This window comes from Megascapheus bottae, chromosome 13 (genome assembly GCF_031878675.1).
Source record: "Megascapheus bottae isolate mThoBot1 chromosome 13, mThoBot2.hap1, whole genome shotgun sequence".
Taxonomy (NCBI): Eukaryota; Metazoa; Chordata; class Mammalia; order Rodentia; family Geomyidae; genus Megascapheus; species Megascapheus bottae.
This window is the reverse complement of record NC_143521.1, coordinates 55,490,891-55,562,979: the sequence shown is the minus strand read 5'-3', so window position 1 is coordinate 55,562,979 and position 72,089 is coordinate 55,490,891.

Sequence of the window (72,089 nt, the reverse complement as noted above, 5' to 3'; positions counted from 1 at the left end):
AAGTAACAATATTGCCTGGTATGGAAAGAACATGGTGCACCTGTAGAATTCAGTCCATTTGTAGGCAGTATTGCTGCAAACAATGGTATGATTAGAGTCCTCATTCACAAAGGCTGGAGCCCCCTCTGTCTGGATGGTGGAGTGCAATGAAGAACACCATTGCCCCTTGGAAGCTAGGTTAGAAATGATGTTTACAGTGATTTCATTAGTTGCTTTAACATTTAGACTACGTAAATCCAGATAAAAAGCCTTATATAAAGACCATGTTCATATTGCAATGGTCTACAAACCTATCATCAATTCATAGAGATGATCAAGTGTGTAGATACTTTAAAATGCCAGAGACACCATGACATTTCTAAATGCTTAATCTTCAATACCAGTCAGAAGCAGAATAATAATTTCTAGCCTTAATTACTATTTTTTGTAATGTCTAAAGCATGTTTCTGTGTATTTTCTCCACTTGCTTCATGAAGGCTCTGTAAAGAAAGAGAAGATCTTGGGGAAAACAAAAACAACAAAAACTAGAGCTTAAGTGAAGAAAATGGCTTTCCTAAAAGCTCAAGAGTATTCAGGAGGAGGATTAAAACCAGCCAGGATATCAATATTTAGAATTTACTTCAACCTACTCTGGTAAAGAATGCTGTTCTTCAGCTTCTTTCATGTCTCCTGGGTTTCTTCAGGTCCTAGGATTCATCTATCGTTGCACATACCTGCTGTGCTGAGCCTTTTCTTTCCTGCAAGTGTCCTGCTTGCTCAGGGCCTCTTGATACATGATAGACACGGTCCTGTCTCTGTGTTAACTGGGGATGTTCCATGCTGTTGTCTGTTTCTTTGGAATTCCTGCTTGTCTTACCTTTATTTGATCCAAAGGACTTTCCTGTTCTTTTTCACATTTCTCTTCTTGCTACTGTACTTGAACTCATTAAAGAGAACTTTAAAGGACTGAAGATTACACCTGAAGATCAATAGTCCATTTTAATTGTAAACACAGGTACTGGAGGAATAAAACTGCATTCACTACTTCTGCTTCCTTTAAAGAACAAATGTAAATGTGTTGTTATCTGTCATCTTTGACCATGAAATGTATCAATGGCTCATAAATCACTGTCTCTTAAATAGCTGAGGCTTGCTCAAAATTGCTCTGAAATAAACACCTAGAAGTCCACTACTCAAGGTAGATTCCCTTCCCAAACTAGAAGTGTGGATGTCCCTTCTGTTTCCATTCTCATCTCAAGTCACTACCTTAAATTTTTTTCTGTCATTCTTTGTGAATCTCTCTTATTTCAAGAAAGCATGTATGTTTCTATTTTCCCCCACGTTTAGATATTCTTCCCTAACTGCTGGACATATTGTGTTTTCAATCAACTGTCTTACTGTTCTTTTCTTCAAGTAGAGTCATTGATCATAGAAATGAGTTCCATCCAACAATAAAAGACCCCGTATAGCAAAAACACTTCTTAGCAGAAAGAACAATTCAGGAGGAATTTCAATAGCAAACTTTAGACTCTATTATAGAGCTACAGTGACCAAAACAACTTGGTACTGGCACAAGAACAGGCTCGAAGACCAATGGAATAGAACTGAAGACCCAGATATTAACCCACAGACCTACGGTCACCTAATCTTTGATAAGGGAGCCAAAAAATAGAATGTAAGAAAGATAGTCTCTTCAACAAGTGGTGCTGGCAGAACTAGTTAAGCACCCGCAGAAAATTAAAATTGGATCCTTCTTTGTCACCTTGCACTAGGATTAACTCCAAATGGATCAAGGACTTCGAAGTAAAAGCCGACACACTGAAAACTTTACAAGGAGAAATTGGAGCTACTCTAGGTCTCCATGGCACAGGTCAAAACTTTCTTAATAAGGACCAAGAATCACAACAAATCAGAGAATGGGACTGCATTAAACTGCAGAGCTTCTGTATGGCAAAGGACATAGCTAGCAAACTAACTAGAAAGCCTACAGAGTAGGAGAATATCCTCACCAACCATACAACGGACAAAGGCCTCATATCTAAAATATATCAACAGCTCAAAAAATTTAATCACTCCAAAACTAATCTCCAAAGAAACAACCATCCCATTAAAAGATGGGCCAAAGACTTAAAAGAGAGTCTTCTCTGAAGAAGAAATAAGAATGGCCTATAGACACATGAAGAAATGCTCCACATCTCTTGTCATAAAAGAAATGCAAATCAAAACAACTCTAAAAAATTCTACCTCACTCCAATTAGAATGGCCAGGATCAAGAAATCTAACAACAACAGATTCTGGTGGGGATGTGGCCAGGAGGGATCACTACTACACTGCTGGTGGGAGTGCAAACTCGTTCAACCACTATGGAAAGCAGTATGGCAGTTCCTCGAAAGACTAAACATAGAACTCTCCTATGACCCAGAAATTCCACTACTTGGCATTTACCTAATGGTCCAGAAACAAGGACATACTAAATCCACAGCACAACAATGTTCATTGCAGCACTATTCACCATAGCAAAGATATGGAACCAACCCAGATGTCCCTCAGTTGATGAGTGGATCAACAAGATGTGGTATTTATACACAATGGAATTCTATGCTGCTGTCAGAAAGAATGACATCGCCCCATTTGTAAGGAAATGGAAAGACTTAGAAAAGATCATATTAAGTGAAGTAAGCCAGACTCAAAGGAACATAGGCCCAATAGTCTCCCTCATTTGCCATAATCAGTAGAAACCATGGGCTCTCCTAGCAGAGATTCACAACAGAACAAAATCTAGATACATTAGGCCATATAGTATGATGCTAAATTTAAGGACCAAATAATGAGTGATTGTTGTCCTGGACGTACTATGTTATCTCTCATCTCTTTTACTGTCCCTTGGTTATCTCATATTGTTACAATGTTTCACATTGTTATCTGATATATTTTATATATGCTTAATTTGTTGTTTGAAATAGGAGAGGGAAGGGGGGAAATCAAGTTGTGAGGGGGAGGGGGGAAAATAGGAAACAGGACACGAGAAAGGGTATCAATATTTGTGAAGAAATGTACCTTTTATCTGATGAATACAATGTAACCCTTCTATTACTTATAAGGAAAAATATATATAAAAAAGAAATGAGTTCTATCCAAAGCAGCTTCCATTTTTTAGCCTAAATAGCTTCAAGTAAACACTTCTAGGTCCTCCCCTTTCAGTGTTTCTTCTACTCATTTCTGTAGTCCTCCAAAAATCTTGTAATTCTGAACCCTTGACATTATTCCTTATAATTTTTCTTCTACATCTCATACATGTGATCACCAATTACATTTGTTTTGAAATTTCACTGAAATATCATTTGTTTCTGCTGTTAATTTTCTACATCAAATGTACTGCTCCCCAACTTTCCTTCAAAAAATAAATTATATATTTTCTATGAATTTTTTTCAACCTTATAGGAAAGGGCATTTAAATATATATATATGTATACATATATATGCTTTTATGTATGTATATATGTATATATATATAATTGGAATACCTATTCATTTTAAACATGTTGTTGCTGGATACAGTAGTTTACACTTCTAATCCTAGATGCTGTAGAGAGGGTAGATCTATAAGATTATGGTTCCAGACCCCATCACAACCAATAAAAGCTGGGTATAGCAGCATGCATCTGTCATGCCAATTAACCAGATAGAAAGCATAACTAGGATTGTAACACAGGCCACATACCAAGACATAAATATGTTACCTATGTGAAAAATGTTTAGTAAAAGGGCTGAAAGGTACATATCAAGTAATAGAGTATTGTCTAGCAATTCAAAAATCTTGTCAAGATTCTGTAAGATAAAAACACCCCCGCCCCAAGAAAAACAGAAAAAAATGTTGTTATGGTTCATCTATACTGCTGCTAAATGTTATACTTCATTTATTTTTAGGACTATAATGCCATTATCTAAATACAACAGAGTGGCCATCTGTTATCCTCTTGCAAGTATTGGCTGGGGTTTTTTAAAAATTTTTTTTAAAAAAACATTTTCATTAGTTGCAAAGATGTTACTGTGTATTATATTGAATAAGTAGCTGGTGAACATGTTTCAAAAATCTCCTTGGTTCTGAAGGGAAAAATGATACTTTGCATTTTCCTCTAAATTTTTAATAGCTTTAATTGGTTGTAGAAGGGGGTTTCATTTTGACATGCCCACATATATCTGCAATCTCTCTCAGCAAACTCTCCCTTCCAGAACTTTTCTTTATCCCCTCTCCTCTTTTCTCAAACTAATTTTGACAGACTTCACTGTTCCATTTTTATTCATGTACATAAGTGGTCTGACCATATTTCTTTCTTTCACCCATTCCCTGTCAACTTCTCCTTCACCTCCAGTACACACACCCTGGATTGTGTCTGCTCTATGCTTCTATCATCCATTCAGTTTTAAAAGTGCATGCTTAGTTCAAAGGTGCTTCACCATAGTATTTTATGCAGGTATATACAAAACTTTTAGATGGTTTTTAACAAGATGATTGGGAGGGGGTGGGGAGAGGGAAAGGGGGACAAAAACATGAGAAGGGGTATCAAATTTTGAGAAGTAATGTACCTATTACCTGAGGAATGTAACTGTAACACCTCTATACATTAAAATTTAAATGCTAATTAATATTTTCATGGATCTTGACTGTACAACAATATAATTTTGACTTCTACTAATAGAATGAGTATAAAATAACATAACTTTCACTAATACAGGGGATACAGAATAGGATAGTTTAGTCTTTATCTGATTCTTACTCATCATGAACAGAGATATTTCTTTCTTTTCTGTCATTCACATGCCCATATTTCATGATAATCGCGGCTCCATATTGCTTCTGGTATAGTGATTTTCCTATTTAGCTAGTGAACTTTACTTGTTATCTTCTTTAGTGAGTGCATGTCTTTTCTGTGTATGTAATTTGGGGAGTAAAGAGGTAGCATCATTTTATGAATACTAGATTATTGATAGAGAGATGCTGTCAGCTTTAGTTTGGGCAATTGTTCAGAGCCGATGAGTGTCACTTGACTTTATAAAGTGGGTTTGACCTCATGCTGCTGCTGATAATTAGAAAGCAAAGAATGCTGTTAAGCTTTTTATCATTTTTCCAGATATCAAGGCAAACCCTACATTAAACAGAGATAATACATGATCCAATACCGCCATAAATCAACTGTAGTGGACGATTGTTGTGAAGTGTAATGGATGATTCTGACTACTGTAGAAAGTATTTGCACAGGCAGCATCCCACCCCAAATTATCATTCTTGCATAAAGTTTGCTTCCTGTTCAACCACTGGTCCCTTCATTTATGGCATATATAGTAAGTATTAAGCACATGTCTGATGACTTCCTGACCCCTGGACATGTTATGAATAGAGCTCATATGACCTCAGGAATGGTTAGCTTTTTGGAGAAAATAAACAATGAAAATATTTTCTCCAAGGTTTTCCTTCGATGACTTGTGCTGCTGTGCAAAGTGCTGCAGCAGCTTTGGGCATCAGATTCATCTCTCTCTTTTGGATATATCTGCTCTGCTACATTACCTTCTGTCTTTCACAGATTTGCTTAGATTTCTCTTCTAAGCAACTCCAGGATTTCAACTCCAGGATGAAGGGACACACGGAACATTTCTCATTCACTCCCTGTTCACCCATGGTTCACTGGCAGCACAGCCTGAAACCTTGAGCTGGGGGTGACCAGACCAGTTCACACGTCACCTGCCCCAGAAGGACTCAGTCACCCTTTTGAGGCTTTATTTCCATTTCCCATCAGCTTGCATGCTTCTTGAAGTAGGAAACACATTGCTTTCCTTTTATATGATGAAATTTTGCATAACGGAGTCAACATTGGTTTAAAAGTCAAGTGTTTTGAAAGACCGTTTGCTGCTTATGTGAGCAAGCAGGAGAGACAGCCAGAGAAGAAAAGCTGAGATCTCATGAAAAAAAATAACAACAACTACTGAATGTTATTTTTTGCATATTCAATCTTATTTATTGAATCTTCTAAATGACCCAGTGAGCTACCAAAGAGAAGCATGGATAGAGATGGGCTAGTTAATACACATATTGGTATAGAATAATTTGGGCTCACAATGCAAATCTGAAGAAAATTTGCAAACCTACATTAACAATGATATTTTATTGTTACATCTCAATCATTCATGTATTCTTTCATTCAACAAATGCATATGATAGTGACTCATATTTATTATGAACATATATGAAAAAGAGCAATGAAGCATGACTCATGGCTTAGCTAATGATTTAGAAATGGATTCCTGGAAACAGAAAAAGTTGATTTTCTAGAAAACTGGATCTCCTATCTCATGATTTCACATTAACTAAAGAAAGATTGTTATGCTCTAAGACTAATAAAAATTTATGTATTTGAAAAGTTGTAGAAGAAAGGGAGAGTGGGAAAGAGAGAGAGAGAGAGAGAGAGAGAGAGAGAGAGAGAGAGAGAGAGAGAGAGAGAGAGAGAGAGAGAGAGAGAGAGAGAGGAGGGAGAGGGAGAGAGAGGGCACATACCAGAAAGTGTACCATACCAAAGAAATACTTTTTATTAAAATTACTTTTCTTATTTGGAAATTTGAACTATCGTTAGGATTTGACAAAACATTTTAAAATATTTTAAAGTATTTGAAGCCTTTTTCATTTCAAGAAAGATAATTGAAATAAATAAATGCACTTACTAGCATGGATTGCACGATTTCAGTGTGATGGGCTCTGATTTAAGTGCCTTATGAATTTTTAACTCAGTTGAATTTTATATCAGCTATCTTACATAGACTCTATAGATACCTACTGATGCTATTACATAAAAACATAACTGATTAGCATCACTCATCTTTACCAAATGACAAGCCTGAAATGGAGTATTTGTGAAAAACACCTATGATCTTCATGTTTTGATAGTTTCCATTTCATTAAAAATGGAATATCAGTCTCATAGGCTAGTCACTCTCTTTCAGATTATTCCAATATCAGTAGAATAGAGATAAAATAGAGTTCTCTTGTGCACTGGGGTTATAGCGGATCTATTTCTTTTATAAATGATTTACTATAAACACCAGCCATGCCAAGATGTGCTCTTGTCCAATTGTTTCCAGTTCAGAGTCCTTGCTGAAGTTGATCAGCCAATAGAGTGGTCAATTTGAAAGTATAGTTCCTACTTTCCTTTTAGTCAGTTTTTCTTCGACACCATTAGCAACACAATTGCTCCACGTACAAACTCAAAAGGTAGGCTTTTCCACTGTCGAGTTTACCCATGGGTGTCCTCTCTCTGCCTCCCTACAGTTAAATCAGACAATGTTGCTTTCTTTTGGGACTTTCTCAGTTCAAATTCCCAAGGCTTGAGCATTTTAAATAGGGGCCCAAGTTCACATAGGGAGTGTGTAGCAGATCTGATTTTTTAAAAAAATTATGAATTTCCATCCCAAGTTCAGGGTTCCTCATCCACATGACATTGGGTGTGGTACAAAGAGATGCGGACAATTCCACCAAAAAAAAAAAAAAAGCAGCCATATGCTCTTAGGCGCTTGTTGGAACAGATGGACAGCCAATTACTGTTCTTCTAGATCAGACCTATGGTCTTTCAGAGCCTGCGGGAACACAGCTTCTGTAACTCAGCAAGCTCCAAGCCTTCATTTGACTTTTACCTTCATTGTCCATGCCTGTTAAGCTGCCTCTGCCCTTTCCCTCTGCTCACTGTGCCTTTCATCACACTGAATGATCTGTCACTTGAAGCCAACCCCACATGCACCCCTTAAATATTGTTCCTCCTAACTGTGGCCCCATCCATTCTGATGCTTGGTAAAATACCAATACTCATGGTTCCTCCACTCAGGTCATGTGACTCAAATCCCATTCTGCACCAAGTGTGTTAAGCGTCTGAGGAGATCTAGATCCCATGAGTATACCTGACCTGATTTTTCCCCATGAACCAAAGAGTTCCTTCCCAGGTTGCAGCACTTACAAAGCTAAAAATGGGTTAGCCTTGGGCAAATATGCATTCATTCACAACTAAAGACATGAACTATCTTTCAATGGTATCTTCTTGTCCTTGGTCATCTAGCTGTGACTCACTCTGGGTTCTCTGATTTTTAATCAATGTTTTTATCTTGGGCACTCTTTGCTTTTGGAATGTCCATCTCAGACAACTGTGAGATGTTGGATGGTTGAGGAGAGTGCAAGCATAAGTTTTGTCATATTCATTCTAGTATCTAGCCCTGAGCCTGGACCTAGAAAATGCTATTTAAATGCTTAGCAAATGCTATAGTAGTAGAAGCTTGAAGTACTCCTAGGGACGATTAGAAATTGGATAATGGGTGTTTTTATTAAGATGGAGGCACTCAGTTCCCTGCAAATATTGTAGGGCCATTTTCTGAATGTGACATGCTCTGTCCTTCCTCTTGGGTTGTTGAGATGTCTTTACGAAAGCAAATTGGGACAGGATTAGTTCAGACAGCTGTATAAAAGGACTATCTCTGAAAATGACATAAAGAAAAAGGGCTGTCAAGAGGAAAAATAGAATAAAGAATAATTGTAGAATAAGAAATGCTAAAATTAATTCCAGTTCTTTGTTTAAAATAGATGGTTATTATAGTACAATGATTATGAAAAAAAGAAATGGCTAAATACATTCACACAAAAATATGACAACTTGCTTACAAGACTTGAGATTCAAGTTCCAGAAAATATTCAATATTAGAGTTGATTCCAAACTTACATAAACTTTGTAGAGAACTTGCAAATAGATAATTCACCTGTATTGATTTCATGAGGCCTACCGTTTGATGTCAAACTATGGAAAGACAGATGATATTGATAGCTTATGGCAAACTCGTTCATGAACATATTTGAAATAATTTATGCAAAATATTTCAAAATTGATCCCACTGATGTATGAACCAAAGGACTGATTTATGTATATGCCAAGAATGTTGTAGACTTTTAAATTAGAAAACCTTTTAGAGTAATTTCCTTTGTGAATCTGTTAAAGGGTATGTACAATCATATTACTTCAGTAGCTTTAGGATATCATTCGTTAAATTAAAAGTTAGTAGGAAATAACAAACCTTCAGAAAAATATTGTTTGTATCATAATATTTCTGGATTATAGAATAATTTGTGTTTTGTGTTTTTGGTGATACTGGGGGTTGAATTTACGACTTCTAGGCAGATGCTGACATATGGGGAATGTTTCTCACTCATTTTGCTCTAGTTATTTTTAGATTGATTTGTCTTTTAGCCCAGGCCAGCCTGGTCCACTGTCTTCCTATTCATTTTTTTTTTGCCAGTTGTGGGGTTTGAACTCAAGGCCTGACCACTGTCTTTGGATTGTTCTCAAGGCTAGAGCTCTACCAGTTGAGTCACAACACCACTAGGCCAAACTCCCAGCCCATTTTTGTGAAGCCAAGGCTTGGATGAGAGATGTGTTCTACCACAGTGAGCTCTTTTCAGTTGAGATGAGGTCTAGGGAACATTTTTCCTCATTCTGGCCTGGAACTGCAATGCTCCTCAACTGTGCCTTCCATGTACCTAGTATGACGGTGTGAATGATCAGGCTCTAGCTAGAAGAAGATGTATTTCCAGTGCTGGCACTTGAAAGCAGAGACTTGTGCTCTTGCTTCGCTTTTCTGCTTTACCATTTAAGCCAAATCTCCTCTTCTGGCTTTTCATGGATTAATTGTGGAAAAGATTCTCTTTGTCTTTCTGAGTTGGCTCTTAACCTGCAAACCTCAGCTTCCTTCACAGCTAGGAATATAGGTGTGAGTCACTGGTACTTGGCTGAGAAGATTATTATTATTTTTTAATTAATTAATTTATTTATTTTTGCCAGTCCTGGGCTTCAGCTCAGGGCATGAGCACTGTCCTTGGGCTTTCTGGCTTTCTCAGAGTCAGAGCTCTAGCTCTTGAGCCACAGCACCACTTTTGGCTTTTTTCTATGTATGTGGGACTGAGGAATCGAACCTGGGTCTTCGTGCATGCTAGGCAAGCACTCTACCACTAGGCCAAACTCCCGGTCCCACTGAGAAGATTATTTTAAACAAAATAAAGGTGCACTAATTTTAAGATAATGTTTTCTAGGTCTGATGTTAGTGAGACAGCTAAAGCAATCCAAAAGTTCTTATAGAATCACATGTCTATCCATTCATGCAATTATTTGTTTGGATACGCATAGAACATGAATCTAGCTAAGAGAAGGGGTAAGGCAAAAAGAAAAAAGAAAGAGGTTAATAATTTATGCAAGTAGGACATATTTTAAATGATCTCAAAAGCCAAAACAACCTATTTCTCAGTTCTGTTATAGCACTAGCCCAGCCTTACACATGTCTCTGTTTTCTTTTGTTAGCACCTGATGAGTTGATCGTGTTTCAGTCTGCTCCAGTACAATGTCCAATATCCATCCAGTTTACTTTTGGGATGCTTAAACTAGTTTCTTCTTCCAAGTGTAGTGGTAGATTTCAGATTGTCTCGTTCAATGTTCTTACCATGAAAGATCACGGAATCTAGGAAGGATTGGAAAGGGTGAGCCACTGTGATACCTACTAGAATTTGATGGTTATACGTGCCTCTGTGTGTGTGTGTGTGCACTCATATTAAGTACCCAGAGAATGTGGACTAGTCCGTGTAGTACGAATTGTGCATGCAGCCTTATGATACATGATGCTCTTTGAGACTGGCAGGATTTCAAGTTCATATTCTAAACCCATATCAAGATTGGGGGAAAACATACCCTCATTCGAGCTCATGAGCATTGTCATTTGCTTTGCCCTTTGTTAGTTTTTTACTTTATTGTTATTTTGTTGTTGGCCTTGAAATTGTTCTGAGCTCTGTCCCTGAGCTCTTTAGCTCAAGGCTACCACCCCACCTCTTGAGCCACAGTGCCACTTTTGGTTTTCTAGTGATTAATTGGAGAGAAGAGTCTCATGGACTTTAATGCTCAGGTGTTGGAGACATTGCTTTCAGTCTCCTGAGGAAGTAAGATTATAAGATGGCACCTGGCAGCTCACTAATGAGTCAGTACTTGCTGACCAGGAAGTTTCTTTGCATTTGTTGATTTGTTTCTTCCATGCTTGTGGATAGAGTGGATCGCTAGATTTCTTCCAGGTTTGTTTGCTGCTTTGCAGATGACCTTTATTATGATTGGCTGCTTAAGGATATAAATAGAGTGGGATTTCTGGAGAAGGGAGGAAGAGAAAGGAGAAAGGCAGAGAGAGGAGAAGGGAGGAGGAGAAGGGAGAAAAGACGGAGAAGGGAGAAGAGAGGAGAAAAGAGAGAGGCAAAGACGAAAGGAGAGAGAAATAAAAGACCTCTGCTTGCAGCGATTTGAGTCTGTGATCATTCCCAGCCCGCCTCCGAAGTGACATGTTGTTGCAGCGGGCAACGACACCCAGGCTGGCTTTGAACCACGGTCCTCAGATCTCAGCCTCCTGAGTAGTTAGGATTACAGGCATGAGCCACTGCGACCAGGTTTTGTTAGTTTTTTAATGCTATATTTCATGTATAGTTTTTAGATATTTTTATGAATTTAAGATTACAGTATTCAAAACAATTCACAAATATGCTGGGTTGGTGTATAATTTATAGTACCAATGGCCATTATATTTACACTTATGAAAATTTTAGTGGCAATATTTTGTACTCTAAGAGATATATATGTATGTATATATATTAGAAAGCATATTTAAATACACATGTATTATTTGTGATCTTTCTATATATGTATGATTTGTGACTGCAATGTTTTCACTTTCCCATAATTCATAATATTGTTTATGGAATCAAGTAACTAGAAAATTATATGTAACTTCTACTCTTTCCTTATAGAAGTAATAAATACAAGTCATAACATTATTAAGTAGTGTTTTCCTCATACTTGATTGTTCTGGAACCCTTCAATCTTACATGCACTGAAGTAGGTAAGACCAATAATAGAAATGCTGTTCATAGAGTTTAGTCCCTGGAGCACAGTAAGTCAGAGCCAGGTTGTGACAGTGGGTTTTAGAGTGGCTAGGGTGTACTTTAGTGGAATATATGCATACAATAGAGGAAGTTATTTTTCTTTTCTTTTTTTTTAACAGAAACTCTTAGTAGGCTTTCTCTTGCAAGTGTGGAAGAGAAAATGATGATGCATCTCTCAGCAGAGTGTTTCAGGAAGTATGCAAGGCATGGAGTTGAGGGAAGCCAGAAGGCGTGGGGCTGCAGTCAGAGAAGCTAGATAAAGACTCAGGCAAAATACGATAAGCCATTTGGGCAGAATCAGTGGAAGTAGTGGAGAATCAGTGGAAGTAGTGGAGATTTCATGAGTTTTAGATACCAGATATAGACAAACCCTGCCAGATAAAAGCCAACTACTAGAAAATAAAATTTTAATATTATTTTATAAATAAGAGAACAAATGTCTTCTAAGGGGACAGGTTTGAGGGAGGAAAGAACTGAGTTCGGTTTGAAAAAAAAAAAAGAGTGGATTGAGCAATATACAGATAAAGCTTCCTGGTGATAAAAGACTGAATACTAAGAAGTTACTAATAGGAGGTCTTTAGGGGCTATCATTTTACTTGCCCTCCTCTCATACCTTTCCAAGCAATAGCTTTCCTGTAGTAAATGTGTGGCTAGAGGCTTTATAAATCTTCCTCTCTAGCTGCAGGCTGGGGCCCAATGCTCTGTAGGTATTCATGTGTGAAGTGATATGATATTGGAAGGAGCCTGGCTCTGGTTCTATTGAATTTTCTTGGAGCCATCTTGGTTTAAAGAGGCTATGCTAAACAAACTCTAAAACATTATCTTTATCCAAAAAGTGTCCTGAAATGCTCATCTTTGCCATCATCATTTTCTTCTTCATCTGGGTGATACCTATGAATTGACTTACATTGCTGTTTTATCAGCTTTCACACATTACTGATTTTTATTATCATAAAACTTCCCATGGGAAGGGGAGTGTAGATATCTTCTGTAACACCAGTGTGCTCACACACAACTCCCTGGTAAGACAGTAGAGTGTAAATGTGTGTGTGTGTACGTGTGTGTGTGTGTGGTTTGTGCTCACAATTGCGAGGATTTTCTACTAGCTCACATTTTGTTTATTTGATAATCGTATGTTTTTGTCTTTATGATCTCATGTTATGAAAATGTGGAAAACCCAAACAAATAGAGTCTATCTGAGAGGAGAGATAAATTTTAACGCACTTTAGGATAACCACCCTCCTTTCACAAATTCCTGTCTTCATGCCCAGAAGTTTCCTCTGGCTTACAGAGCCCTTTTCTTCTATCAGCCTGAGGCAAAAGTCAGCAACTTTGCTTTACCCTTTCTGCCTGGACAGGGCAATAGAAAATATAACTAATAAAAAAAGTCCTTGGAGTCATCATAATTGAAAGGAAATCCTTTGCAAGTAGATTTATTATGTTTTAACAAAAAGAAATATAAATCCTTGAACTGACACTGAAAAAACTCTTGGCACATGTCAACCTTCCCTTTGTAGCCTGAAAATTTCAATTAGCAACATTTCCCCTTTAATTGTTGCTCCAAGATATAAAGGTAATCTAATAACATATGTGAGGGAACTAAATATTTCTCTCATTCTTCACCTCCTGACCTGAAAATTTCCTCCATTATAGCTCTGGAGTATTTAGAATGAAATTAGTTTCTCAAATCAGCTCAAGGGGGTGGGATATGAACAAATATTTATAATATTATAAACAATATTTATTAAGTAATAAATATTATTAGTATTCATATTTTAATAATAATATTCAATGCTGGTCCATGAGAATGGAGCTAAGTGAATTGAGGGCTGAGTTGGGGGAGAATGATGGAAGACGTGACATTATAAATGGAGAACTTGAATTGAAAACTGTACAACTGCTTAAAGATAATAAAAATAAAACTTCTGTTAACAACGTTTAGAGAGCTTTTTGACCTATATGACTTAGGCTGTCTGTTTCCTTATCTATGGCTCGTCAGTGACTTTCTGAAGAGGACCATTTAGAAGACAGATGAGTTTTGCTGGTCATACCTTTCTGTTGCCTCATTCTGTCATTGGAAATCCACAGCCACCAAACCCTAAGCTTAAGTGAGTGAAGTTGGCTATGGTCTCATAAAACCTTATTTAAGAAAACAGATGGCAGATTGGATGTGGACTGTGAAACATGTTTTTTGTGTGTGTGCCAAATAAGTTTAAGAGGAAAATATTGTTGACCTCACTAAGTTCCACTAAAAACCACATCGAAATGAATGTCAGAGGGATTTGAGTTTAGAAACATTACATAATTTTTTCTTTCTTTCCAACTCTTCCCCTCCTCCAACTCCACAGATAGATCTTAGACAATAAAATAATAGGGCTCACCCTTCCTTCCTTCCTTCCTTGCTTCCTTGCTTCCTTCCTTCTTTCTTCTTCCTTTCTTTCTTACCTCTCTCTCTCTCTCTCTCTCTCTCTCTCTCTCTCTCTCTCTCTCTCTCTCTCTCTCTCTCTCTCTCTCTCTCTCTCTCTCTCCCCTTTTTTCTCTCCTTTCCAGTTTGTTTTGTTACTATTCCAATACTTTTTGGAGAAAAATAGGGAAATGAAGGTACAAAATCATGTACAATTTGTGCTCCATTTGTTTATATTTTTTCTAATTATTCCTTTTAAAATATTGCTTAAGAACAGCTCTGTGAGTGAAACTTACCACTGGCCAAAGGGCCAGGTAACAGCTCTGGGCCTTTGTTTGAATAACAATAATAATGAGGAACCAGCCTTTTGGTAGCTTGTTATTTATGATGGATCTCTGGTGTGAATTTCATGCCTTTCCCTGTTCATCTACTTGGGCATTAGACCTGCCCCTCTATCTTCCAAGCCAGTACATTGTTCTTCAACATTGCACTTTCACTCCACTTTTTCAATGGCTTTTAGAATGCTGGATACCTCCCATGATTCTACAAACACTTTTAGAATATTTTAACAAAAAGGAAAGTGACTCCGATGGAGTGCAAACACTGGAGTTAGAGCACACCGAGTTTGCAGTTGAATAATGTACTGTACTGTCTGCTGTCCAAGTATTCTTAAACTAAACCACTACACCAGGTTGTCTTGGGTTTCTTTTTTTAATTTATTTTTTATTATTTTTAAATAGTTGGATAAAGGATATTCGATTCAACAGATTACTTTGTGCAGAGGATGCATCTTGACCAATGTCAACCTTCCTATCACTGCTCTCTTTCCATCCATCACAACCCCATCCATGTCTTCAAATATCCTCCTTTCACTTTCATATATTTATAGAATACTATGACTGTATTTGCCTACCATTCATCTTTTTTTTTGCTGAATACCACCTTCAGTGGTACCACTTTCTGCTTTGTAATATTCTTTTTTTCATATATTTTTATTGTAATTAATAGAAGGGTTACATGATATTTGCCAGATAGATGGTGCATTAATTCCCATACATTGATACACTTTCACATGTCTTGGTCCCCATTTCCCTCCCCCCACCCCCACCTCTCATCTTGTTTTCCCCCGTTCCCTATCCAAATTCAAATAACCAAATACAAATATATTTGATATATCAGGTAACAAAGTGAGATACTGTAACAATATGAGATAACCAAGGGACAGCAAAAGAGATGAGAGATAACATAGTACCTTAAGAACAACAATCATTCATTATATGGCTTATGAACTGTTCTTTGATTTGTGTGTTGCACACAGATAATGACTTTCAAATTGTAATATGTCTTTCCCAAGAAAACATTCTTTTTGTTCTTAAATCTTCTTTCCTTAGGTCTTTCTCAGCTCTGTAATTATGTAGACACAGAAGTTTATAAAATGAAAATTAGCCAATATTCTTTTGTTAGACTGTTAATTGTTCAAAGGGGTTAAAGTATGAGAATTCACCCTGAGTTCAATATCATACTTGGGTCAGTATAGTTGTGTATATGAACATGTGGCCATGTATTTTTTAAAATATGTTTGCTACTTACTCTCTTCTTCCTTGTGGTCCAGTATTTTAGGTTCTACATATGAATGAGAACAACTGCTATTTATCTTTCCATGTCTGGTTTGTCTCATTTAATATGGTGTTGTCTATTTCCGTCTATTTTTTGGTGTATTTGACGAGGTCTCATCATTTTTATGGTTGAATAATATTCCACTTTGTATATTTACTAAGTTTTCCATATCCCTTCTTTGCTCTGTTTATTTAATATCATGACCGTTGTGATACTGCTATGTTTGGAAAGTATATCCTGAAGTGGAATTATATGCTAGTTTATTTTGAAATTTTGAAGATTTTTATAAGGCCTCTTATTCTCAACAATGTGGCATTATTTACCTGATTTTGTTATAATAGTTGCATAAGATCATTTTATTTCTATTTTTTTCACTGAGTCTTTATAGAGATACAATAATTGATGTGGAGTGAAGTGAGAATCTGGAACAAACATTCTGAAAGAAGCATGGAGGTTGATGAATATCATGTAGTCTATGAGCTGTCTTCATTAGCACTTGGTCTTAGGATGCTGCAACTGTTTAAGGACTGTAGTTACTGAAGCTCCAGCAAGAGACAGATGGCTCTCAGTTGAGTAAGAACATTTTGACCTCTGGTTCACTATCAAATTTTAAACAAAAAGTGTAGAGTTTGATCACACATTGGGATTTTTTTTCCTTCCAAAGGTCTTTTATGAGGTGGAGGTACATTAAAAATAGAACGTCACCCTTTAAAGATTGCCTCTCACTCTCAGGACAAAGATCTGAAGTTTACAAGGAAACATGATCAAAAAAATGCTTGGGTGAATCTGGGACACCTGGGAGAGTTGCTAAATACATAATTTAGTTGCTGTTAGTTGTAGAACAGGGATACATTGATTCCACTTCTATTTAGACGTTTTGCAGAAAGGCAGGACAGCACCATTGTGGGAGTTAATTTTTTAAAGGAAAGGGAGATCACAGCCTACACAGGACATGTTCTGAAATAAGATTGAACCTGAAAAAAAAAAGGAAAAAGACTGAAACTGACTGCTTTCTCACAGTCTTCATGAACCATTAATCACCAAGCCAACCCAGAAGAATCTAAAGGGTGAAAGGCCTTCTCAGGACTCTCTATATCTGCACCGTTGGCTACCTCTGAATATTTCTGCAATCTGTAGTGAAGCATTCTCAGATACAAGGCTCCTCTGCCTACTACAAGTTGAGATGTAAGGACTTGAAATTATGCAGAGGAGACACAGAAACAGAAAGCTTGAGCAGGTAATAGTGCTACTCAGTGAATTATACATCTGTGCAAAGTATCCGAGTTCCAATTTATAAACAGTGCCGAAGGCAACAAAATTTAGCAAGTTGGGGAAAGAAGCCAGGTAGATCCATGAAGAGGAACTTCCTTCCAAATGGGAAGAATGGGCTATGTCCTAAGCTGTTTCCAAAAGAGAGAAGATGGAAGTATTCCAGTTCTGAAAGCATACATGATTCAAATTATGGCATGGCCCTTTAATTGCAGCACAATCCACAGTTGGTTTGCTGCCAACTGTTTGAGAGTTAGCTTTTCAACAAACTGTGAGACAATCTGATTTACTTATGGGTTGCTTGGCATGCAGAGGAGAGGGTCTGTGTGGGGGACAAGTCCTCTTACTAAATTCACCAAACAATTAATGATTCGTATTTAGCTAGGCTTGCTTAGAAATAGTACACATCCATATACTCTCTGACTCTGAAATAACAAACATATGTCAGCTGTGGATAATGGATATCTTTGCTAGATATCCAAATTTATTCTTTCTCTTAAGAGAAGAATCCACATGTTTTGATCTGAAATGTAATCGTAGTGTAAAAATGCCATTCCCTCCGTGGCCACCTCTACTATATGCGACTAAGTGAGCTATATGGATTCAAAGAAGGAGCCCTTTTTGTTTAATAACAGAAAGTACTCAAGCTTAGCACTTGACAGGAAAGCATCTCAAAGGTAATTCTTTTAATACATCACTCCCCTGCTATTCCTGGCAACAATATTACCTCGGAATTTCTGGAATTTAAAATTTAATGAGTGGACCGCTTGAATGCAATTGCATCAATCTCCATATCCATTTTGGATGACTTGTAAAGTTTCACTAATTTACTTTTTGTTGCACTGCCATTTGAATCTGCATTGTCAGTATTTAACATTGCTGATGTTCCATCCATCACAGCATGCATTGTTGGATAAAAATTATGAGTCATTAAGCAAGTAATTGTGCTCCAAAGACTTGTGTAACACTTGACATTTGTTCTGAATCCCTTAGGCACATCTCAACTCAGCATGTTAAATCACAAATAATCTCCCATCTTCTTCAAAGATAAATGATACTCAAATATACACGAACAAGAGAAAAAAGGCAGAATGCGGCAGCAATGTCTATTTTAGGTCAGAGGTTCTGAGGATTTAGTTATGCAGTGTCTTGAATGGAGAAGAGAATTTTTTTTTATGTCTGGCATCCATGGAGAAATCTGGTCATTTGTATATTTTTCTAGTTAAAGAAATAATCCTACAGCACTAATTTACTCTAATGACATCAACATCATTTGGGATTCCAAATACATAATACTGTACTGAGATCAATTTCCTGTTTATTGGATATAATATGTTCAGCATTCAATGGACATGTTCACTGTAGTTTCAAAGAGGAGTTTAGACAAATTTAAAGCATAGAGACACAGGCACAGGGGTTCTGTGGCCTGAATGGCAATTGAATCTAATTACAAATGTCATCCTGATGAATTTTCCATCTGCATTTAGAAAAACAATCAGTCTTGGATTCCTTTACTTGAACACTCCTGTAACTAATCTGTATTCTGTTTTAGCCTCAACAAAACCTTCTTGCAACTACTTATTCACAAATCCTTCTCTTTCTGTAGAAAAATGCAAGGAAAAGAAAGACATCACATTTGCTTTTATATTCCTATGATCTATTTTAGTGGCTTTTAAGCATTATATAAATAATATATGTTTGTTGACTTAATTGCATTGCTCTTTTGAAGCTAAAAATTACTTCATTTATCTCAAATACAAATTCTCTTTTATATTAGTTTCTCGCTAAAATTTAAATATTTCATTTTACCAAACATAAGGATTTAACTGATCACATATGCATTGTTATTTAGCATTGTTCCTAATTATACAATTGATAAACTTACTCATTCACATCTTTATTCATTCTCCAGTTAGAAAATATTTTAAAGCTTTCACTTTTATGAAAAAATCAGTGACTCATCTGCCAGAAATGTTCTTAATTCACATACTTTAATGCCCATCCTGGCTTTCAACTGTGATGCTCAGAACTCAGCCTCCTGTAAAATATTTTATTTTCAGTTTAAGCTCAGAGGTATTCTCATTCAGCAGCACTCCAAATAACAAAATACTTACCATGTGAGCCAAAACCTAATCTCACATTCCATACTCAGCCTATAATATTTGTATCTCGTATGTAAGTAAGGTCACACAGTGATTCTCTTTCTGTAACTTGTTTGTCTCCCTTAGAGTACTATCTTATTGTGCTATCAGACTGCTGCTTCTTCATGTTTAAGATTCATGAATTGACACATTAAAGTGCTATTTCACAGATATAAGTTACTAAACATACAGTTTACATTCTAATTTTTAAGTAAATCAAACATGAGATTTTTATATTTTTGTGTGCTATTACTTTTCATGCTAAATTAATAGTCATGAATTATATTACTGGGTCTTTGATTGCCTTCAAAAATGTAAGTTTCAAGCTGAGTGCAGTGGCTCTCACCTGTAATCCCAGCTACTCATGAGTCTGAGATCTGAAGATCATCATTCAAAGCCAGTCCGGGCATGGAAGTCCATGAGACTCTTATCCCCAATTAACCACCAGAAAACCAGAAGTGGTGCTGTGACTCAGGGGTAAGGTGGTAGTCTTAGTGGAAGAGCTCAGGGACAACGCCCAGGCCCCCATTTCAAGACCCACAAAAAATAATATTAATCAGTAAGTAAAATGAATAAAATAAATACAACTGCAAGTTTCTAACTATTTTAATTTGACTTAAGATTTCTTATTTACTTGAGATTCTAAAAAATGCTTTGTTTTTTATTGTGAGCATGAAATACAATGAACTTTAATGTTCTCTGCTTCTTTTTCATGCAGCTGTGTCAAGATAGCTGCCTTGAAGTCTTTGAGAGAGAAAGAACAATTAATATGTCGTCATACTTTTTGGATATAGAAGGACAGTTTGATTCCATTTTTAAGTGGTGATGTTTTTGGTGCTAAGAAATAAACAGTTCTGTTCAGTTTTGCCAAAGGCTTGTTAATGTCAAGTTTTTGTCAGCCTGACTTATCGTAAGAAGATTGAAAGGGAAAAATAAATGCTTCTAAATCTGAACTAAGAATGCTAGCTAATATCGGAAAATAGAAATGACAGTTGTCAAAAGAAATTCTCTACTTAAAGTGACAAGAAATGCTGGACATTGAGCTTAAGCAATCACTTGGAATTTGGGTAGTCATTTTATATATGTAACAAAACTATATAAACCACTTTTAAGTCGCTGGGAAGAATAACCGACAAGATATGATAATGGATCTCCTTAAAACTTCCACTCTCGAGATCCACATTTCTCTGTCAGTGTCAAGTTGGTCCACAAAACTACACAAAATGATTGCAAAGTCATCATGGCTTTATTCTGGTCTCATTTGGAGAGTCAGTCCTCACTTTACTAAATGGCCACTCCAAATCAAGTGGAACTGTCATTAATAGATAATGCTAAGAGCATTATATTCAGAATGTATAAACTTATTTGGATATCTGTCTATCTTGCATAACTATTTATTGATTATGTAGGGATATATGTACATATATATGAGTTTATAATCATAGATAATTAATATCACACAAATCATGTAATAAACTTTCAAAATATCATCATTCCTCAATTGCTAATCAAATTATTTTTTTTTGGTTCAAGAGTACCCAGTTTTATTCTCAATGTTGTTAGATCTTCTGTTAGCCCAATTTCAGAAAAATTACATTAAATGGTTTGGGACAAATGTCAACTCCTAAAACAACACCATTGTATAGACAATATTTCATTGGAGTCTGAGCCAGAATCCACTAATCCACACCTAGAGTTACCTGTGAAAGGAATTATGATGAAACCAGATAAGTAAGTCAAGTCATTCATCTTAACACACACTTCATTTAAGAATTTCAACTGAGCCATTTTTTACTCAAATGGACAACAAATGAGCCACCCTGTTTATGGGTAAGGGATCTACAGAATATCTCAACAATGTATCTTCCCCATTCATATTATCAACCTGTGCATTAACCATTAGGAATCATTTCTGACAAGCTATACGTCATGCTTCTTCAATTTTTCAATTCTTTCTTCTTTCTAAACCCTTCTTATAGATGACTATTGCACATCCTTCACCACCATCTCCAAGATTCCTCCAAAACCTGTTAAAGCAACTAACTAGACCTATAACAAAATGAATAAAACATAATAGTATTTCCATCAATGCGGACACAAGGAATTCTCTCAGTCCCACAGCATTTAACTACTTCATTGTTGTTGTACTGAGTACAAAGTGTGGTTTTCTTCCTTGATGTTACTACTTAGGCAGTAAATGATGGGATTCGAAATGGAATCAGCTAAGTGAAATATTTTACTAAAAAGTAAAAAATAGTTGTAGAAATATCTCAGTAGCTTCAGACATACCAGAAATATATCTATCTGACACATTTCCTTTACTGATCACTTACCCACTACATGGTCTTGTTTTCCTGATATACTGACAGATATGAACACTGTTCATGCCCAAATCATATGCCATGTAGCTATCATTAATGGAAATATTTCATTTGTTTGTACTGTGAAAAGCCATGGGAGATCTTTTGATTTGGTGACAAGGTTTCCATCTGTGTGGAGGAGTATAACCACAGGGTTTTTGGAAAAGGTGGAAAACATCTGTTTCCATACCATGCATTTAAGCAGTTGGTACATAAAATGGCTTTTTAAAGGGACATTTGCACACTGATACTACTAGGGGCTTGAAATGTAAAAAAGGTCCTAAATTCAGGTTCATCTACTCATTCCCAGTGGGCAAATGAGTCGTGGTTTCTTTTGCCCTTTGCAGAATCCTAAGAAACACGTGACTTCCTTTGAACTTTTCACCTATATAAAAAACATTTTTTAAATTATAAACTTGTGGGATAAAAGCCCAGATTTGAGATTAATAGCACAGTTTTCTTGTGGGCTAACACTGTAATTACTAAACCGTATTTTTCCCCTACAGTTGTATTTTTTTCCTGATATTTTTATCCTCAGCCAAAAAAGAACGTAAGAAATTAAAGGGCAGCTTGAGCATAGAAACACAACTATAACTACAGGGCAAAAAACTAATTCTTGTCACAATATTCATGAGTGGTTATTAATAATGAGGATTTGCAACACTTTCATCTAAATTATCCTGGCCATGAAATTAAAATATACGTATTACTTCCCGTTAATTTTAAGATACCATGCATAAAAGACCAAGTTTGTAATAATTAGAACAGGTTTCAAATTTTTGTATTGAACTCAACTCATTACATTTTTTATTAATCTTGTGGAAACCTCTGGGCCACCTTATCTTATTCATACAATGAGAATTTTCTGATTCTGTACTAAACATTTGCCACAAAAGCCAATGAATGGAAATGGAACATTTATTTCCTTGCTTTTAAGAACTATTTTTAAGTATCTGTACAAAAGAGGGTACAGTTCCATAAGTCATGCTATGAGTACAATACATTTTGATCAATGTCACCCTCCCTCATCTTCCCTCATGTTCCTCCTCTGGCCCTAACCTCAAGTTACATAGTTCAGTGTTTACAAAATTTACGTTGAATTTAATGGCAGCATTTACTCATCCTTTCTCTTTCCATTCATGTGCCTCTCCATTAAAAAGCAAACCATTCAATGCTAAAATGAAAGCAAGGTTTGAAGAACCTTTTGAGTTTGTCAGTTGGGCACACTCCTTGCTTCTCTAGATCCATTACACTAAGAAAGAAAGCCAAAAGAATAGAAAGTCATTCTTCCATCTGCGAGGTCAATGGACAACCCTCCCCCCATCCCCCCCCCCACATAGCTCTGACCTCAGGCAAAGAAAAATGCACAGTTAATTGTAGAAAGAAAGAGAAAAAAATTCACACCCTCTCAAAAACCTTTATCCAGTATCTACAGTTAATTATTCCCAAGTATAGTAACTCATGTTTCTATGATGCAATGATGACGTAAGAGATAAAACAAGTAAGTTTTAGCTGATGTCAATCCATCCTTCCTCCATCAAGTATCTTCTTAGATTCAGTATTGTCTGCTACGAGAGATGAACAAAACTTCAACACATCGAACTCTCTTCTTTCCAGATGAGACCTTGCCCACGCATGCTAATGCTGTTCCTTTACTTATGTTCCCTAAGCCTCCAGAAGATCATTAAATTAGTTTGAAGAGCATATTAGTTAAAACACCTCTAAGGCTGGAAATTTAATTCCTGTTTGATTTTCCAGACCTCATTCTGTTCCCAGTAAATGTGATCAACGTGGCCTGTCATGGGATCTGTGTTGAGGTTGAGTGATGACATAATTATACTGCAATAACAAAATGTCAATAAGGAGATTGTCCAGATCTGTATATAAGTCCTCTGCCACTATAAAATCATGGAGTAAATATTAAAATAGACAGATTAAATTATTTTGCCAGTGAAAGTACAAGTGAATTACATTGCCACAGAATTAAGGCCTCGAATGAATTTTTCTTGTACTTGTGAAATTTCAAAGATTTAGAGTCCCTCTTATTTCTTCAAGTCCATTCTGGCCCAATGGGAGGGATTCTCAGTATGTTCATAGTGTGTTCTTTTAGCATTTGAAGACTCGGCCTTTTCAGAAATGGTGTAAATCCTCCTAAAAAATTACAGGAGCTGTATTTGTTAACTTAAACTAGGATGATATCAATCAGTATTATTTTGTTGTTGCTGTTGTGGTGGGTCATGGGGCTTGAACTAGGCCTGGGCGCTGTCCCTGAGCTCTACAGCTCAAAGCTACTGCCCTACCCTTGAGCCAAGCCCCACTTCCCATTTTCTAGAGGTTAATTCGAATCTTGGGTCCTTTGGTGCCTAAACTGGCTTCGAACCTTAATCCTCAGAATTCAGCCTCCTGAGTAGCTAGGATTAGAGGTGTGAGCCACTGCACCAGGAAGTTCCCTTATTCATTTCCTTTCAGCTGAGATTCTTGAAATGTTTCCAGGGACATAACATAATCTTTAGTCACATTTCTCCGTTGACCTTCATTACAGAGGTAGGTCAAATCAACACTTATTTGTTTGTTTCTTATTGCTTATGCACGTGCACACAGTACAGCCCAAGGTTGAGGTGTTTCCACCTGTACTTTGAGACAGCTGGCACATTTTTTACAATTGTATTTTATTGTCTGGTTGAATATAGAGAGGCTGCAGTTACATCAAGTAGTGGATACATTACTTCTTGAATACTGATACCTCTTCCCAAGTTGTTCTCCCACTCTCCTTTTCCCCACTCCCTCCTAATCATTTGGCACATTTATTAAAGTTCCAGAGCCTCCTGAAAATTTGGTGGCCATTCTTCTAGCTAATCTGTCACGGAACTCTAGTTATTGCCACAATAAACTGTTGTAACCTGCCATCGTCAAAATAATGCAAGACACACATTCATAAAAGTAATTTAACGGCTGAAAACCCAACTGCCTGGTGCAATGCAGGCTGTAAATCTCTAAGATTAAAAAAAAAATTCAGTGTGGCCTATGCTTAGGAAATGACAGCTGACAGGTATCTGTTCTAATCATGCCAAAAGCAAAATCATTCTATCCATCGTCTATTCTACAACATTCTACACCTGACTCATTGCTCAAGGTCCATAACCCACACATCAGATTTGCTTGAGAGGAGCTGAATAGGTAACGCTCCTCTTCTCCTTACCCTGAGCCAGGAAGGGAGAGAGAAAGTTTTCAACAAGTAAGAGCCAGTGTATTCCCTTTATTATAGACTAGAGAAAAATGTTTTCATACATAGATTTGGGCAATTGGATTTAGTAACAGGTTTGTGAATTACACTTGCCGGTTTCTGAATGTTGGTATGCCTCTAAGCTCCCCCCCCCCCGACAAAGGCCTGGTTCCACGATAATGACCAGAGGTGGGATGTAATAAGGGAGTATTAGGTTTTGAGGAAATGTTCTTGGAAGCTAGTTTGTATATGGTCTCTTGGTAGTTCTTCACAGAGCCTCTTAGTTCTGAGGAACACAGGGTACCAGATGTAAAACATATTACCTTGTCCAGAAAGATCACTCCGCTTGTCATCATATTCTTAGAATGATTGAAATGAAGAAGCTGAGGAGGCAAAGAGGAACTGGGTGACATTCCATGGCTCAGACAACCTCACATGGTGGAGTTATCTACCTACCTATGCCACATGATTGTAGGATCTGTGTGATTCTGATAGGCATGGGTTTAATCACGATTGAACCTCCATTTCTTATTCTTGTTAGCATATGTTCCTTCTTCCATATGCATGAAACTTGCTTTATCAAAGAAAACTAACATTGTACATATATATGTATGTGTATATATCAAACAATATTTACCGGTGGCTGCATTCTACCCTCATATCTGGTCATCTACTCAACTGTATTTAGGACATGGACTGTTTTAATACTGACAGTATTCTTACATAGAGTAAGATGTTTTGTTCCCATGGATTCTCATTGCTCTGTATGCACTGTGCCCTGGTGGTGATAACTTGTATTAACTTTGTTATGGATTGGAAGCAGAGGCATATCCAGCTGTTTGTTCCCTCTAGCAACTTGTCCCCATCTGTTGTGATCAATCCATCCCAGCATCCCTTTGGACTCCCTGCCAATTAATTAATGTCCTGTTGTGGCATTATCCATTTCAGGTAAGAGTGGGGGTACATGACTCAGGGAAAAATTACCACGTCTACATGAAGCAAAGAGAGGAAATTCAACTCAGCTAGTGTGTGGTCTTCAACAGTGAGCTCTCCCTCCTGTTCCTAGAAAAGGATGTTTGGTGAGTCTTCCACTTGACACACACTGTTAAGGTGCAAACTCTGCTTAAGATATGAAATTTATCTTGGTACCTGGCTTTCAATTGGCCCCCCCAGGAGTTATTCCTGGAATATCCAGATGCCCAGTGCCTTCTCTCAGTGTTGTGGCTTCACTGGTGATGCTTTATCTGTGCCAAATTCTTTCCCTGTATTCTGCCTCCCTTGGTAATCTCAGAGCCTAATGTCTACACTTGCCTTCAGTGTATCATTTTTTGTAGGATGTCTAACACAGTACCACTGGCTGGATAACATAAAGAACAAAAAACATATTTTTCACAAATCTGGAGGCTGGTATTCCAAACTTTTAGTGTCCACAGACACTTCTTAGATCTCTTTCTCTGCTCACTTTTGCTAAATTTTTTCCTTCCCTGATCTTCAACAACAGTTTTCTAAATTTCTATCTCCCTGGTAACTGAAAATATAGGCATAAGCCAACAGAGCCAGCCCTAATTGCTTCTTAAGAGGTACTATTTGAATTTGAAAAATAATATTTGCAATGATCATATGTGCATAGCTAGTGAGTCTTTGTAATATATATATATAGTACCCCAGTATACATGTATATATATACATATTGTACTGGGACATGATTAATTATAATATAAATATCTACAAATAAAATTATATACATATATGCCACCCACTGTGTTTACTTGTAGACTTATATGCACATTCTAAGAGGTTGTTGTTCCTATTTTTGTCTTTTCCTTCTGTCTTGTTAGTTTATCTATCTTTGAGCAGTAAGGGGGCACAGAAAAGGTGAGACAAAGGGTGAAAAAAACATAGCAGTGGTTCTCACTGTACACTATGTGGAAAATGAACTATACAACTTGTGGGTGGAGCCAGTAGGGAAAACTGGTAGAGAGCAAAGGAAATGGTGACAAGATTCAAAAAGAAATGTACTCATTATCTGACCTATGTAATGGTAACACCACTGTACATCACCTCTATAATAACAATAAAATATATTTTTAAACAAAGATGCTATTTATAACACCATTTTGGGATAGTGAAGACTATGAACATATGAACTTTCAAGGGATATGATTTGGCCATGAGAATGTTTTTGGATGTGTACCTTTACAGATATTCCAGGGGATCAGAGTTCAGTATGTGATAACACCGCTGTTTGTTACGATTGCGTATTTATTTCATCTAGTTTAGGAGAGCTCAGGTCTTGACCTAATGCTGGATTTTATTATCAATCATGTTGCACACTTTAAGATTCAGTCAAAAGAAAAGATATTACTGAAATATACTCCTTAAATACAGATATAAACATTGAATTACATGTATGTACCACTTAACTACAAGTACAGTTAGGAGATTTTATGTCTATCAAGTGTGCTGTACTAGAAAATCTATTAAATACTTTAGATGTTTTGTCAAGTTTCTAGGTGAATATCAGCTCCTGTTTTGCCTAAATCACTTTCTTTTGTAATTATTGTGAGTACCTTTAAAAAGCTCTTGTAGTAAGCAACTGGTATATGCTAATACAAGAGTGCAAGACAGGATATCTCAGCAGGATTTTACATATGGTGAGTGATTTACTTGGGACTTCCAAAGATGAGTTAAATGCTCCTGCTTGTGGGGTGGAGTAAATAAAGGAAAAAAATCTTGGTTGTCTAAAACATTGCTTGATTCCTAATCTACAATTCCCTTCTTGTCAAATGTGGTTATAAGAGAAAGGATCATGAAGATATGTGAGTTCCTAACCCACTTGGCTATTTCTCCATTATCTGATTCATCAAGTGCTAAAAAGCTTCTGATGCATTAGAAAATACTAGCAAATAAGCAACAGAAAATGGAAGAGAGCAAGGAGAAGCTAGAGGTAGACAATGAAAAAAAGATACTGGTTAGGTGAGATTTCCGTCCAAGCTCTAAGTTTCCTGTTTCCCACAGCTGTCTTCTGACTCATAGCAGCACTTGCTTCTGATGGTTATTGAATAGAATGCGACCCAGAGCTTGGCAGATAGCTTGGACCAATCTCCTGTGATGCAGTCCAGTGTTTTTATTCCTTATTAATTATAATGATGACATGAGTTGTTTCTCAACTACTAGGCTGTTAAATATTCTCATGAGAGTTGAAGGTATAAGAAATAAGAGCCACAGGGCCAGGAGTTGGGCCTAATGGTACAGAGCTTGTGTAGCATGCATAAAGTCCTGGGTTTGATTCCTCAGTATCACGTACATAGAAAAAAGTGGGAAGTGGTACTGTGGCTCACGTGGTAGGGTTCTAGCTTTGAGAAAGCCCAAGGACAGTAAGGTCCTGAGCTTAAGCCCCAGGAAGCAAGCAAGAAAGAAAGACACCATGACTTGGACCTATGACTTGCCTTTAGGGTTAGCATTGCACTGGAGATGAAAATATATGAGAACTTATCTGCCAAGCACATACAGTGGGTTGTGTCTGGGTTCAGGAATTTTCTTTCATTAACATCTTATACTCATGGACATATAAAAACTTCTGAAGCAAATATTTGCTTATTAGAAATGTATTTCATGACCCCTATGTACCTAGAATGATCCATCTTTCAGTAGATAAAAATTTACTATCTGATGAGGCCATCCTGGGAGCAGAGAAACATGTATAGACCAAAGAGTTAACATGGTATCATAGGTGAGAATGATTTCGATAATGGACAAGGAAGAAATGAAAGTTGTGATTTTTTTTCTTTTTCCTCCATTCCTTCCAACTGACTATCTGGAATGATGATTTATTTAGTTCTGTTTGAAAGTTGAGAAAGATAACATAACTTTACTGAGTACTTGTAGATAAAAGCCCATTCTCTCCTCCATTTTGCTTTGTAATCACGTAGTTTGGTTTAGTCTGAACTGCAAGGAGTTCTATTTGGCTAGCTAATGTGCATTGATATTTTGGGTATTAGACTACAAACCTCTAAGGGAGAGGTCGACGTCAAATCCCCAGACTCTCCGTAGCACTGGTTATTCACTACTGATCCTTATTAGGCTTCTCTGAGCTGTGTTTTTACAATGACAGTAATAGTTAGTCCCCTGTCACCCAGCAAACAGGCAAGTAAACCACACCTGTGCTATGTGTTACTTTATCTGCATGCTATGCCATCTTGCTTATTATTCACTAGAAGCATAGTAAGTATTTTTGAACAAACCAAATCAGCAGTGAAGAGCTTGAAATTTACAACCCTTTCTTTGGTTGACTTGTCATCAAATGAAAGTCGTCATTCACTCAAATTGGGGAAAAAAACTTTCACAATATTTATAGCAAGCCTTCTTATAAATGAAATACAGACATTAAACAAAAACCTGAAGTTGCAAGACCCCTCATTTTCTATAATAGTATCTAACCAGGAAGTTCTAATGTCCACTACAAATGCAAGCTACATGTGTATTGTTCATTTCTCTGAGATCTGTATTCATTTAATAGACATATCAATTAAAATTCTACATATCCACAGTATTGTTAGTTCACTGAGAAAACAATATAATGTTTATCAGACATCCCAACTTTTCTTTTTAAGTCTTCATCACAAACTATAAATATTATCCTTCCAGCATATCTCAGTTTATATTAGTAACATTCCAAATGTTAACCCATACACCTTGCATAGGTAATATCAGACATTGCGGATATATGACATAATCCAATAGTGAAAGTTAGGATATATTTCTCAGATTCTCAATATTACCTATGACCTTTCATGTTTGTGTTTCACACATTCTAGATACAAGTGAAATCTAGGTTCTTCACTTGTGTTTAGTAATTTAAGGCATACTCATTTTTTGAAGTCACTAGTATTGTGTTCTATAATTAGAACATTTAATTAACTCCATTCTATAATATCTACTGAGTTAATGTAATAATCCCATTTCAGATCCACCCAAGTGCATGAATATTTTTTCATGTATTTTTTATTGTAATTAATAGAAGCGTTACATGATATTTGCCAGATACAAGGTGCATTAATTCACATATATTAATACCCTTTCTCATGTCTTGGTCCCCATTTCCCTCTCCCCACTGCCACATCTCATTTTGTTTTCTCCCTTTCCCTATCCAATTTCAAATAACCAAATACAAATGTACCCAATATATCAGATAACAAAGTAAGACATTGTAACAATATGAGATAACCAAGGGACAGCAAATGAGATGAGAGATAACATAGTACATTAAGGACAACAATCATTCATTATATGGCTTTTGTTTCTATATCCTAGAGGTCATTTCATTCAGCGTCATACTATATGGCCTTATGTATCTAGGTTTTGCTCTATTGCAAATCTCTGCTAGGAGAGCCCAAGGTTTCTACTGATTATAACAAATGAGGGAAATCATTGAGCCTATGCTCCTCTGAGTCTGGCATACTTCACTTAATACGATTTTTTCTAAGTCTTTCCATTTCCTAACAAATGGGGAGATGTCATTCTTTCTGACAACAGCATAGAATTCCATTGTGTATAAATACCACCTCTTGTTCATCCACTCATTAACTGAGGGGCATTTGGGTTGGTTCCATATCTTTGTTATGATAAATAGTGCTGCAATGAACATCGTTGTGATAGTGGATTTAGTATGTCCTTGCTTCTGGACGATTGGGTAAATCCCAAGTAGTGGAATTGCTGGGTCATAGGGAAGCTCTATGTTTAGTCTTTTGAGGAACTGCCATACTGCTTTCCATAGTGGTTGAACGAGTTTGCACTCCCACCAACAGTGTAGTAGTGATCCCTCCTGGCCACATCCCCTCCCATCTGTTGTTATTAGATTTCTTGATCCTGGCCATTCTAACTGGAGTGAGGTGGAATCTTAGCGTTGTTTTGATTTGCATTTCTTTTATGACCAGAGATGTTGAGCATTTCTTCATGTGTCTATAGGCCATTTTTATTTCTTCTTCAGGGAAGACTCTCTTTAAGTCTTTGGCCCATCTTTTTTTTCATATATTTTTATTGTAATTAATAGAAGGGTTACATTATATTTGCCAGATAGAAGGTACATTAATTCACATTGATACCCTTTCTCATGTCTTGGTCCCCATTTCCCTCCCCCCCCACCCGCACCCCTCATCTTGTTTTTTCCCCTTCCCTATCCAATTTCAAATAACCAAATACAAATATATTCAATATATCAGATAACAAAGTATGATACTGTAACAATATGAGATACCCAAGGGACAGCAAAAGAGATGAGAGATAACATAGACGTTAAGGACAACAATCACTCATTATATGGCTTTTGTTTCTATATCCTAGAAGTCTTTGGCCCATCTTTTAATGGGATGGTTGTTACTTTGGAGATTAGTTTTGGAGTGATTCAATTTTTTGAGCTGTTGATATATTTAAGATATGAGGCCTTTGTCCGTTGTATGGTTAGTGAAGATCTTCTCCCATTCTGTAGGCTTCCTAATTAATTTACTAGCTATGTCCTTTGCCATACAAAAGCTCTGCAGTTTAATGCAGTCCCATTTATCCAGTCTTTCTCCGATTTGTTGTGATTCTTGGTCCTTGTTAAGAAAGTTTCGATCTGTGCCAAGGAGGCCTAGTGTATCTCCTATTCCTTCTTGTAAAGTTTTCAGTGTGTTGGATTTTACCTCAAGGTCTTTGATCCATTTAAGTTAATTCTATTGCAGGGTGACAAAGAAGGATCCAACTTTAGTTTTCTGCCAGCACCACTTGTTGAAGAGGCTGTCTTTCTTCCATTCTATTTTTTTGGCTCCCTTGTCAAAGATTAGGTGGCCGTAGGTCTGTGGTTTAATATCTGGGTCCTCAGTTCTATTCCATTGGTCTTCAGGCCTGTTCCTGTGCCAGTACCAAGCTGTTTTGATAATTATAGCTCTGTAATAGGGTCTAAAGTTTGGTATTGAAATTCCTCCTGTGCTGTTCTTTCTGCTAAGAAGTGTTTTTGCTATACGGGATCTTTTATTATTCCATATGAAATTTTGGATTGCCTCTTCTATTTCTTTAAAGAATGAAATTGGGATATTGATGGATATTGCGTTGAATTTGTAGATAGCCCTTGGCAAGATTGTCATTTTCACTATGTTGATTCTTCCAATCCAGGAGCATGGGAGGTTTTTCCATTTGTTCAGTTTTGCTTTAATTTACTTTTTTAGCGTTTTAAAGTTTTTATCAAAAGGGTCCTTCATATTCTTAGTTAAGATAATTCCTAGGTACTTTATTGTCTTTGAGGCTATTGCAAAAGGAATTGCTTTCCTGATTGTTGCCTCATTCTTCTCACTGTTGGCGTAGAGAAAGGCAGTTGATTTTTGAGGGTTAATTTTATACCCTGCTACCTTTCCAAAGTTTTGAATCAGCTCAAGGAGCTTGGGAGTGGAGTTTATAGGATTCTTTAAATACAGAATCATGTCATCTGCAAAGAGGGAAAGTTTTACTTCCTCTTTCCCTATTTGGTTCCCCTGTATGCTTGCTTCTTGCCTTATTGCTCTGGCTAGGAATTCTAGTACTATGTTAAAGAGGAGTGGAGAGAGTGGGCATCCTTGTCTCGTTCCTGATTTTAGAGGGAATGGCTTTAGCTTTTCGCCATTAACTAGGAATCCATGGAACATTCCTCAGTATAATAAAGGGTGTGTATCAAGGCATACTCACGTGTGTATATATATATATATATGTTTTAAATTTATGTGATGTAGTTATAAACATGGATACATTTTTTATACAGTCGTAGAGTTTTCTTAAGCCTCCTAGAGAGAAAATGCATGCGCTGACTCAGGTATTGTTAAGGGGAAGTAAAGGAAAAACTAACCTTGTTCGATTATCTGTTACACACAGATGATCGTGTAAAAAACAGAAAGAAAAGAAAGTCTTTCAAAAGGTCAATGGATTTTCGACTGACATGCACATGGCAGTCGCTGTGTGGAAGGAATCCTACAATAAAGCTCAAGCCCATTAAACTTCAGGAATACTGCTTTTTCTCCAGAAGGAGATGAGTGTGGATTCATCACCAGAAGTGTTTTTCTCTACACACAGCATCTGCTCATTCTCTTTTGTACACTGCTGTCGCTGTGTCCAGGGAGATGTTCCTTCTCAACGAATTGGTATGGTTTTTCATCTTTGATGATGAATAGTTTTATATGTGGTAAAACCTGGAATCCACATGAGAAAGTCTGAGGAGATGAGATCTGAGCCAGAATTTGAGTCTGTGAGTGTTATAGTGCATTTGTATTGCGTGGAGGTTCTTGCTCACTGCTGAAGAGAGACTCAGTGAGGGATCTGGTTTAGCAAATGTGGGTTGGGGTGAATGAGATCACTTTCCAGCCTTAAGCCTTTATGACTTAGGGTTTTCAATGAACAATGGGCTTGAAGTCAAAATCAATCAACTCCATACACTTCTCTCAAGGATAACTTTGGAGCACGCCTCCTTTTCAACACTTCCCAACGTTCACGTATGATCTTGTATTTTACATAATCCATTCTCACTCTAGTAATCTTCTGATTAATTTTTATACCTCCCCTCTTTTTTTTTGTCTTGTAGCTGCTTTCATTTCTGTGACAAACATTAACAAAAGCAAAACCTTTGACCTTTGACTATGTCTTAGTGTGGAAATTATTTTTCCACACCAAATGGTCCATCCAAGTGTGCACTAAGCCTGGGCTGTATTTGGAGAGAATACCTAACATTTTTCTCTCCCATACTGAGGCAATGGAAACTTTTGTCCCGGCAATAATTCTAGACAAAGAGATGGGTAATCACCATGAAAGTACACACACACACACACACACACACACACACACACACACACACACACCCCACTCTTCCCTACCAAATGTGGGGTACTGGTGCGTTGTAGCTGAAAATGGAAGCATTCCTTTCATGCTTAGGATCTGGGATGAATAATAAAGAATGAAATCCCAGAGCCTCCTCTGTGGGAGATTTATGGAGCCATTCTGTAGGAAAGACAAACCATAATGCAAAATCATTGCTTCTGCCAAGAAATTTGCTGAAACATTTCTAGTTAATGACAAGTTCTGGTCCATTTGCTCCCAAAGACACCTCAAAAGCATGCGCCCACTCTAAACATATCCAAACCCAATGTACAGTTAAGTGCTTCACTTAAGAGAGCTGCAGCTCAGAAAGTGGTTTTGTCTACTACCTTACGAAGAATTGGGTTGAAGAATTTTTCCATGACCATTATGACTCATGTGTAAGAAAATGCAATTAGTCTGGCTGGTGAATTAGAAAGGTAGCTGCTATTCTACCTTCGTGTTCACTGTAGGTTGGCACTTTGGAATGTGTAGTAGGCCTATGTTCCCTAGAAATTGGGGACCAGAGAAGCAAAGAGCTCCTCAGGGCTGTAACTGCTAAGCAGGCCCAGGCTCTGATAAATCTTGCAGAATCTTCTCTTTTAACAGATGTCTGGAAGCCCAGATGGAGCACTGTTTAGAAGGACTCACATACAGTGTGCTGTCAGGGTTTTTGTCTTCCATAAAGTTAAAAATAATGGAACAAAACCTTTCAACAGATTCTAAGTAGGTCTGTGTAATTATTTGTGTACAACTGCCCATTCTTTCCTGTATTTTATCCTTATAAGCCTAGAAGGGAGATGGGACCCATTAAAAAAACATTTTTACTTCAACAGGAGTCATTTTACTGCAATTTATCAGATGTGAATAAAGAGTTTCTTGTGCTGAAAAGAAGGTGCTGTATGGAGGTGCACTATATCCAACAATTCTTTCTATTTCTGCTTTAACAGGGGAGAAAATTGGCTGCAGTCTTGTTTTGGTTGCACAGACCCGATGATCTGTTATATAATTAAAAACATTAGAACATACTCCAAATTTTATTAGTTAGCAAGCGCAGCAAAAAGGCAATTAGCATATATTAAACATCAGTGTTCTAGATACTGGAAAAGATCTTTTACATGCATTACCATTTAATAAACACAAAAAACACATGATGAAGATTTACATGCCACTTCACAGATAATGTAAATAAAGTTTTAAATATATACTTCCTTACATATACATATTCATATACATGTGCATATACATGTACATTTATGCATATATTTCAGTCATTTACACATTATGTATATGAAATACATGCATGAAATAGGTGCATGAAGAAATATGTATATACAGTATATGATGTTTAAATGATGATTGGTGAAGAATTATTTATTTTGGCAAAGAAAGGATAAAAATAAGACAGAAAATTGAATATGATGCCCATAATTATGTCTTATTTTGTGCAGGCAAAGGAGACAATTAAGAAGACATTTCGGTTCATGTGGTGAACTGGTCTTTTGGCCCTGACTTCAGACCCAGGTCAGAAGCCATACAGAAAAATAAAGTATCATTATAGTAGTTACAAAGAGTCATCTATTCCAAATCATGTCTTCAGCTTTTCCAACAGCCATGTTCTTTAGTCTTGATGTTAATTAAGTGTGTCTCGCAGTTTTGAGATATTCAGTCGGATCTCAAAGGACTAAATTTTTGTTAAGAGTAGTCAGTGGGTAGTATAGAGAAGAATTAGAACCAATGTCAGTTCCTACAAAGAGCAGATACACAGATTTTCAGCAAAGGCTGCCCTAATGGTATAAATGAGTACATCGCAAGAGTAAAAGTTAGAAAGGGGAGTGTTACCATTGGAATAGAAATTACCTTTCTAGACAGTTAAAACAAAAAGGACATTTTCAATTATGTCTGCCTGGATGTAAATAAGTGTGTTGTGTTTGTGTGTGTGTGTGTGGGGTCCATATGTGAGTTTACTTTTATGTGATTCAAAGGCATTTAATTATCAGGTGACCATATCCAATGAAAGTAGTTTTCAACTCATACAATGGGTACACACAAATATGCACATGCACATTTGTTACGTTTTAAACATGTGTGCAATAGATATATATACATGTGTGTGGGAATCAGATGGTTATAATTCCTGTAGTGGGGATATTTTATAGTATCAATTAATGTGACAATACGGCCCAGGGAAAAGAGATAAACAAAAGCCATAGTCTTGAGCAGGAAAAAATAAACTTCTGTTTGAAATAAAAAGGTTAGATGATCAATTAAAATGCCAGAAGTTCAGGAAGTTAATTGAGATCCAGTCTGCTAAGAGCTTTCAATGTCAAAGTAGAATCTTAATTATAACCTAAATACAACTTTCATCTGTTTGATATTTGCTGCCAAGGACAAGCTCTGTATAATTTTGTCCCATTAAAACGTGCCAGATAATGAATCAGAGGTGTTTGTTGTAGCTCAAAATGATTCCTGCCTATATACAAAAATTGGCCATTTGGCTTACGTGTTTGAATACCCACATTTCCTGGCAATGTGCTCTGTTTGTTCTTCTATTTTCATTTTTCCTTTAAATTGTTACAGATAGGTATTCAGCATCCAAAAAGGAACAGTAAAGCTGAGTGCAGTGGCTCATGCCTGTAATCCTAGCTACTCAGGAGGCTGAGAACTGAGGATCATAGTTCAAAGCCTGTGAGACTCTTATCTCCATTTAACCATAGGAAAATCAGAAGTGGGGCTGTGGCTCAAGGGGTAGGATGGTAGCCTTGTACTGAAGAACTCAGAAACAACCTCCAGGCCCAGAGTTCAAGCCCCATGCCTGACAAAACAAAAAACAACAGCAACAAAAAAGAAACCGAGGAAATCATAAAAGAAAAACATGAAAGAAGCAAAGATGGAGATGTGGACATTATGAAAGAGCCAACCTCTAGGCTCTCATTAGTTTCAACTTAAGTGATTAATTTGAAAAAAAAATTGACTCAATTGGGGTAAACTTTGCATAGAATCAAACCCTCTTGTTCTCAATTTTCAACAAGTTTTGATGAGGTAAATAAATGTGGTCTAGTATATAAGTTTACATAAGTATGTATATACATTACATCAATGTATGTATGCAATTATTTTTGCATCTATACACTAGTGTGGCTTATATATTTATTTATAAAATGAGAGGCATGTCTCTAACAAGTGTGTTATAGTGTTATAGTGTGAAGCATGTTGTGAACTACATTTGGCTGGACATTAGGAAACCTGTATATGGATGTTTGACAGAGCCTTGTTCTTCCTGAACCAGGTACTCAAGCCAAGAAAACTGAGGTGAAGAGATGGAAGCAAAGCAGGATAAGGTGGTTCTGCCTTGTTGACAGTTACTGGAGCTGTCTGTGTGCATCTCCTCACAACTCCTCCTTCAGTGATATCCAGGGCAAAGTTGTAATAAGTCCTGCTGCAGTTATCTATACTCCAGAGCTCACCACATACTTTGTTCTTGTTGAAGACAAGGTGTGCTGTGAAGCTCAGACTGGCTTCAAACTTGAGATCCTTCTGTCTCAGCATCCTGAGTGCTGGAATCACAGTCCTGAACCACCCTGCACTGCTTATAGATGTTTGTGTGTGATAAATGTATGTATTTTTGAAACACACACACACAGACACACACAGAGAACTCTACCAACTGTGCCACAACACTTTCGGATTTTCCTATGGATGGGATACTAAAGAATCGAATCTGGGTCTTTGTGCATGCAAGGCAAGCTCTCTATCACTAGGCCACGCTCTAAGCACCTAAATATATTTTTATGACACCTAATGGTAACCATTCCCCAGCTTGCATCCATGAAGAAGATAACATGTTGTAAGGATGGACAGCAACAGTGTTGGTGAAGCCAGGTTTTCAATGCTGTGAAAAATGTGGATTTCTCCTTCTTGTCCAGGGAGATTTGGGGTACTCAAGGGTACCTCAGGAGTTCCTCAGTTCTCACATGAGTTCACTGCATAGTCAAAAGCCATCAAAACCCTTACTCTTCATTGTCAGGCCTGCTCCAAAGAGAAAGCATTGTCCTGATACTAGGTAATGAGCTATTCTTGCGAATACACGCCAACAGCCCCAGGATGAGAGACAGGAGAAAGCAACATCAAATGTTTTGTGAGAACCCCCTCACACTGAGTGAAATGAAGATTGTGAGGAGAGTCTCCTTCCTCCTGTGTATTGCAGCCCTGTATGTAGGTCAGTTCTGCTTCCTGATGCGCCCTCTCACCCCCGCACACCACTGACATTAAGAGATCCATCATTAATGCTGCTGTAAGAATAGTTTCAGATTCTTACAAATAATTTTTTTTTAAAAAAAGGACCTCAGATGATTTCAAACAGCCCTCTGATAGTACACTTCCATTACTGACAATGCTAGGTGACTGTACCCAACAAAAGATTGGACTCTATCTCAGTGCATTTATACATTCTACAGAACTGATCCTTTCCGGTTTGCAACCCCATTTTTCTGCAGGTCACTTGTGAAAGCTTTTAGCAGAGAGCAAAAGGCAAGAGGGCTCTGACCTTCTTTTACATGAGAGCAAATCCAGGGTGAAGGGATGGACTGTTCCACTAATACAGAGAAAATAGATCTATCACATGTTTCTCCTCAGCCGCGGAAGTAAAAGCTCTCTTTCCCCTCATGACTTGACTGTTGGAAATAATCATCTTTCTATCTGTAGGGGTCTCTAACTGTAGATTCCCCGGATATGATATTCTCAATAAGGGTCAGGTCAAAGACCCTCAGGTGTGATGTCCAAAATTCTGTGTTTCTACGTCTTTCATGGTCCTTGGCACCCTTTGACATAGTTTTAAGCTCATCAAGCAGTGCGTTTTTTGAATCATGGGCTCTGTGCATCCCTTCTGCATCCTACAATGCTTTGCCAGGCAAAAGTGTACAATATTTAGCAGAAGACTAGGCCTGAGTGTGATGAGATCAGATGTTCTGAAGTATGCAACTCATAATTTAAGTTGCACATGCATTCCAGGATTATGCCACCTCGTTTCCTCATTTTCATGTCCACTAATCCAGAAGTTTCAGGTGAAACAAAATCTAACCTTGCAACCCAATCAAACAAGCAGTAGATGTGCATTTTGAAAAAAAGAAAAAAAGTTAAGCCTTTGGGCCCAACTCCTATCCCCATGTATCCTATTAATGGATTTCTTTCTAACATCAAGAGAAAATCAGAACTCAAATGAACATGATTTGAAATAGTGACGAGGCAATCACTTTGTTTGATCTTCTGAAGTGCCAGGAGAGGAAGAGAAAATCCTCTCTGCAGGAGGCAGGGCTTCTTTCCCTGGTGAGCTATCTTGGTACTCACAATAACTGCCCGGTGAGAGCCAGCTGAGCCAGCACAATGATTGCAGAAACCAAATTTTAATTAGAGGAGGGAAAAAAAAAAGCTAAATGAAACCCTGGAACAGCAATGCTTTAACTATTTCAATGTATCTCAGAAGCAATAAGTTACAAAAAGTTTATAAAATGACAGCCAATATTTGTCAAAAATTATTCAGTTGGATTGCATAAATTTTAGCCCTTGACACAGGTGAAAAACTGTAAGATATATATTTTATTTAGACAGCTGGGGAAGGAGACATAGTATCAACTCTAAGGAAACAAAAGGCCAGAAGCCTTTATAGCTTTCCTTTTCCTTTTCTTTTTGATATTGTACTTGTCTTCAAGTAATTGTACAAAGGAGTGGCCTTTTAACAAAGCAGGTTATGAATATTATATATCCTGATCAATGTCACATCTTCCAACATTCTCCCTCATCTCTCTCCTACCCAACACTTCCCTTACTCTTCTTAATTTTGTAGGTTACACATTGATTCTTGACCCCATTCTCCCCATCTTCTCTTCATTTGGCTACCCTTTCCCCTTGACCTCACCCCACTCCTTTTGTGGTATTTTGTTTTGCTGAACTTTTTTCTTGGATTTTCTAAAGAATTACACTATTAGAATTCTCCCTTGAATTTCCCATATTTCAGTCAATATATTTGTGTACACTTGTATATCACCCAATGCAATTATAAGTTTATAAGCTAAATCTTGCTTCCACATATAAAGGAAAACATGGATTCATTGTCTTTCTGAGACTGACTTTAGTTCACGTAAGTCATTTTAGAGGGGAAGCTTCTAGGCCCTTGAGCAATAAAATGTTACGCTCTTGAGTAATAAATGGAGCATCTCATTAGGCCATGGAGTGGAGTTACATTTGAAAATCTTCTAAATGCTCTAAGAAAAGGGAGGTTTAGGAACTCAGGAAAATAATTTAAGAAATGAACACCTTAGGGCCAAGTTAAGATGGTCTCGAACTAGTTGAAAGCCTTTTGGAGCTTTGTCAAGCCTCAATGGGGTAGGAAGAGAGACGAGTTTAGGTGGTAATATTTTGGCCACAAGCTACATAATTTTTATTATTAATGAAAGTAGGGGGAAGTTCAAGCTGTTCTGTAAATTGTACACATTTTGACTATGAAATTGTTTATAGATGGTGGAAAAGCAAACATGAAAGAAACTGACACAAAAGTGCTTTTGTTAAATCATCATTTTCTGCCCATCTATACAAACATCGATTTGGCTTTGCTCAATGCACATAGGGAATGGTATAAAATTTTTATAACCATTATTTTGTCTCACATAAGGACTTCTTGCTTTCACTCTTCAGAAATACCTCCATGTTTCCTATCTTAGAATTTGTTGCCCCCAACACCTTCCATCAGTGCACAGTTCTGTGCTTCAGCCCATGAAGTGTTTCTTGGGGTTGTTGACAGAAGCCACCACCATTCTTCTCTTTGAGCACTGTCTCTCTTCTACTTTCACCTGCCCCTTGGAGGCAGTCTGATTGACAAGAGTTTCCAGTGTTGATCCAACTTTCCCATTGCTTTCTATTCTCCCAAATGTCAGAGGATTCTTTCATTCATCAGGCTTGCGCACCTGTTATGTCCAGCATTTGACCATGGCCATTATCTAACTCCCAACCTAAGATTCTTGTCTTAAGCCCTCTCGGTTCTGAGCATTCTCAGAGTTGACCACACTCTCCACTGATGGAACAGCCACAGCTCCCTTTATGCAGCCAGCTCCCTTGACCTCAGTGATTTTCTATCTTTCAAACCACCTGCTGATTTGTAACAGCAGTATGTACAAGACAATACGTTGGAGATTAATTCTACAATGTGGGTAGGTGAGGGTAAGAAAAATGGGAGAAAAACATGGGGGGTAACAATGTCCAACAATGTACTCACTACCTTACATATGTAACTGTAATCCTCTATGCATCACCCTGACAATAAAATTTTGGGAAAAAGATGAAAAGTCCTTGTTTAATTCCCATCTTCTTAATCTTTAAAACCCAACTCCAACACCAAATTAGTCCTAAAATCATTTCAGACCCTCTCTAGATCTATGAGACGGTGGTTTCCTCTGATTTCTCCAGCAGGTTGTCCTAAACTCCACAAGAGCCAAGTACGAGACACATACAAGACATTAGTGTCCTCCAACACCGTTGAAACACCTCTCGTCTTTGTCAGGCATATGCATAGAAGAAATACTTACAAAATATTATAGAGCAGATGCTCAAGCTAGATAAAAATTCTCTCCATGTAGCATGAGAAAGAAAATCTAGAGAACCTCAAAATTCATTAAGGATAAGCTGTATTGAAAAATCCAAACAGCTGTTTTGGGCTGCTCCATGTTCTATTATTCTTTCGAGAAATATACTAGTGTCACATGGCATGTCTTTACTTTTTTTTTTCAGATGTAAGTCTAATTGTTTTATTGTAATGTATAGACGAGTCACAGTTACAAAAACATGAGAGGAGGAGTCAGTGTGTGAGAAGTGATGTCCCCTCTGTCTGGTGAATGTGAATTTGCTCTACTTTGTAGCTAAACCATTGAACTAGTTAGTAGGATATAGCTTTGTGCCTGAAACAGAATAGTTTCTTTGAAATATTCATAGTTGAATGGAGGATTTGATCATTTCTGTTCTACCAGTCTTTTGGCATATGATGCCTTGGTAAAACCCATCTAATAAGCTGAATTATTTCTTGTTGTTCTGAAGAACCCAGAAGGAAAATATGCATCACGGTATATTTTAGCTCCTCTCAGGAGGGAAGGCCAAGACAGATTAAGGACACAATTAATATAAAAATGAACTGTCTTGGGCCGGGAGTTTGGCCTAGTGGTTAAAGTGTTTGCCTAGCATGCTGAAGACCCTGGTTCGATTCCTCGGTACCACATACATAGAAAAAAAAAAGCCGAAGTGGTGCTGAGGCTCAAGTGGTAGAGCTCTAGCCTTGAGAAAATCCAAGTCCAGTGCTCAGGCCCTGAGCTCAAGCCCAGGACTGGCAAAAAACAAAAAACAAAACAAAACAAAAAAAGAAATGTCTTCCAGCTGGGAGAAGTGCTGTCCCTGGTGAACCAGAAGCAAGTCTCTACTTTTGTATGTGTATGTTATATAATTAAAGGCAGGGCTAATTTTGTGCAGCCTCTGATTTTCCTCCTCATAGTTTTTTTTCTTTTATTCCTAATTGAAATGAATAGAACTCATAACCCATGGTCACTCCAGGAATCAAAAAGTTGATCTTGCCTTGGTGAAAGAGGCTTTATTAAATCCTAGTTACATATCAAAATACTTATAGCTATTTGGTCAGAGTTATTGTTTTTAGCAACTTACCACAGGTTTCCTGTCGCTCTGGAGGAAGAATTTTTTTTGGAATTTATTGTAATAAATAACTTAGTTGTCAGCAACTCTGCACCTTTTTCCTCTCCTAGCAATAAAGGAATCAGGAACACTACTTCAAGCTGGAAGAAGTTGCTGTTTGCTTTACTTAAATCACCACAGTGTATACTTCAAGGCCACTGAACAGTATTTATTATGGTTTATACATTGCAAACAACGTGTTAAATGTGTCTGCAACTGTATAAATGTTAACTACACCATTATTTCTTATGGTCCATCACAGAGAGGAGATTTTTTTGTGCTGAAAGAATACCACAAAAAAAATTTGCATGTAATCCAGGCCAAGAAGAAAATTGTTCTGTAGTAATTCAGAAGAAACTCTGTTTACGTGGAGTTTAGTTGGCATTGATTAGGAAATAAGAGCAGTTTATAATGGGATATTGAGAACTGATATGCCATCTAACAGAGTCTGGAATTGCTGGATGTAATTTCCTTACAACTGAATTTTTAAGGGAAGAATCATACAAAGAGCAATTTAAGCCTAAAGCAACCACATAAGAAAGAAACAAACAATTAAAGCAGGAATCAATGAAATTCAGAACAGGAAAATTATATAGAAAATGAATATAATGAAAGCTCTTTCCTGGAAAAGATCAATACAGTTTATTAATTGAAGATGTTAGTTAGCCACATCAAAAACAAAAGAGAACTTCACTATTATTGGTCTCTTGGTTATTAAAAGTAGTAACAAAATTTTATCAACAACTTTATACCCACACATTTCAAATTTCTAAGAAATAGACCAAAATTGCCTGAAAGATTTAAGCTACACAAATTCAGATGAGACCTAAGGAATTTCAACAGGTCTATTAATATTAATGAAGTTAATTAAATAATAAATGAAAAATATGTGTACATACTTCCCTAGTAGATTATCAATTTTTCACAATTTTTTTTCTAAAGTCCCAAATTAGAGTGAACATTCTCTTACTTTTTCTATAAGGCAAGCAATCTGTTCATTCTAAACTAGTAAAAACATTATAAGAAGGAAAACCTGCAGACTAATATCTGGCATAAACAGAAATGTTAGCTTCTCAAAAAGTGTGAACTAAGAGTCCATCTATGCAGAAATAACCAAGTGAGCTTTAGTTTCACTAAAGAAATTTCACTATCTGAAAAATATAACTGGCTGCCGGAGGAAATAAAATATCAGATGGACATAATAATTAACTTGAAATGGATATGAAAAATCTTTTAAATCGTGATTTAAAAATTACTCAGCAAATTAAGAATCGATATGGTCTCCCTGAACTTGATCAAGGTCACCTACAAAAAGGTCCACACCTAATGTCTTTTTGAAAGGTAATGGCTGGTCTTTCTTCCAAGATCAAGAACAATACTAGGGCAATTTCTATTCAACATCAAGCTAGAAATCTTGGTAATGACAATGACAAGAGAAAAGGAGATTAACTTTTACAGACTTAAAAGAAAAACAAACAAAAATCAATATTCACAGATGAATAATTGGCTATGTCTGAAATCTCCCCTAAAAAAACCAACAATCAGTGCTTGGAACTAACAAGCAAGGATAAAATGCTCTCAGGACACACGGTTCATATTGAAAATTCAATTGCTCACTTATTTACCAATGAAGAATGGTTTTGAAATTAAATCTGAACTATATTTTTAAGGAAACCAGTACTGATGTCAAAACCAGGAGCAAGGTGATTTACAAAATAATGTTGGATTACATCTCAAGCTATAAAATAAATGTGATAAAGCACTAGCAGCAAATGATGAGGTAAATTAGTAGGTGCCTCATGCCGAGATGCAAATAATACAGACAGCTCTCCCCACTTCAGAAAGGTGAACCTAACGCCTACTCCTTACAAGTGTGGATTGTTCATAGTGGTTAATTTCTACAGTGTTGCTTTGGATGGGGCAAAAAAAGAATAACTTTAGAATTGGAAGAATCTGACTAGTAGTACTTCAGGTGAATGATGAAGGTCAAAGTCAGTAGCGAAAAGCCATGTCAATTCAATGTTTCTGGAACTGTCACAGCTAAGAAGAGCCTTCAGAGACTAACTATAGAATGACATTCTCAAACAGAAAGGGGACATCAAGCAAAAAACAGAAAATATGAACAAAATGTACCAGTTTGTTATTGAAATATATTATTAATTTATTAGTGTTAATAAATATACTATAACAGTGTCATATGACTAGCTTATTTATAACAAATATTAATAAACACATTCATTTTATTTTATTTCTTATTACTAATAAAATATTATTGACATTGTGTATGTACGATATTAATTAATTAAATACTGGCAAATACAGTGAAGGCGTCTTTACAAACTGTATGCTCCTGTTTTGTTTTCTCTAAGTGTAAATCTGCTCTAAATGTAAAGTACATTAAAAATATCAGATAGGTGTAAGAAAATCATGGGTTGATGCTGTGAATGAAGCATTGAAAGAATGTCATATACAGAAGAAAATCAAAATCCAGCTTTCTTTCTCTTTTCTGTCCCATTGATGTCAAAGGCTTTCCTCATCTTAGAAGTAATGATGACAGCATTGTCCCTGAGGTTTGTGGCTAACAAAATTGTGGTGGGGGATTAACTTAACACAAAACATTGGAAAAGGTCCCATCACATACAGATGGAGTGATATCTGCCACACTACAGAACACTCATGGAGAACTAAGAGATAACGTTCTAACACAGCACGGAAATTCTGTCAGCCAGGTGTGGAGGTGCTGTGATTCTAAAGAGGAAAGAGCAAGTTCCAAGTTATTCATTGGGTTGAAATAATTAAACTGTTGGTTAGTGTGCTGTCATTTCACTACTAATTAAACTAGGTCTTGTTAACACTCAGTGAATCCCTTATCTTCTTTTATTTTGCTACTCTATGAAAAGACACGATGGCATTTTTTCCCTAAGTTTGATGTTGAAGAGGCAATCACATAGCATTTAGTCAAATGCTTCTTCACTCAGCTGTAAGATCCACACCCCACCCCCTCATTGCTGACATAAACTCATGAAGCCAAGTGATTTAAATTTCTAATGAAAGGTATTTGTATTTGTAGTGTAATCCATATATTGTCTTATAGATTGGTGTTAGGGCAAGTATTATAGAAGACTTCTCTAACAATTTTGCAAAAGTGCTTACAATCCCTTTTAAGGCATAAATTTCAGCAAAAGGTTCTCTACTTAATTTCCATTTACTATTAATTCCGCCTTATTTTGAAAAAAAAGTTGATCATGCAAGTTTTTGCCTCATGAAATTGCAAGTGTCCTATATCTCTGATGAACAAATTTCAATTCACACTTCAGCGTTAAGCTTAAGCATCAGGAAATATTTGTCAGTTACCTCAGTAAATGAGCATTGCTTTACCTTTTTGCTGAAAATTAAGCGCTTTCTAGAACAAATGCATGTTAACAAATTATGAGACATAATTGTGGTATTTCCACGTATGCACACAGTGGACTATGAACAAATCTCACCCCTGCCACCATATTCCCAATTTCTTTCCTCCCTCCCTTCCCCCTTTTTCAAAGTCTTCTTTATTCACCTTCGGGTGACCTTGGATCCAAAGTCGAAGTCACATTGAAAGCTGACTGCATCACACCTTTATGACCACTAGGTGGCGCGTCAGCTGCCTCTTGGATTGGAAGTACTTCTGCATTCTTAAACTTTCCTCAGTGCAGTCCACGCTGGAAAGCTTTCCCTCTATCAGGCATTGCGTTCATGCCTGCTCATTTCTGTTACCCCTTCCTCCTATTGGAGGCAAAGGAATAATACTGTCATTTGTGTGCTTCCACTCACCCAGTGTCTTTCAGCTTACCTGCCACATAATAAATCCCTCAGTGTACACCAAAGACATAAAAATAAAAAAAAAAGCAAGGAATGGAAATTCCATTGAAAAGGACACTGAGCTTTGTGGTCTCAAGCACCGGGCCGAGGAGATAACTGAATCTCCTCACTGGGGATGATGCTGGGACATGCTGATTTTCTGAGACTAAACCTGTAGCAAAGAAAGGTTTCCTGCAGAAACAGCAATTGGAGGAGTTAAATAAGAAAGGATATAACATTCAAATGACAAGACAAGCAAAACTGTCATAAAAAGTAAGACAGAAAAGTCGACTTAAGGGGTGGAAGCGACAGGGATGAGGGCCCCCTGAACAGATCACAGGACGGGGCATGTAGCACTACCCACTGTGTTCATGCCCCTGGCAGAGATTCTGAGAACTTAGTAAAAGTCTAGAGTAGAGCCAGGAAGTTGGTAGGAGAGAATATAAAGGCAAGAGTGGGGAGTAAGAGGATGGAGTATGGTTGGGGTGGTTAGAACTGGGGAGCCCTCTCCCTGCTGGAAGTGACACACACCAAGGGGGAAGCCCTGTCACACTATGATGATAAGTGGTTTGCGGATGGCTGGAGTGCTGACCTTCTAGTCGCATCTGGAAAGTTCTCCACTGGATCAAACACCTTCAACGGAGGATGTAAATGGACATTGGAACCAAAGGAAGATGAGGAATGAAAGGTCCCAGTACCTACATGCTGGGTGTGAGTTCCCAGTACGCCTCAGTCGTGGGCGAGGGGAAGACCGAGATATATGGAGACTGGGAGGATAAAGGAAGATTGCAGGCGGAGCTGCGTCCAATCCTCAGATGCCTGACTATGAAAAAAAAAAAAGAAATGAAAGAATCAAAGTTAGTTCTGTGATTTGGAGACAAACTATTTCTTTATGAAATACCCATCCTACTGTGCTGGTGAAAACAGACAAAACCCAAACGGTTTTGGATGCGAAAATTTGCCATCTGACTAGATGCAGCCTGGAATTAAATTTCTCAAGTACAAAAGTCTTTGGAGGGTCTTCTTCGCAAGGCCGTTCAAATGTCCCTTTCAAGTACAGTGCTAAAACCCTGTAAAGGCAAGCCAGACACATTCTTCTATCCTTTTGTGAATTTCATCTTCAACCTCTGTTTGATTTTTAGTGTTTTGGGGCCTTGGTTAAGAAAGTTTCTACCAGTGCCAAGGAGCCCTCCTGCATCTCCTACTCCTTCCTGTAAAAATGTCCCGGTATTTGCTTTGATTTCAAGGACTTGGATCCATTTGGAATTGATTCTGGTGCAGGATGACACAGCAGAAGCCAACTTTTGTTTTCTACAGGTGCTTAACCAACTCTGCCAGAACTATTTGTTTAAGAGGCTGTCTTTCTTTCCTCCTGTTTTTTTTTCTCTCCATTATCGAACATTAGGTGGACATAGGTCTGTGGGTTGAATTCTGGGTCTTGAGTTCGATTCCATTGGTTCTCAGACCTGTTCTAGTTCCAGTACCAAGCTTCTTTTTTAATACTATAGTTTTGTAATAGAGTTTGAAGTTTGGTATTAATATTCCTCCAGCACTGTTATTTCTGCTCAAGATTGTTTTGGCTATTTGTGTTTTTTATTATTCCATATGAATTTTTGGATTGCTTCCTCTATTTCATTAAAGAATGATGTTGGGTATCGATGGGCACTAAATTGAATTTGCAGATAGCCTTTGGGCATGTTGCCATTTTCAGGATGTTAATTTTCCCAATCCAGGAGCATAGGAGGTTTTTCCACTTCCCTACTTCTGCTTTAACTTTCTTGTTTTGATTTCTAAAGTTTTCAAAAGAGGTGCCTTCCTAAGTCCACCCTCACTTTTCTCATTCTTGCCATACAAGAAAGCTTTTGATATGTGAGGGTTGAGTTTATACACCACTACTTGGCCAAAGTTTTGAATCAGTTTGAGTAGATTAGGAGTGGAGTCTATGGTGTTGTTTTAGTACAGAACCATGTCATCTGAAAAGTGGGAAAGTTTTACTTCATCTTTCCTTATTTGCATCCTCTTTATGTATGCTTCTGGCTTTATGGCTCTACCTAGGAATTTTAATGGAAATGGCTTTCTATTTTTCTTGGCTTTAATTCATTTAATTCTGATTAATTTTAATAATTTGTTTCTTTCTACTGGATTTGGATTTGGTTTGCTGCTCTTTTTCCAGGAGCTTCAGGAGCATCATTAAATTTTTGGTTTGAGATTTCTCCAATTTGTTGATGTAGGCACTTGGAGCTATAAATTTTCCTCTTAGTACTGCCTTTTCTGTGTCCCCAAGGAGCTGGTATTTTGTGTGTTCCTTTTGTTGAATACCATAAACTCTTAAATTTCTGTTCTGATCTTTTCAGTGACCCATTGGGATTCAACGATGTGTTGTTCAGTCTCCATGAGTAATAGGGTTTTCCATGATAGCATTTGGTGTCGATGTTTAGTTTTATACCATGGTTGTCTGGGAGGATGTAGGGAATAATTTCAGTATTCTGAATTTGCACACGAAGTGACTGAATTTAATTTCAGTGTAGTCCATTGTTTCTGAACACTCATCTAAAAGTCTCAGCTTTCTTTAATGAGGCGGGGTTAAGGAATTCCTTTTATTTTTGTGGGTCATGGGGCTTGAACTCGGCCTGGGCACTGTCGCTGAGCTTTTCTGCTCAAGGCTACCACCCTACCCCTAGGCCTGAACATTGTCCCGAGCTCTTCAGCTCAAGGCTACCACCATACCCTTGAGCCAAGCCCCACACCCTGTTTTCTAGAAGTTAATTGGAGATAAGTGTCTTAGGGTGGCTTTGAACCTTGATCCTCAGATCTCATCCTCCTGAGTAGCTAGGATTATAGCCATGAGCCATCATGACTGGCTGCTAAATAATTCTTTAAATTAATATTTCTCCTTTAAAAGAAATAAGAATAAGAGACCGAGGATATAGTTCACTGAAAAAATGCTTTCTTGATATATATGAGAACCTGGGATCAAACATCAGTCCTGAAAAGGGGAAAATAAAAAAAGAGATTAGAAAGAGAAGGAAATGGGAGGGAAGAGAAGGGGGAAGAGGAAAGAAGAAAAGAAGGAAATGAAAGGAAAGAGGAAAAGACTTACTCCAATTCCACTTCAAATTTTAAACTTCACATGTCAGCCAGGAAAGGAACATGGAAAAGCAAACCCTTGGGTTTAAGATTATTGTTTTTCTTTGCCACAAATAAAGCATGAAACAGAGTTTTTAATCATTAGGAAGCATACATTTATTTAGTTCAAGACCAGTTCAAAATAAAATAATTTTGTGTGGGCTTAAGTATTATAGTATGTCTCTCCTTTAGAAAGAACTTTATAATTCAAAGAAATATTTTGATTCTGTAAGAATGTGCTCCCTCTCTCCCTCTCCCCCCCCTCTCTCTCTTTCTCTCTCTCCCTGTATGTATATATATACACATATGTATACACACATACACATATATATGTGTGTGAGGAAAACTACATATATTTTTGGTACTAGACTCAGTTTAAACAACAAAATCCATTGGAGGCTGTAATTATACTATTATCTGGGCTGCTATGAGCTTCTGCTTTCATCACTCAGAACAAATGACACATGATTGACAGAGAGATACAAAACAGACTAATAACAAGTTGGTCCACTAAAAGTAACAGAAAATATGTAAACCTCTCAAATTGATTGAGACATCTCTATGCTACTAATAACAGAGCTCCTTGGAAAGAATGCCAAAGAATTTTGAAAAAAAATCTTCAAATAATACAACAGTGGATAGTAGTAAGCAATCTCATAAAATATGAAAGCTTATGAAAAAGAAGGTATTTCAAGTCAATCATAGAAATGATTTTGGAGCATACTGGTGCCAGTTTATATTAAAATGATTGTCTGAAAATTACTATATTAGCAATAAAAGGAAACAAAATACATCTTATATATATTTATTTTATTTTATTTTATTGTAATTAATAGAAGGGTTACATTATATTCACCAGATAGAAGGTGCACTACTTCACAAACTTTGACACCCTTTCTCATGACATGGTCCCCATTTCTCTTCCCCTCTCCCTACTCATTTTGATTTCCCCCCTTCCCTATCCAATTTCAAATATCAATTAAGCACATATAAAATATATCAGATAACAAGGTGAAATATTGTAACAATATGATATTACCAAGGGATAGCAAAAGTGATAAGAGATAACATAGTACATTAAGGACACCAATCACTCATTTTATGGCTTTTGCTTCTTTATCCTGGAGGTCCTTACATTTAGTGTCATACTATTTGGCCTTATGTCTTTAGATTTTGTTCTGTTGTAAATCTCTGCTAGGAGAACCCAAGGTTTCTACTGATTTTGACAAATGAGGGAGACTCTTGGGCCTATGTTCATTTGAGTCTGGCTTACTTCGCTTACTATGATTTTTTTTTCTAAGTCTTTCCATTTCCTACCAAATGGTGCGATGTCATTCTTTCTGACAGCAGCATAGAATTCCATTGTGTATAAATACCACATCTTGTTGATCCACTCATCAACTGAGAGGCATCTGGGTTGATTCCATATCTTTGCTATGGTAAATAGTGCTGCAATGAACATCGTTGTGATAGTGGATTTAGGATGTCCTTATTTCTGGACGATTGGGTAAATGCCAAGTAGTGGAATAGCTGGGTCATAGGGGAGCTCTATGTTTAGTCTTTTGAGGAACTGCCATACTGCTTTCCATAGTGATTGAATGAGTTTATACTCCCACCAACAATGTAGTAGTGATCCCTCCTGGCCACATCCCCTCCAGCATTTGTTGTTATTAGTTTTCTTGATCCTGGCCATTCTAACTGGATTGAGGTGGAATCTTAGAGTTGTTTTGATTTGCATTTCTTTTATGACAAGAGATGTGGAGCATTTCTTCATGTGTCTATAGGCCATTCTTATTTCTTCTTCAGAGAAGACTCTCTTTTAAGTCTTTGGCCCATCTTTTAATACACCTTATATTTTTTCAAGCAATATTTAGATATTTTAAAAGCAAAAATAAGAGTGAAATTAAGTTATAGATCATATAAGAATGCAGTCTATTCAAACCCACTAATCATTTGTAACTACATATCTCTAGTATCTTTCCACTAAAAAATAAAAATTAAAAACAAAACCTCATAGGGATTTTCTTTCAGTTATTGAGAATGACTAAACCGTTTTTTTTAACAAATGCTCATTGCAGAACTGCTCACTATATGTGAAGAGAGAATAGTAAAATGTTTATCAACAAAATAAAATATGGTAAATAATACAGTTGAATATTATCCAGTCAATAAGAAATAATCAAATATTGATACACATTGTAATATGGTTGAATCTTGACAAGGTTGTGTTGAAGAAAGGAATTCATAAAGGAAAAGCCACATAGTTTATGGTAACATTTCAGTGAAATACCCAGAATATGTAAATACCTAGAGTCACCAATTTCATTGATTGCTCTTTAGCTGCTGAGATTATAACTTTCAGGCACAAAGGACTGCAATTGCTCAATAGCTCTATATGCATATTACCATATAAAATGATGTTAAGTGATATGAACTCCGGGATAAGGAAACAAAATGTTTTTCTTTGTGGTTTGTTTTTTTTTAATGTACTATGTGAAGTTATTTCTTTTTTCTTCTGTTTCTCCCCCCTGTGGTTTATGCCCTGTTGTCTCTGTATCTTGTTTTGGTACCTGCTGTATAGTATATACACTTATTTGAATTAGAGAAGAGAAGGGGAATAACAAAAATGGTGAGAAAAAGGACAAAAGCTGAACCAATACAACAACAATACTCACAAATCAATATATAACTTGGAGGGGGTGGGGAGAGGGAAAATGGGCAAAAACATGAGAGGGGTAATGATGTCTAACAAGAAATGTACTCACAGGAGTTTGGTCTAGTGGTAGAGTGCTTGCTTAGCCTGCACAAATATCTGGGTTTGATTCCTCAGTACCATATCCATAGAAGAACAAAGCCAGAAGTGGTGCTGTGGCTCAAGTGGTAGAAAGAGCTCTAGCGTTGAGAAAACCCAAGGACAGTGCTCAGACACTGAGCCCAAGCCTAGGACTGGAAAAAAAAATGTACTCACTGCCTTATGTATGTAACTGTAACCCCTCCCTCTCAGGAAGATATTCTGTGTTGAAACTGACCATGTGCTCAAACTACAAGTATTCTGGGTATCCAGAAAGTCATATTGAAGATATCTAGATTTTGTGAAGAGAAAATAGAAGAGGAAGGAAAGCATAAGCTTCAAAGTGGAAGTCCAATGTAGGGGTCACTGCCCAGGTGGGCGGAGAGAGCCTATATCTAGGGAGAAATCCAGTGCCTAAGGCCAACTCAAGTGGTAGCACCAGCCTATCAAGTGTGAACAGTGAATTTAAATCCCAGTGCTAGAAAATATATTGAGGAATAGAGTCTATGCTAATTTCTTCTATGATAATTAGCTGAATGTGTGTGTGTGTGTGTGTGTGTGTGTGTGTGTGAGAGAGAGAGAGAGAGAGAGAGAGAGAGAGAGAGAGAGAGAGAGAGAGAGAGAGAGAGAGAGAGACTACTGATACTCTATTATTAGAGCCTTACCTTCCGTCCAACATGTTGATGGGTAATTGGAGAGAGTCTAAAGACTTTTCTGCTTAGGTCGGCCATGAGCCACAATCCAGTTCAGCAACACAAGTAACTAAGATTGCAGGTATGATTCATTGGTTCTGGTATGCTAGAAGCATTTCTGAAATCCATCTTTCCACATGCCTCCTGTAAAAGTTCAGACATGCTTTGACTTTTCTTAACTACTTGCTCTTCCCTACTCAGCAAATCAATTATTCTAAAGTCAATACTTTTAATTTCCTACATGAATCTGCCATCTACTCTTTTGGTTTTCAATTCTGTTAGCTGGTAGGTAAGCATTCCTTAATTGTAAATTTAAAAAGTACTGAACTATATCATAATCTATATAAATCTTATCATCTATTGCTATATTTTAATATGTCAGTTCATTTTTTGTGTGTAAAGTGGTAATATATTCTTCCCTCACCTGGATTTTGTATAATCCTAAATGTATTAGAAATTATAACATTTAAGTGCTAAGAAAGTAACTGTATTATTGATTATAGCTTGTATTACCAAAGACATAATAAGTTTGGAGAGCAGTATTTTATATTGTATCAGTTTTCTATTGACGAGTTATGATTCCTCCAAAACTCAGACAGTGAGAATAGTCAATGTTTCCTATGTTACTGTCTCTGTGAACCAGAATTTGGTAAGTTGTTAATAGAGTTGTGTCTCAGGCTTCCTCACGAGTGCATAGCCAAGACTTCAGTCCTAATTTGTAGCCACCTTGTACTTAAATGGCCATAGCTTTATATGGTAGCAGCTATAGGTAGGTAGTGTGGAGCTCATTCATTTATCTAGTAGCAACCATCAGAAAATATAATCTGGAGCCTAAGTCATCTGTGCCTCTCCACACAGTCCTTTCCGGTTTGGGCCATTGGCCTCCCCAGTACAGGCAACAGAAGAGAGCAAGAGAATAGATACATCTGACATGGCAAACAATAAAAAATATATTTCAAGTATGCACATGCAGAGAAATTGCATCCCATAAGGAATAAATAAATGGTTGAATTTAAGGACAAGGTGGCCATAAAAGTCTAGTAATTCAGACACCATTTTTTTGTGTTGTGAGACAATGTTGATAAACAAGGGGTGACCTGATTTTTTTGTTTGTTTCCGGTCTTGTACAAGTCATGCAGTGAAAAGTCAACTAAGTTTAATGCAGAACAAGAAAGGAACATGAAGAGGAATTGTGAGCTAAGTGATTGTTGGTGGCATGTAGATTGAGATTGACAGAACTCCCACTAACTTGACTTCCTACTGCTTTGCTTGAACCAGAGTAATCTTGGTGCATTTTCTCCTTTCATTTCTCAGTACATCATAAATAGGTAAAGCCATGCAAGTGTTACGAGCAGCATTATCACTGGACTCTGTAACCAGGAATGTGCCTCATTCTACACTATTAGTTTGAGGTAATCTAAGACCATTCCAGTCAAAATGAAATCACTTTTGTTCTGATACAGGATCCCTCTTTTTGACCCACATTGTGCAAAGATATGTTCTTGATGCCACACAGGACGCTGTCAGTCAGGCCCCAATAAATCCTGTTTTGTGCAATCTTGGATCTATCTGCTTTGTTTCTTTAATCTCATAGCAGGGGTATTCCTCAGGCATTGGAACTGGGTCATCACAGATTAATGGGGGAAAGAGAGCCAGTCATACAGAAGGAACAGCAAATGTAGGGACAGTAGAGGTTTTGCAAAGAGATACAAGATCCTGAGTCTGCACAGTGGTAAGAGAAGTAGGATATCATTTGAAGCCAGTGTGCAGACCCCAGTTAGCCATGCTTATGAATGTGGCTTTAATAGATACATCCTGGAAGTTCACCAAAAAGTTTGTGAACACAATAGGGGCACAATTGTTTATAAAATGCAACATTTTATGCAAATAATTATCATTTGATTTATGGGCTGCTTGAAAATGACAACTGAAAGCTCATCCACACCAAGTTATGAGGCATCTACTGAGTTCAAGCCACAATGCAGATAGTCACCCAGGAGTGACTGAATTAGTGTTACTAAATAGCACCCCGATTCCTGAGGTTATTTTCAAAGAGCAAGAAGGTTACAGCAAATCAGTTGTTAGATTTTGTTTTGCACTGCTTGACAAGACTAGTCCAGGCTCTTGACTGATTCTCAGTTACTTCTGCATTTCATGTAGGCATTGTCATGAACTGCAGCAAGATGCGGCATTTGCTTCTCTAAACCTTAGTACATCCCTAAAGAACTAAGTTGGGTTAACGGTAAAATTACCCACATTATGACAATCTGCAATCCAGGGAGCATGGCTGTCCTCCCTCTCCTACACAATCCAAGTTTACCAGGTTTGATAGGAGTTTGAAGACCCCTTCTCCTTTATTTCTTTTGTGAAAACTATCATTTGGGATTAAAAATGAAACATTCACTAAACATAATCTTTAGAACAATGTAGATTTCTAAAAATGCCAGCTCTCTCTGTGCTCCTTTGTATATTGACTTCTATTTCTGAAAACAAAAAGAGAATGCATTCTTAGAAAAGCAATGCTCTGTGGCCTGTTTCCTTGGAAAATAGTTTACTTTCTGTTACTCTTGGGCCTGCCAGTAGACCTGAGTCTGAAACTAAGGACTTGAAACACTGGCTTTTGGAAGTCCCTAGAGAGACTGGCAAATGCATGTCGATCATAAGGAGGGAAAATGTTGAAGGAGGATTTGATCTAGGTGGGAGGCAGATAATGAGCAGATTAGCTCAAGTCATGAGAAGTAAAAGACATGGAGAAAAAATAGACGAATTCGATGCAGATTGGAATGCAAAGTAACTGACTGTGACCTTTCCCTCTGCAGATGGTGCAGCCTGCTGGAGGGTTCTTTGCAGCAAACAAGAAGTAGAGCCTTCCGAATCTACAGCTCTCTCAGGAGGCAGGTACCAAGCCTTCAGGGCTGAACACAGAGAATTCTACTCACTTGATGCAAATAGCTGAGAAATGGCAAAACTTGCTTTGGGAACTGATGCAGATTACCCTGAGGGAGCTGATGGCTTATGAAACGACTTCCAAAAGGAATCACTGTCATTCACGTGTTTGCAAACTGGATGGAACTGAACTCCACAAGCATACTCATGTAGGAAGTAATTCACTCAAGTTAAGAACATTGCTTAGATCGGTGTTTGCATTCATTCATTTATTCGTCTACTCTTTAAGGACCACCTCTGTACCAAAAAAAATTCATTTAGAATGCTAGGGGCTGAATAATTGCCTTCATAGAATTTACCCACTGTTAGGGAAGAAGGGACAAAGAGTAAGTCCAAAATCATACTACATATGCCTCCTGGTGATAAATGTTGTAAAAGAATATGGGTCATTAATGGGAGATTAGCAGATGTAGATGGGGAGGGGCGGGGTGGTAGAGGGACAGGTGTGGGGAAGGCACTGGCTCCATATTGATGGATGATGACACTCTTGTGTTGCAACAAAGAACAGAAAAGCCAATCTGGAGGATAAAAGATGAGCAATGGAGGGAAGGTAGTTGGGTTTAGAGAAGAGGGCCAGGGAGAGGACAAGCATTTCTGAGAATGCCGACATGTATGAATTCACTGAAAGATTCTGAACAAAGGAGTGATTTGACCTGTCTTATATCAACTGTGAAAGAACCTTCTGGAAGTTGCATTGGGAACAGACTATTTTAGCATGAGGGCAAGAGTGGGGTGATTTGTAAGGAGCATCTGAAGTGGTGATGATGAAAACTTGGATCCGAAAGTTATGGTGGTGTTAGAAAGCAAAGGAAGAAGAGGAGAATATTGTGGATATATTTTAAAATTTGAGTCCAAGAAGAAGCTGATTGATCAGATGTCACACATAAGCAAAAGCAAGGAGTGAAAAGCAAGGAGTCGCTGATGAAAGCGAAAGAAAATTTTTTTAAACAACTGGGGATTCTGGATTTAAGGAGAAATCAATTTGGTTTTTCTGTGTTTCTGAGTTTGAGCCATCTGTTGGATAGCAATGTATTCTGAAGGCACAGTGTCGTTAAGGGCAGCTTCCTTCTCTAATGAAGATTCTGATACTGGAAAATAGGTATGGGCATCCAGTGTTCCATGGAACAGGATTCATGAGGGATCCTGGACTGAATCCCAACACCGGGAGAGATTTCAACTGTCGAGCAGGTAAAAAACCACATCAGTAGTGTGAATAACATGGATAAACATGGATAAACCCTTTCAAGTTCATGTTGAACCTTAACTCCCAATGTAGGTGCATTTATAAATATACCCAGGGAACTCCTGAACAACCTATCTGTTTTTAGAGATTCTTTTTTTAATTTACTTTATCATTTTTATAGAGGTGATGTACAGAGGTATGATGACTATAGGAGTCAGGTCAGGAGTGGATTTCCTTTCGCACAGTGTTTTCTGTTCCCCCATTCTGTCCAAGTCCCTCCCGGAATAGCTAGCTCACTTTCTGCAATGTCCAGTTAGCTCCACCTCTTGATCTCATGGGCCGACCCATGTGAAAGGGCTCCTGATGGGACGGAGATTCTTCTCTCCTTTTCTGCCACATGAAGACACAGCATTTCTCCACTCCAGAGGACATAGCGAAGTATCCAGGAGACACTACTTCTAATTCCTTGATCTTGTCCTTCCCAACCTCCAGAAATGTACGAAACAATCCTCACCCTGTAATTCCTTGTTGTTTTGCTATTGTGAAACAAAACATGCATGCTAGGGGATTTTTCTTTATGGTATTTGCAGTAGATGAGATGTCTCCTACTGGTTAAATTTTATCACTTTAATTTGAAACTTCTAATAAAGGCAGAGACTCTTTAAACATCACAATTAGTCTCAATTTCTCCCCTAAGTGATTTTAAAGGTGATCCACAAAGCAGCCCCTGCAGCTCGGACAGACTGGCTAAGGGACACAATGAACTCCTCAAAACCCTCAGTCCTCTGGGCCCTGGCCTTCTCTCACAATCCTGAATGGCTTGCCAGAGGCCCTGTCCAGGAGAATTTGCACAGGAAAGAATGTGTAAGAACCCATTATCTACTTTGACTCCTCAAAATCAGGTCTTTGACATTCAAGTGAAGTAGAAAGCTCTCATCACTCCTAACTTTTCCCTGATGCTATGTACAGCTCTTGATAGACACAGCTTCCTCTCCATTTTCCAAGTCACCCATTTATTTTCCCAAGGGGATACCCCAAAATCACCATGTCTGGTTAGAAAACCCATAGTAGAGATCTCTTCACTGTAGGCTTACATTTAACAACCTATCTGTATCTTCCCCTTTTGTCCCTATTCTAATCAAGTAACTGTGTTCCCTCTGTGGAAGGCCGCTTGGATTTTGCACTGGGTCCCAAGACCTGCTTCTTACCTTGGTTCTTCTCTTCTTTGACCATCTATCCCCCTCTCTCAGGCAGTATCTTTAGCGAAAACATTTTTGTCATCCCTCATTGAATATTACAAAAAAAAAACCTTCCTCAGTATTCTTTTTTCATACCGTTAATATTTTTAGTACTATTGTATTTAAGTAGCTGTAGGCAGGAGTTGTCATTTTACAAAGCAATTTATGAATACAATGCATCTTGATCAACATTTCTACCCATCCCTCCCCTACTTACCCTTTTCTTCACTCATCTTCATTTTGTAGGGTATACATTGTTTTTTTTTCCTGTGCTTTCTCTTCTTTTCCTATTCATTTGTTGGGTTCCTTGAATTACAGACATCTTGTACTTACAAAAATAAAATAGTGTGATTGTTCTATATTATATATTTGAAAATGTCATATATCTAATAAATTTGAATTAACTTATACATCTAATAAATATATAACATGCTCACAAATTCTCTTTTGCCATGAATCCTTCACTTATGATTGTGTGTGGGTGTGCTTTATCTGCATTTACCATTCAATTTGACTTAATTATTTTGTTTACAGATACATGTATAAGCTAATATGTCTTCAATAATTTTAAAGTTTTTTTCTCCAACATCATTATAGTGCTAAAAAAACTAACAGACGTCCTGATTTCATGTCTAATTTATAGCAGCAAATTATTGACTCTGAACAACTTCTGTGTTTAATATTGGACTTATGCCTGTAGCCAAATAAATAAAACTAATTTGCACTTCAACTTGGGGAAATATTCGTTACCATTTTTAAAGGAACTATAATTTGCTTTACCTATTTCTATTTTCCCAGATATGTTACTTAATAATGATTTCTGTTTGCATTTGTTAACTAGCATTCAGCTCACTTGACAAAGGTCAGGAGAATGAATTGATAACTGCTCAGGATATTTCAAGCATGTTGTATGTAGAATAAATTATCCGTGGAGCTAGTAACAGAAGTCAGCGAATGCACAGAGCCCCAGGAACTCTCATCTACACTCCTAACTACTCATGAGGCTGATATAAAGGGTTGAAAGTTAAAGCCAGTCTGGAAAGAAAAGTCCTCCGGATTCTGTCTCTAGTTGGCTAGCAGAATGCTGGCTGGAGCTGGGGCTAAGTTGTATCAAAAGTGCTAGAGTGTCAGCCTGGAGCAAGAAAGCCTAGCAAGATCATGAGGCCTGGAATTTAAGCCATAATATCTGAAAAAAACAAAAGTGAGAAAATGCCAAAAGTCAGGATATTTTTTGCTCTCTTTTTTTCCCCTCCAGGTTTACTAACATACTACCACAATTGACATTTTAATATTACTGGAGCAATTCAGAAAATCTATTATGCTTTTCTCTAAGGCAGGAAAAAGACTGTAGAAATAAGACACCCAAACCAAGTCTGTTACATACACCTGTCTTGAGATTCTTATTACCATTATGTTTATTTTGATACTGTATCTACTTTATAGATGTAGAAATCAAATCAGAAGCCCTACCTAAGTCCTCCCAAGTAGGCTTTTTTTTCCTTCCTTCCTTCATTTTGTAATTCCTTTCTCCCTTTCCCTTCCTTTTCTCCATCCCTCTGCTTCCTCTTTCCCTTCTTCCCTCCCTCCTTTCCTTTCTCTCTTCCTTCCAAAATAGCATTGTCTAGGGCCAGGATACAAGAGTAGAGAACTATTTATTGTCTTTTCAGGGTATGACTATATCATAACTTACAATGGTAGAAAATTCAATTTTAGGAAGTAAGGCTGTGGATCCAAGTATTACAGTGGTAGCTTTGAGCAATAAGCTCTCAGGGACAGAGCCTAGACCCTGAGTTCCAGCCCCACGGCCAACCAGAAAAATAAAAACACACGAATAAGATCAACAAGAGGAAGGTGACTATGAATGGAAGTCCAAATCACATCAAGATGAAAATCACTTAGGAGACGAATGCAACAGACTTCACCCAGTGTAAAGTAAGAAGAGGAAGGATGGAATGAGAGGAAGAAACATTCCTCAACATACATCTTTTACTCATGCGTTCATTCAGCAGTAGTTCACCCATTCATTCCACAATGATCTATGGCATCAGTCTCCTGGGAATGTTATCAGAGACTTTGAGGCAAGTCAAACTTGCAGCATTTTCTTATATGAGCATAAGTACCTGAAAATGCAGCGTGAATGCGGCAGGAAATACGAGGCAGATGGAATGATGTAGGAATGAAAAGTGAGTTCGTCAGGAGTCTGGGAGAGTGCATAGTCTGGTGTTGAAGTCTTCAGTACGAACTAGATTATTTTCCGGCTCATGACATTATCTCAGGCATTCTCTGATGTTTTGTTCTATTCAGTCCCTCTGAGAATCAATAAGTGCCCTGTGATCATTAAGGAGATAATTTACTCAGTCTATCACCAAGTCAGATATGTGACCCTTTTCTGAGAACTTTTAACCAAGAGTATGCACATTCTCTGGTTCAGTGAATTCGACTTGAGAAATAGACCATCATGAGAAGATATTGTGTAAGAAATTTTAAGTGGTAAAAAGAGACTTCTAGAACTGCAAGCTGAAGCTCACAGGCAGGACAAAGGCAACAAGCCCTCTGTGCCTAGGCTTGTAGTGATAACAGCCAATCATAGAACTGACAATTGTCATTTCAGAACAATGGACCTATAATATTTATAGAAAAGGAGGTAGTGGATATGATAACATAATATATTGATTTTCTATTGGTTAATGTAAAAAATTAAGCAGTGTAAAGGAATAAATATTCCCTTTATTATTTTTAGCCAGTGATGGGGCTTGAACTCAGGGCCTGAGCACTATCCTTGGGCTTTCTCAAGGCTAGATTGCTGTCACTTAAGCCGCAGCACCACTCCTAGCTTTTACTGTGTATGTGGTACTGAGGATTCAAACCCAGGGCTTCATGCCTACTAGACAAGCACTCTACCACTAGGCCATGCTCCCAACCCAATGAATATTTCTTACCCTACAACTCTACTGTTCACAGTTGGGCATGCTATCGGAGGGTGAACTTAGAGCCTGTGCTAACTTCAAAGAGCTGGAACTCTTCTAAGCCTCTCTCAGGGAGAATCTTTTCCCTTGCTCAATCAGAGATTTGGCATGATTTCAGTTCTCCTGATTAGAATTGGAGCAAGTGACTTTGTTTCCAAAGTTTAAATAGTCTCCATTGCAAAAGAAGGCAAATGATAATGGTGGGAAAAATTTTATATACAATGTATGTTACTGATGTAATGAAGGAGTAAATGATGCATACTTAACAAAATGGACAATTAATTTAAGCTGATGGTGGAGGTCATGAAGAACTAGTAATTTGTCTTTTAGACTTAGTATGATTTGGGTGGAATACAGATTTAGAACAGAGTAGGTAGTAACCTTGATTATGGTAGTTGCAGTAGGGCAATGTGACTGGAAGATTTAAGTTTGGGATGATTTTGTGCATGATAAAAGAGATAACACCATCACACTCTCCCAGTGAAAGCTTCAACAGTCCTTCATGCTACCAGCTCTTGTGTTGTTAGACAACTGAATTATAACTGGAAGGAATTTTGCACATTTTCAAACAGCCTATTTTTAGGGAGCATGAATAATTACACCAGATGGCTGTTTAAATCTGCTGGCATTGTTTGTACTGTATATTCATTGTTTAGGAAACCCACTTTGTTAGATTTCGAAGAGAAGTACAAAGTTGCAGTGGTTTACAGATTTAACTTTGATCTCTTTTTGTAGGCCTTTTTGAAACCTTCCACTGAGAGGTGGTTAACAGAGATACTGATAGGAGATTTTCAACAAATGACATTGACTATGGAGCCAGCAATACCCCCAGAAGAACACAATATTTTAACTTGATCACTCTGTGTGTGTGTGTGTGTCTGTGTGTGTGTGTCTGTGTGTGTGTGTGCACGCGCGCACACATGGGCACTGCACTTGCTCATGGTACTGAACATGAAGCCCCCATGTCTGTGGTCATCTCCATTTAATTTATTATCAGAATCCAGTATCATTTCCTATATTACAATGGTTTTTTTTCACAATGATCTCATAGATAATCCTGGTCCTTTTAATTTTCTATGTGAAATGAACATTTAGATTTTCTCTTTTCTCTCCCTCCTCTCTGCTTCTTTCCCTTCTCCTTCCCCTATATCACCCTTCCACGTTCTTTTCTTTCCTTTTATTTCTTCTCCTTCCATTTTCTATTCTCTTTCCTCTTTCCTTCTTCCATTTCTTCTTTTCCACCTTCCTTCCTTCTTCTCCCTCTATCCTAGTCCCTCCCTCTTTATTTTCCTTATTTTTGTGTATTCGTTGTCTCTTCTACTCATCGTTTCATTTTTTGTTTCCATAAATCAGCACATGCCTTTAGGATTCAAAAGAGTGAACCTTTCTACATTCCTTCTTCATTCTGGATTGCTTTGGTGTTTCCCTGCTTTGTCTGTTTGCTTGCTGGGTTTTGTTAGGACAAGGGCTCCTTTTCTATGGCTGTGCTGTCTTCGCACTGGATCCTTCTCCTCACACTTCTGGATTGGCTCTATCAGATCTGCACCACCATACCCCAAATCTTTTGGATTTTGAAGAGCATCTTCAATTTAGCACATCAGATGGAGGGACAGACAGTTTTTATAGCCACATGCTGCATGATGACTTTTGACTCAATAGCAGCTGTATGGCCTCAATCTATGTCACAATACTACCTAGATTTGTGTAGGAACACATTACGTTTACACATAGTAAAGTAGAATCCCTGTCCCTAACAGATGCATGGCCATGTGTTATAGACTGAGATTACAGACCTATCTTTAAAGAAGTTTCTCAGCTGTGGCCTACATCAATTCTCCGCAATGTCTCTACTTAGCTCCTTGCCTGATCTCACACCTGATGGTTGCACGTCTGAGAAATACAGCAACCAAGGGTAGCAAATTCAAGTTAAATGTGTACTACACACAGAAAGACAAACATTGTGTGATCACAGTCATATGGCACTTCTTGTAGAAGTCGAGAGTAGATAGAAGTTTTCAGAAACATGGGAAGAAGAGGATTCATGGCGGGAAGGTTGATGGACTAAGTTACAGTTAGATAGAAGTAACAAATTTAGCAGCTAATGATAGAAAACAATATAAGTTATATATTTTAACAAGCCTCGACTCCCAGGGAGAAAAATGATTATATATTTTATCTCATATATATATAGAAGCTAGAATTAATTAATAAATACATAAGTAAATATTTCAGGGTTTCATGAAAAGGTACAAAAATATATTAGTGGAAATATGGTAGATTCAGTAGAGAATTTAAACTATGTAATTCCCTATAAAGGCTAATTTACAGTCCTATAAATAAATAAATACCAGAAACTGGATACTCAAAAGGTAAGAAGAAGAGTCAGAGAGGGAGGTGTAGAAAAATGAAGAGAGAAAGAAGAGAGGAAAATGTAGTTATAAAATTCAATACATATAAAAGGTTAAGAAAATTGAGGGGAAGGGTAGGCTTGGGAGGGAGGGGGAAGATGATAAAAAAGAGGTGACATAAATCAAGATGTACTGTATTTATAAACTGCTTTGTTGAATGGCAACTCCTTCATCCAACTACTTAAAACTAATAAAAATATAATTTGAAAAACATTCTGAGCAAGGACTTGATACATGTATATCACAAAGGAATAATAAGTATTTGTGGAGACAGACACAAATAATCTGACTTAATTTTATTTTAAATTGTCATTATAAAGGTGATGTACAGAGTGATTACAGTCATACAAGTTAGGTAATGAGTCCATTTCTCTTTGGATACTACCACCCTATCCTCCCCCCCCCATATTCCAGTTTTTCCCTCCCATTCATCTAATCCAATTTAATCATTATTTTTTATGCTGATATATCAAGTTGTTAAATAGTGCCCTATAAATGCATAGATTTTCTATGTTTTTCTGTATCCATTAATGTAAAATTGAAAATGTTTTAATAGCATTCAAATTTTTGTGCCCTTGTTTTGACATTAATGGAGAGAAACCTTGACTTGGATAATTACTTGAAGGTGTTTAGAAGCAATATAAAGACTCCACAGTAAGATTAGGACAAATATTAGTAAGTAAAAACTAACAAGACTGAAAAGCAGAGAAAGGAACAAAAACACATATTTAGCTGTTTGAAGGTAAAGAATTGTTCAGTACTCAAAAAGTATAGTTTTATTAAATTGTGTGCATAATTTAGAATGCAAATCAGGGATAATATGTTTCTGCCTAATTCTGATTAAAAATTATTCATTATGATGAGACAAACACTGAAATAACAATGAGAAAGAAAAGCCCAGTATTACAACAGTTTTCAATATTTTCCTAGGAATTTTAGACAAAAGTATAAAGAAAAAAGCATTGTAATGTAATCATTCAAGGTAAAAAATACCATTTATAAAATATAAATGCTTATCAGAAAAACTTAGTGAATTCAGATTTGAAAAACATGTGTGTTAACAAAAAGTCATAGTGAAACACTAATTATTTTATTCCATTGCAAAACATTAATTAAAATATAGCAATTAATGCATATTAAAAATGGAAAATTATGTTTTAGGAACCATATAACTTTAATTTAAAAATGAGACACAGTAAATAGAAATATCTGAGTTATAGTAATACATATAAAAACATATCAATGTATGTGAATTAATGCACCTTCTATCTGGCAAATATCATGTTACCCTTTTATTAAATACAATAAAAAATAAATAAGAAAAAAAAAACAGATGTAGAGTATAACTTTGAGCCTGAAAATTAATGTAGGAAATTTCCAATTCTAACTAAGATATTAACACTCAAAAGAACTTACCAGAATCTCAACAGTAATATCAACGGAATTTTCAAACAATTTGAAAAAAAACAGTATAAAGTATGTTTGAAATGTTAACATTGTAGAAATGCAATGTAGGCTTAAAATTGAAAGAAAACTAAAATTCACCAATAACAATGCATGAAGGAACAACAAAATTATTTCATAGAAATAGTGAAGTATGCTTTTAAATTCCACATATGAACACAATATATCAAAGAAAAGTTGGACAAATGGGATTTCATTAAACTGCAGAGCTTCTGCCTGGCAAAGAGCATAGCTAACAAGATAAATAGAAAATCCACAGATGGGGTGATGATCTTCACTAGTCATACAATGGACAAGGGCCTCATATCCAAAATATACCTAGAACTGAAAAAATTAAATCTCCCATAAACAAAACCTCAGAGAAATAACCATTAAATACTGGGCTAAAGACTTAAAGAGATACTTATCAGAATAGGAAATAAGAATGGCCAATAGACACTTGAAGAAATGCTCAACGTCTCTGGCCATAAAAGAAATGCAAATCAAAACAACTCTAAGATTCCACCTCACTCCAGTTAGAATGACCATGATCAAGAAATCTACTAACAACACATGCTGGTGGGGAGGTAGCCGGGCGGGATTGCTACTACATTGTTGGTGGGAGTGCAAACTCATTCACACATTATGGAAAGCAGTGTGGCCGTTCCTCAAAAGACTAAACATAGAGCTCCCCTATGACCCAGCAATCCCATTCCTGTGAATTTACCCAAATGTCTATAAACAAGGCCATACTAAACCTACCAACACAACCATGTTCATTGCATTATTTACCATAGCTAAGAACCAACCCAGATGTCCCTCAGTAGTTGAATGGATCAAGAAATTGTGGTACGTCCACACAATGGAATTCTATGCTGCCATCAGAGAGAACGACATTGTCCCATTTGTAAGGCAGTGGAAAGACTTGGAAAAAAAATCATATTGAGTGAAGTAAACTAGACTCAAAGAAACATGGTTTTCCTCATTTGTAATGATTAGTATATGTCTAGGGAAGTCCTTGCTACATTCATATGACCATATAGGATGATGCTAAATGAAATGAACTCCAGGATATGGAAACAAAAGGTTTTTCTTTGTGGTTGTTTTCATGTACTATAGGAAATTATTTCTATTTTAATTTTGGTTTTCCCCCCTCCTGTGATTTATACCATTATCACTGTGTCTGAGTTTTGTACCTGGTGTATTGTAAATACATTATTTGAATTAGGGAAGGGAAGGTGAGCAACAGAATGATGAAACAAAGGACAAAGGGCGAGCCAAAGCAACAGCAATAATCACAAGACAATTATGTTGGAAATGAACTTTACAACTTCATGGGGGATTGCAGGGAGGGAAAGTGGGAGAAAACCATGGTAAGTAGTAACCATGTTGAGAAGAAATGTACTCACTACCTTACGTGTGTAACTGTAACCCCTCTGTACATCTCCTGACAAAATTATATTAAAAAATGTTCAATGTATGCTGTTGTAAACATTGCAAATAATTGGATACAAGGTTCAAAACACCTTGAAAAATAAGGATGAATCAGGGAAATACAATTTGGTAATATATCTACATTAAAGTAATCAATTGATCACTATGTTAATTTAAAATTATCCTCTCTCTCTCTCTCTCTCTCTCTCTCTCTATATATATATATATATATATATACATATATATAATCACTACTCCAGGCCAAAACAATATGGCTGTTACTTCATAAAGAAAGACTTCAAAAGCCAAGGTCATGGTTGGCAAAAGAAAGTGAACACACTTATAAATTTGCCATAGAAGAAGTTAAGAAAGTATATATCATAGGAGTCATAGTTCAAGGAGAAGATTAATTAGAAAATCTTTTAAATGCCATGAAATATTGTCCATATGCCAGAGAATTCATCTAAGTGTGGGGAAAAGTATGGTATTCAGTAGAATAATAGGCTGATGTTATGTACAGGCAATTTAATACAGAAGGAACAAGATGATATGTCTTCATTACACAAGGATCCCATGTCTGAACATATAGTTGCTCTAGTACATATGAAAAAGAATCCATTCAATTATCTAATGCATATTTTCCAATTCTGTCTGATGTGACTGGAACAATAAAGAAACTGGGGTTAAAGCGGGACAGAACGAAAGCAAGGCCCAAGTCTCTGCTTACCAAAGTGAACAGATAATAGTGGGTGCTATTTATGTAACAGCCAAGGTCATCTGCCATCGTATGGAGAATTAAATCAGAAGCTCCTTCAGTCTGGGTCTCAGGGAAGGCCTTTAAAGAGGTAATACATAACCCAGATCCCAAGCAGCAGAAGAGACTCTTGTAGAGTTATTTAAAAAATAGGGCTCCTAACAGGAGCAGCAAGCAAAATACCCTGAGGAACAAAAAGAGAAACTCGAGAGTGTGGGACTCCTTGGCAAAGGAGGAGTTACCCAGTTTGACATCTCCCTTGAAAACACCATATTTCAGATAATCCATTTGTGTGTGCTTGTCAATAACCCCAAAGTGTGGAAGCATGCATCTATAAATTAATGCATTTATAAATTAGTTTTAGCTATCACTTATGAGAGAAAGCAGTCAACAACATGGTCTCTTTGGGCCTGATTTTCTTGTCTTAACATGATTTTTTCCCAAGTCCTCGCATTTCTTTGCAAATGATAGAATATCATGCTTCTTAATGGGTATTGGAAAGACTAACTCACAGTCCCACAAAATGAATGCCAGGAAATGGGAACTTGAAAGGTGGGGATAGGACCAAGGGTATGGGTATGGGTAGATGAAGAAAGGGAGGGAGGAGAATGAAGTCATAAAATGTAAGGCATGTCCTACAAAAGTAGGAAAGTTGATGGGAGGGACAAGGTTAGAAGAGATGGGAGAGGTGATAAAAGGGGGGACTCTGATCAAGTTGCATTGTATTCCTAAGCCCCTTGTCACATGGTAAGTCTTGTGTACAAGTACTCCAAGATGATAAAAATATAAATAAAAAGGAAAAAAAGTGGAAAATTATAATGGGCATATAGGGAAAATATCCTGTATCACAAGAACAATTTGATGTTATTCCAATAGCAGCATGGGAAGTGATAACATGGGTATTTTTTTTTTAAAGGGATCTTTGAGCTCTCTGTGAAGAATAGGTGAGTAATGACAAGAGATCAAAAAAAGAATAATGTTGGGATGTATAACTTTTTAACACAAAAGAAGATAGTACCGGGCCGGGAGTTTGGCCTAGTGGTAGAGTGCTTGCCTAGCATGCATGAAGACCCAGGTTCGATTCCTTGGTACCACATACTTAGAAAAAGCCAGAAGTGGTGCTGAGGCTCAAGTGGTAGAGCTGTAGCCTTGAGAAAAATCCAAGGACAGTGCTCAGGCCCTGAGCTCAAGCCCAGGACTGGCAAAAAAAAAAAAAGAAGATAGTACCATAATCAAGTAAATTTGACATTACCTACTCATGGTGTTAACACATATTAACTATTATAAGGTGTTTGTGAAAATAAAAACATATACATACAGGAACACCTGCTGCATACTATGTACATACAGATGCAAATGAACTTTATTGTCTTATTTGATAAATGTATTTAATTATTTAGCAACATTTCTCAAAGTGCTACTAAGTAGATGCAAACCTTTAACCTACTGAGTTAGTGTCATAAAGAATTAGCTAAGGAAAATAACGGAATTGGTTCCTGAAGACTGTGTACTACAATTCTGTCCCAGATTTATTTACAGTATGGAAAAGTAAAAGTGCTTGAACTAACCTTCAAGGGATAATTGGTAAATAAATCATGCTTTGTGCATTTCAAAGATTGATTACTCCGAAATCATTAAAAATGATGTGGAAAACGACGCTTAATGAAACGAGTGAACATTGAGTGATCAATTTTATTAATACATACATCCATGTGTATATTTACAAACCATAAAATATTATAAAGTAGGACATTAATAATTATAACTTATGAGTCCCAGCTTATTACCTAATGCAGCTGAATTTCCTGTGTTAGCATCATGTAGTGCAATAATAATTTAAAAATTATTTTAAGATAGGTGAGTAAGGGTATTTTCTTAATCTGTGTTTATAATGTGGTATAATATTTTTAAAAGCCTATGCTATTGCTACTAAAAGTAATTGTACTTTATACATGTTATATATTTTGCCAAGAGCAGGTTCATTAAATAAACAAACTTACGTTGTCCGAGACCATGACTTCAACAGAGATGCTATAATACAACATTGGATATGACAATATGCCTTTGTCAAAACCCATGGGACTATACAATATAGTGTATATGTCAGTGGCAAAAATAACCTGTCAATATCTCATCTTCAGCCCTAACAAACGATCCATGCTAATTCATGATGTTCCTAAGAAGACAGACTGGCACAAGGGTGAACAGGAGAGCTCTTTGCACTATATGTTCACATCTTTGATTCTAAAACTGATTCAAGGTATTGTCTATTGATCTCCTGGGGGTGAAGTCCACACCTTTTGTACATGTCTTCTGTTCTCCCCCTCCGTCCAGCCCCTCCCTCTCACAGCCATCCGCCAGATGTACAGTACACTTTCACCAGGGTCCAGTGTGTGTCTTCAGAAGAGTTGGGGGTGGAATACAGAAAATGCTCTCTTCTTTAGGGTTGAAGATGATTGAGGTCCCACTGGGGAGCCACTAATTCAGATATTTTCTATTAGCAGTACAATTTCTGGGATGATGTATGTCAGCTCACCATCCTGCAACCTCCTTTCAGAGTGACATTGTCACACATCTGGTCCAATAAATTAATATTCCCATCTGGATCAATGCTTCTGTCAGGAATAGCTCATGCCAATGCCACAGGATTCCTTAATTGTAACAGTCATGGTTACCCCCAGAAAAAGGCAATCTTTCTGAAGCCCTGTCTGTTGGGGGTATGTGCAGAATTTCCACCAAGAAAATTATAAACTCATTTTTCTTTGTCTCACAAAAGCAATTTGTTCTGGTAATGAGAAGATGAGGGCTGCAGCAACCCCAACCCCGTGCCTCTCCTCTTCCTGCTTTGAGATTCAGCTTGGTCGATCATGATATATCATGATGTTTGGAGCTGGCACTTAAAACTGTCACATCTCAAGGACTTTACCCTTCATTTCACTCCCTTGCTGGAGGTAAAATAGCTTGTGGCAGGTGCATTACTGGTATAAAGTAATGGGCACTTCATGAATGACAGTCTCATCAGCTGAACAGCCCCCCAAAATGCCCACATGGAGTCGTACCTGACACTTAAGGACCTTTCTAACAGTGCTGTGGGTTCTGCCATCCTCTCTCAGCTGGAGACTAGGAAGGAAAATGTTAATGGTGAGAAAAATGAGAGAATGGAATTGAAGAAAAAGGATTAATGACAAATCCAAGTCAATTCAAAGGACAAAGGAACCATTCATATTTTCCAAACATACTGAAGAAACAGAATATTCTTCTGGGAGAAAGAAGATATTTTAAATGCCTAACAGAGAAAATTTTCCTTAGCAAGCATTGTTTTTATTTCCCTTATTATAACATGAACTTCAGGTTCTATTTGCTTAACTCATGAGGGCAGTGCTTTTGAGTTTTCTCTGTGCGTGTAATCCAGACAGACACTGGGCCTCTCTTCTCACTCATAGAGTCATTAGTCCACTGGGGAAACTAGAATGCAAACATATTAGAAGGTTAACTGGAAGGAATGCTGAGATGATAACTGGAGGAGTTATGTTTAAGGCCTATGCTTGTGTGAGTAATATGAGCCACAAACGTGGAAACAAATTTTTGAGAGCTGGATTTGAAGCTAAGCCTTGCAGTGTGCTACCATCCTAAGGCAACGAAAGGTAGAGAGAGCAGATGGTAGGAATTTTTCAAGGCACCTGGAGTAATGAAGGGTGTTGGAATACTGGACCACATAGGAAAAGCAAAGAAAAGTGAAGAACAAGGCAGCTGGATGAAGAAGCGTATTTATAAGATAGATTTGAATGGAAAACATGGGTTAGATTACAGAATTTATGAAGAGCAAAAGTTCCCATTTTATTCTAACTAAGCAAGAACAAAACATGAGAGGGCGGTCCTTTAACATGGGTTTTGTTTGCGTCGCATGCTTAACATAGATAATAAATTACATTTAGGGGGGAAATGATATCCCAAACATGAACACATATTCTCATATGCGTGTACATATGTGTATGCCATATTATTTTTATCACAAATAGGCAAATAAGTTATTTGCCAAAGTGTGCATCTTTAATAAATTCATATGGCTACTGTTTTATTATTATTAATTATTATTATTATTATTATTTGTGTTTAGTATCATGACCGGAGAATTCCAAGCTTCATGTTCCTGCCCTGAGGCTTTTCTAGACAGCATCACATACATCACCAATGACAATTGCAATGCTTAGAGAATTGGAAGATATAATGGGTAACTTGCACTTCTGTGGCTCTGTAGTTACGAAGCAGCCATTATGGAATGAAGAAATGAACCCTAATATCAGCAGGAGCCCACCATGGCATCAGCAAGCAGGTGTATCTCAAAGGTCTGGTGTGGTGACCAACTTTGGTGGTGTGTCTTGGCAATAAAGACAACAATTCAACTTACACTGGTGCCTAGAGACTCCAGCATGCCTTTCACAAACACTGAGAAAAACGACTGTTTTGTCTGTTTTATCTGATCCTCACTAATGGGAATTTTGCAAAGCATGGCTTTGATAGAGTCCAGAAATGTCTGGGGTGTCTCCAGCCCACTGGGATTTTTCACTGCAACACTGTATTGGTTGTGAGTCCAGGGCATAGACCATGATTCTGATAACAATTGACTGTGTCAAGCCGACATAAGTTCTCTCAGACAGAAGCTTAGGATAGCCTGTGGATATACATAACTTTATGTCCAACCTTTCGGAAACATT